This window comes from Cupressus sempervirens, chromosome 1, assembly GCF_028749045.1.
Source record: "Cupressus sempervirens isolate cs-2001-9-10 chromosome 1, ASM2874904v1, whole genome shotgun sequence".
NCBI classification, from domain to species: Eukaryota; Viridiplantae; Streptophyta; class Pinopsida; order Cupressales; family Cupressaceae; genus Cupressus; species Cupressus sempervirens.
Window position 1 is genome coordinate 294,581,132 of NC_143118.1, and position 72,089 is coordinate 294,653,220.

The window sequence follows — 72,089 nt, forward strand, 5'->3', positions numbered from 1 at the left end:
GAAGTGTGTCTGGTTAAAGGACTTCAACTCATAATTAAGCAAGTACCCTATTAAAGGATTTCAATACAACTTTCTAGGACTACTCTATTAAGAGATTTAAATGATTCACCTACTAGAATGATTCAACAATGATCATGCAGTTAGCACTTGATTGCATGATGATAGATCACCTCTAAACAGATGTATTCTTGATCCTTCTAATCAAATCTCTTGCAGCTGTATCCTTTTCCTTTCCTCTATTCTCCTTTAACTGATTCTACAATTTAGTCTCTATTCATAACTCCTTAGCCACCATGAATGCTCTATTTTTACATGAAAACTTCTCTCTTTACAACATCCACTCTCTTCTTCACATCATTGATAGTTTAGGGTTTTTCCTCCTTAAGAAGACTTTGGTGACTTAGAGTTAGGTATGAATAAATAGCTATGATTCATCCATTTTGCTACTTGAACGTTCCCTTTTTTTTTATTGGCTACATGCAATGCATTGGGATTTCAAATTAAGATTCATCCTTCTCTTCAAATATTGTAATTCAACCCTTAAGTCAACTCAAAAATGGTTTACATAGTTGTTTATGCCATTAAAAACAACTATGACAAAACTAACTTACTCAGCATCTGATGCTTGGCATATACTATTCTTTATACTTTGGCTCGACATTTATATCTCTCAACATCCACTGTCTGCTCAACACTTGAATCACTTAGCATACACTATCTACTCAACATTTGAGTGACTCGACACTCACTATGGACTCAGCATGAACTATTATATACATGTTGTGTTTGGTATGTACTACTTATTCGACATGCACTAAGTAAATGACTAAAGTGTATGGATACTCACTTGTCAAAACCAATCTAAGACCAACACAATTCCTTGTTCTTAACTAACTTCAGGTTAAAACTCCTTCGTTTATGTCTCCAATTATATCTAATAGGTTGTAATTGGTCATTATCCTCATTGGTGTTATAGGTTCTATATTTTGAGTCTTCTCTTTGGTTTTTTCTTGTTGAGGTGATTACAATATAATGTTATCAATTCCTATAATTGCTTGTTGTGCTCCTATCTTCTTAGGCTCAAAATATATCAATTCATTGTATTCCTCTAGTTTCCTTCTACTATTTTCCTCACCATGTTCAAAGAATTCATCTATCTTTACATTTTCACTCTCAATATTTGTATTTGTCTTCAAGTTTAGATACTTGTACATCTTTCTTTTGGTTGAGTATCCCAAAGATATTTCTTCTTCACTTTTGGCATCAAACTTCCCATTCCTTTCATCCTTCTTGATGTAACACTTACTTGCAAATATTCTAAAATAGCTTACATTAGTTGTTCTTTCATAGAATATTTTATATGGTGTCTTGTTTACTACTTTCTTGAGTTGAACTTGATTAAGAGTGAATTTTTTGTACTAATAGCTTCTCTCCAAAATTTGTGTGAAACATTGTTCTAACTTAGTATTATTCTTGCACATTCAATTATGGGTCTATTTCTCCTTTCTACAATACCATTTTGTTAAGGTGTTCATGGTGTTGTTAGATGTCTTTTGGTTCCATTATCTATGCAATTCTGATTGAATTCATTTGATGTGATCTAACCTCCTCTATATGATTTGAGACATGTCAAGGTTCTTCTACTTTATTTTTCCACTCTAGCCTTGTACTTTCTGAACATATCAAATGCTTCTAATTTTTCCTTCAAGAACATATTAGGTATCATCCTTGAATAATCACCAATAAATAATATAAAGAATTTATATCCATGATAGTTTTTAGGACCAAGATGACCACATAGATATCTGTGAACTAAATCCAATATGTTTAGAGTTGAAATTTTTTACTTGAAAATCTTGAACAAGTCATTTTTCAAAACTAAGACTCCTTCCATAAATTATTCTCTAGTTTGTTTTCTATCAGCATCCCCCTTACACTTTTATTTATGCTTATTTTTTCTAGATTGTAAAAGTTTACATAACACTCTCTCTTATGCTATAACCATCACTCTTCTATTTTAGCAATCAAACAATGACCTAGTAAGGTGTGTATCTTGAAAATATTGTCTTTAGTTTGTTCATTAGTAGCAAGTAATTTTCCACTCTTTGCAAATATTTTTAATTTTACATTACTTAATTCAAACTTGAAGTCATTTTTGTTGAATTGAAATACACTTAGAAGATTGTACTATGAACCATCAGCCTAGTAAACTTCATCACACACAATATCACCAATTAGATTGACTATACCTTTTCCTTTAATTATATAGGGAGATGCATTCCCAAATTTTACTGATCCTCCTTTGCATTTCTCCATGGTTGCAAATTTTTCCTTGTTTCAATTCATGTGATCAATGCAACCACTTTCAATGATCTAGTCACTTTTTTTATCCAGACACGAGATTAATGTCTTTTGTTCTCTCATGATTTCCTTGTTAGTTGTTGGTTCTTCTTTATAGCAATAAAAATTATTTCTTCATTGTCTCCATCTATATCATCTTCATTTTCTTCATCCTTGGCTATATAACATGCTTTCTTTCCCTTTTGTCCAAAGTGTTTATTCCTCTTGTATTGGTTCACCTTTTCTTTAGCTTTCACTTTCTTCATTTTGTTAGGAAATCTATTTGCAAAATGACCAATTTGTCTACAATTTCAATATGCAATAGGACTCTTTTTTTTGTATATCCTTTTCTTTTGGGAAATATTTTTGCAATTAGGGCTTCTAGCTCTTTTAATTCTTCTTATAGGCCTTCATATTCTCCATCATCATTAAATCTCCTTCTTTGATATGATTCTTCACTATGACTTGGCTAAGCTGCAATTGACTTAGCTTATACAGAAACTTGGAGAAATGAGGAAGGATAAAAATGTATTGTGTAAGTTTGGTTCTCTCATCATTTGTATATTTTTATACCTAAATATTTCCTTTCCCCATAGTTGGAGATGTTTCCTAGGATAAGTGAAGGCTTGTTACCAAGTAGATAAACAAGTTTATTGAGTAGAGAGGTGAAAATTTTGAGACCATTATGGAAGGTTATTTTGAATATATCAAGAGAAAGATGAAGAATAGGTCAAGGATACCTAAGTCGATTGTTGATCATTAATATCATCACATATATTTTCTTGTTGATATAGATTACATATATATATAGGTAGTAATACCAAGATTGGTATGGCTAAGGCCTATGCATTATGAAGTGAATGTAGATGAAGTTTCAAGTGCTATTACAACATTGTTGGCAAAATAAATTGAGAATTATAATGTTGAACCATTTGACACATATGAGACTACCAAGATAAAAAAAGATGATGTAGACTGAAGTCCCTAAGTCAGACAAAAAGAGGAAGAAAATCACTGAAGACTTGAAAGCCAAGCTTGGAGAGCCATCACTGCATATCACAGAAGGAAAAGGAGAAGATCTTAGTAGTGGAGGTGATGATGATGGAGAATATGAAAGTAAAGGAAATGAACTTCTTGTTGTTGAGCCATAGAAAACTAGATGCAAAAAGGTTGTAGTATTTGATCCTAAGGTGAAAAAGAGCTTAAAGAAAGTTGCAACCCCACCCACTTCCACACCAAGAAGAGTCACCAAAAAAGGATCTAAGGAAGCAAGCCCTACAACTGACGATCCAATGAGGAAAGGATAAGGAAAGATCACAAGGCCAGTCAAGGGAAAAATTCCAAAGAAGAGACCATCAGAGGTTGATCAAGGCCAGGAGAATAAGAAGCCTAGAAGAAAATTGATTTTCAAACTAGATGATAAAGATGATGAGGTTGAAAAAATCAAGTATGATGACTTGAGTCAGTTTCAAATGGTACCAATGAGAGCACCTCAAGACATTGACATGGTATGTGAAAATATAAGGATTTCAACTAGACTAACATTTTTTCAGCATATTAAGTATAAAATTTTAGAGAAAGTTGATAAATAAAAAGTTGAATAGGTTGTAGATACGATGGTGATATTTAAATATACACCATACAGTTAGGAAAATAATTGTTGAAAGAGTTGTACAATAAGATTGATGCAAAATAGAAATGGGCATTGACTACTAAAAAGAAAATGAGAGAGACCACATTAGCCCAAGTCATTCTAGATTTAGGAAAGCATCACATGACAATAGAATGAGAGATTGCAAAGAAATTTGTGCAAAGACAAGGGAATACAAAATTTTGAGGAATAGAATTAAGTATGTTGTACAGGAAAGAAAATTGTTTAAAAGAAAGTTTTCTTGTTGATGACTACAGTAGTAGAGGACTAAGAAAAGGAAGATGAAAGAGTTAAACTGAACAATACAAAAGATATCTACAGTGGATACCATTTAGAAAATGGTTAAAGAGAGTGTAAAGTAGGTAGAGATAGTCACCGTTGAGGATGAAACCCCTAAAAAATATATTGCCCAATGTGGCTATAGAATCTAAAATGTTACTATCTATTGACCCAAGAAAAGAGGGGAAAGCTCCTAAATCTATCAAACACACTTTGAAGGACACCAATCATGTAATTGTGAAAATAAAGGAATATCCAAAGATTTTTTATCAACAACCACCTCAATACGTAACAATGAGATTAATAGATACATCTAACATTGTTGTTGATACAAATATGCAAATGTTAGATGAGGCATAGGTTATAGTTATTGAGAAATAGAGTTAGATATCACAAGAAGAGAACAATGAGTGAGAAAGCCAGAATGCACAAGTAGATCAATCTACTATAGGTAGTGAAAGGCCAATCTTCTCAAGACCTCTAAATGAGGGAGAAAAAGAAATAGGACAAATAGGTTCCATTGGTGAACTTGTAAGAGATGAGGAACCTAAACATGCTGAGGGCACACAATATACTATTCAAAGATCGAGTATAGAGCTTCAACCCTAAAGTATGCAATTGTCATTGTCGAGCTCTAGCACTCCGAACTCTAAAGGAAAGAGGATCAAGAAGAAGAAGATTCAATCACCTCACAAGCAAGTGGCACTAGATGAAGTTATATTGTGATTCCAAAGTGGCACACTAATAACTTAAATTATGAGTAGATGATAAACTTGCAAGCTCTATTGGAAAGGAAAACTAGATAGAAAGAGATGCGAAGGGAGAAAGAATAGAGGTTATTATTGCATGAGATCAAGGATATTTTGGTAGAAGCATTTGATGTTGAAAACCTTGATGAGAAGGCTCCAATCATTTCTTGGCTAGTTCAAATTGTAGATAAAGTAAATGATACTAATGTTGATTCAAATGATAAGTTGAAGTAGTGGATAACCAGAAAGATTGAGAAGAAAGTGATAGGAAAAGTCTACACTAAAATTGCAATGAGGAAAGTACATTTATCAAATCTTGTAAATAATGTAGAGGAATTTGTCAAGAATATTTATTCTTTTTACAAAAATATTATCTGATGCTACATTGTTAACAAAATAAAATCAAGACCTCATAGATAGACAAAATGCAAACTTAAAGTCAAGAGGACATTCTTTGAACGTAGACACAAGTTCAAATTCATTTTATTCTAATAGATTAATAATTGCCCAAGCTAGCTTAGCCAGGTTTATGGCTAATGATGGAAGAATATGGGCTAAGCTCATCTCTATGCAAACAATGTTGACACCACACCTAGAGATTATGCAAAGAGAGATTACATTAGCAAAGGAGGTAGTACAAAGAGATCCAAATCTTTCTACTGTTGATAGAGATCTAGTTGCTATGATAGAAATAAAGATTCAATTTTTGGAGCTTGTAAAGATGAGTTGGGATCACCTTAGCCACAATAGTACAAATTCATAAGCCATTTTTGGAAAAGTATGGCATCACCACTAATCCACCCCAGTAACCATGAGTGACAAAACAAAGTGGGGATAGTGGTCATGATAAGATGAATAAAGGATCAGATGAAGCATGAAGAAATTTTTCCAGAGAAGAAAAATAGTTTTACAGTTTTCAAGTTCGACATTTATATAACACGTGGCAAAGTTAGTGGATACCAAGTAAGGTATGGATTATATTATAAGGGGGATTACTTTTATTTCATTTTTTTATTGAACAAATTTTGATCATGACATTATATTTTTTCCACTAATGTCAAATGGGGAGATTGTTAATCCCTAACTCATCTTGTCTATTAGTGTCAAATATACTTATTCATTCACAAGGAAGGATTATTTGGTCATCACTATGACCAAGTCATCCTATATAGGTCAAGCAAAGGAATGAAGACTTGTAAATATTATAATTCAAGTTTCGAATGATAGTTACTGCCAAGTGTGCTAATGATCATCGAGTACTACAATATATGTCGAGTCATCTAGAAGATAATTTACACTAAGCATATAGATGTCTAGTTACACAATATAAGCCAAGTAGATAAAGATTGAGTGACAACATGAACATTAGACATGACTAGGTGTTAGAATGTTCAAGTGTTGAGTAAATTAGTTTTAATAGATTTTTTTGGAATGACACAAACACTAAGGTAAATTATTATTTTTACTTAAATGTATGTTTTAATGATTGGGGAGTAAATCATGGGGGTGATTATGTGTTTGGTTAAGGATCATTAATCCTTATGCAAGGTGATTAGCTAATTAGAAAAATAGAATGACTAAGTAGAAAAAGAGATGGATCTAGATCATTGGTTTTGATTTGAAAAATTCCACAATTGATTACAACAAGAGGATCCAAACCCCAATTTCATATACATGTGAGAGAGGTTGCAAGTTTGAATGCTAGAGAAAAAGTTTGAAGGTGAATAAAATAGAGCAATCGAGCAGTACAAAGGCAATGAAGTGTAGAGAAAAGACATATCATATCAGTGAAAGGATCAAAGATTGTAAAGAGGAGATTTGTTGTCATTATTTGAAGTACAAACTAATGGATCAAGTACTAATATATTTTAGCAGGTGTAATTAGGGTAAATCTATTAATAGAGTGGTCCTAATAGACCTTTGTAAATCTCTTAACAAAGGGTTTACTTAGCTATAAGTTTAAATCATTTAATCAAGGTAGAATGTATAAGTCTTGTAATCTCTTAATAGGGTAGACCTCTCATAGAGTAGATCATTAGAAGTGATCAAAATTTGTATCCCTAATAGGCGAGCTTTATTGCTGCAATAGTGAAGATTTGTGCATGCCATCTCCACTCTAGTTTTACATTCACCTTGGAGGGTTTCTAGGTAACCAAAATCTTTGTGTTATGTGCTGATCATTTACATACATGTTTCATGGATCTGATTAGTTTTTAAATCTAATACATCATAATAATAAATTTTTATGTGATTTATGATATTGTTGAGATAAGGATTATAGGTGAAGTTATCATATTTGATTTTTTTTGAAAGGGTAAAAGTTTTATAGATCCTGATCCCCCTCCCCCCTTAGTATCTTTCCCATTATATTTTTAACAATAACACCATTTTTTTTTTAATAGAGAAACCTTGGCAAAGAGAAAACCCCGATAGGGATGGTACCCACAAAATGATCCACTGATCAAAAGTTTCTAGTTAAAAATATTTACCCTGTTGGAGTCTATTACATCTGCATAGTGTCTCAGCCCTTATTAGAGGACTTAGGCCCCATTAGAAGACCTAACCATGTTAGGAGTTGATATATACAAATTAAAAATGTATGCAAGATGAGTCCACTTACCAAATATGCAATGAACAATAAAGTTCTTAATACAAAAGATAGATACAAAAAACCTTGCACTATTGCTAATATCTTCAATAATTGATATTGTCTTTGTTGCACTTCACAAAACTTGATTAGGAATCACATTACTCTAGTCATACATCATAATTCACATCATACACAATTTCATTTTATCATAACAAATATCACGCTTAACTTTGCATTTGCAATCTTTCCTTTATACCTTGATATTTTACAAATATCTGCTATGTCGGCCTTCATACCTTTATTACACTTTATCAAAATATAAAATTAACTCTTTCCCACTTAAGGTTAACATATAAGATTTCATCCGTAATTAGTTAAGTAATTATTTTGGCCAAAAAAAAAATCCTTAACTCAAAATACTTATTTCCTTATCATGCTTTATTTTGCTCGTAATACTGCAACTAATAAAATCATTACAACTCTTTTTGTACTCATCGTACTATCCTACGAACTTGCACATGTCATCATCATAGTCTTTTTTAGCCATATCTAAGTCTGCACATGTCAATATTTTTTTCTGAACCACATTAATCAAAACTCCAACTATTTTGTCAAATAAACTGCATAACCCTTAATCAACTTTCTAAGTATATATCCCAAAACTTCATTCTTATTATCTATTGGCTTGACATGACTTATATGTTACCAAAAATGACAACCTAATGTGGACTAACCTAGCCAAATTGCCAACACACACAATATATAACATCAAACACAACCATAATACCCTTCCTTAGTTCCCATGCTATCCCCTCTAATAAGTGTAGTGCACTTAAGAGGTCACTAAATATCACGTGGTCATAATATTGATATGATGCAAAATTATTTTTAAATCCTTCAAGTCTTCAAGTAGTATCCCACTTTAGAAGGGTTCAATGATATTGACTATATAAAAATACAAGACATCCTCCTAACAAAGCTATTTAATTTCATTTATAATGAATGATCATAATTTTCAAAGATTTTATATTTAGCCAACTAAATTGAATGATCATGTATCTTTAATATCTCCCATTTTCATATACATTTAAGGTACCTATAAATGATTCCAATAGAGGATCATGCTTAATAGAAAGGAAATATTTCTAAATTTGATTCTCATTTTAAAAATCTATAATTATAAAATTTCCATCTATATTCAAAGTTTACATGGATGCTTTACCACCATCAAACATATTTACTTCAAAACATTGTTGAAGATGATCATATATACTAAGTTAATCTATATCCTATAAAGGATACACATGTACTCATCTAACATTGATACATTAATACTTAGTGTTATTAACATCATTATCACATCTAAGTTATTAATATTGTTGAGATTACTAATAATAGTGACAATATTTACCATCCACATACCGATTTCATCATCCAATCTACTATTATTAAATTTAAATAATATTTTCTTTTGTAATATCATATACCCTGCTGTCATGAATGATATTATCTAGATGCTCCAAAAATCATTTTACGATGAACATGTGGCTAAAACTCCTAATTACTCCCAAGGTTACATTATCATGAACTATTTTATTAATTTTCGCTCATTAATCTTTACAATATTTGAAAGATTAAAACTTTACAAAAATTATATAAATATTATAAGAATAAAAATTGATATCTATTTACTATATTAGAAATATGTATTACATTAATATGAATAAATCATGGGCCTTAATCCTTATTTTAATTCTAGCAACAACCAAAAGTAAAATGAACTACACTATTGAATAGCCTAACGCCATACTTTAAGGAATTATATTTGGGATTAGTTTCTTTGAATTTTTTTAATCATATCTACATTTTATTTGAGAGAGGTGCATTTTATTCTAATAATATTGTAATTACAATTGGATTTATAATCCTAACAATAAGTGAAGTATCTAGATGCTCAAAATGGAAATAATCAATTTCCTCTCATGGATAATATGACAAGTTATGCTAACCTTTATGTGTGGTCTAGTATTTTGTGTGATATTTTATGTTCAGGATTATTTTAATGGAGAAAGCTCATTCCCTCAAAATCCATTGACAGATAGAAGCTCTGTGGTACCCTGGATCTATATATTCATTGTAAATCTAGATTAAAAAATTCATTGTATATATTTATTATGGATAGGTGATTTCACCTAATCAATGGTGATTTTTTAAATAGGGGTATGCCCCTTTATTTGTATGTAATTTTTAGGACGAAAGTCCTAGGCAAGACTGGAGGTTTTCTTCCCCATTCTTTCCTACTAGTGCATGTTTGAATGGAGGACATGTAACTTATGATTATTTGTTTAATAAAATGTATACCAAGGCTTCGGCCATTTACTGATTAAAAAAAAAACAATTAAAAAAAAAACAATAAGTGAAGTGTGAACATATATTTCTATGATTGAAAAAATAAAAATTGCAAGGCTTTCTCAAATGACTTTTTTAAACAAGGGAAAATTGAAAGAGCAATCTAATAAAGATAATGTTGTCAACATTTGTGATGAAAATTCAACAACTAATGAGTGTGATATTAATATATCTTTTTGTGATAATGCAAATCTTTATTTAGTACATTGAGCCTTCATTTTTTGAAGGTTGGAGGAATAGGAGGATGAAGGATTTTAATCATCTGAAATTAGCTTCTCACTTTGAGATGATGTTTTGTGTGAGAAGCATTTTTGTTTTCTAGTTTTTTGGTTTATTCTTGTTATTGCTAATAATTGTGTGGATACATGTAGTGTGAAGTTTGATTTGTGGAGGCAAGTAAGGGATTTTGTGTACAGTTCAATATGGATGGTTTTCTAGTAGCTTGCAACGATGTACTTCAGGAATTATGGAGGGAGAACTGGGGAAATTTAGATAGGGGCTACACCTTTACACGGGATATGAGATAACTTGATGGAACTTTGCTTGATTCATCATTTTTTTCTTTAGAGAAAACTTTCACAAAGATGTGTCTACATTTTGCATTCAACAAATTTTAAAATGTAAACTTTAAAAGGGTGTTTCTCAAAAGATGAATTATGTGATATAGTTGCAACAACAATGTAATAAAGAGGGGATTGTTAGTATAATATATTACATTTTTATTAAATGTATTACATTGGTTAGATTAGATAGTTGGAAAATAGTTTGTACATAGTTAAATTATTTAACTGATTTCTATTATGTGCATAAACATTATAAAATACCTATCAAATCTAATATCTTATGATGTTGTAATTCAGTATATCCTAAATTATATGATGAAGTGTCTACAAGATCCAATAATATAAAAGAGGTGTGCTCATGGCTTTCTTCACCAAAGAAAGGCTAGAGCTAAAAAATTAGAATATTCACATTTATGTAGAATGGTAAAAGTTAAAAGGATATTCCTCATTATAGAAAAATGAATACGAATATTGCTGGATAAGTAGGAGATAATTCCCATAGCAAGTCAAATTGTGATATTGCTATTAGGATTTAATTGTGTAGCAATATCATGAGGAATATTATTTTCTAGAAAAGACAAGTAAACAAAATGTAGAATTTAAAACATAGGAAAAACAGAGCAATGCAAGAATTTTACACAAGCACAATATTTTTTATTGATCTTCCATACTAATCTATTACATATTGCAGGTTGTTGAAAATATTACATAATGTAGTCTTTTATAGAGGTTGTAGCTTCTTAAAAGTATCATTATTTATCTGTTTATATTTTATGCATTATTTAATGTGTTCAACATGCATTATTCCAACTAGTTAAGTGAGAGTTCACAATCTAATATGTGGAGATATTAACTCACACTCCATTCTCAATCTTTATTATCTTCAATTAAAATATTCAGTGCATGTAAGGATGATTGTGATGGTGATGGTGGAAAACTATGTTGGAACTGTGAATTTGAGCATGAGTCATTTCAACACTCTTCCTTAATGATGTTGAGACTCACAATATGATCTCTAGGCACTCAAAACTTAACTCATGCAACTTCTCCTCACTAGAGTATGATATACTCACATAGTACTTCTTGTAAAAGTCAACTATCTCTTTACTAATTTATCTTTTTCATGAGAGATCATGAGGCTTAGTATTCCCCTCCTTGCTCTAACATAGAGAAGACTTGTGACACTTCCATGTGCAATCAAAACAAGTAGTTGTCAATTACTTCACTCAAGCATCAAAACCTTGATTCATCACTATCACCTTTGACATTTAAACATTGAGGTTTATACAACCTTTTCAACATCTTTATCATTTTCTACCAACATGATCCATGGATCAATCCATAATCAACTTGCTTACAACTTTTTGTAGATTGTCCACCGCAGTCTCTATTCCAACATGTCTTTTCACTATGACTCTTCAAAACACAAATTCAAATAGAGTGAAGATCCAACACTTATCCTCGGACTATCCTTCCCAGTGAAAATAAGAACAATGCCCTCTTTCAATTGATTTTTGAACTTTTCATACATGCAACATTGGATCTATTTCTTTTACCGAATCTAAGGCCTTCAAACTTTGGCCTCCAAATGAGCTAGGTGGGTTCCTTCATGTCTTGTCCATGCTTTCCTAATTCCACTTCCTTTGAATCCCATTTTTCTACATAATCTTTAGACCAATAATTTTTAAAATATCCATTGTTATCATCATAACGATTTTCATCTATTCCTAGGAGAACAAACCAAATAACTTTTACTCATAACAATTTTCCACAAGTAACATTAGAAACTGATGCCTATGAATTCAAGATTTCAATTTCTTTTTGCACAACTTTTACCTTCTCTTCTAAATCTCCATTAATCTTCTTAGCATTCTCCAATTTCTTCTTGACTTTATCAAACAATTTAAATTGTCCTTTGACTCAATATTTTCATTTTTAACCATTTCCAATTCCTTTTGAAGATTCTCAATTTCACATAAATATTCATATCTCTCCTTTCCAAACTTTGTAAAATTATCTAACAATTCTTAATTACATTTCTCTAGTTGTCTCAATTCATCTTTTAAGTTATTATTTTGCTTCTTTACTCTTTTTCCAGCTTTTCCTATTTGAGCAAAAAAATTGTGAGACGGATAAATTACCTAAACTATGGCTCAATCTCCTTTGGATTCAGGGAAAGCTTCATCTAACAATTAGTCTTCTTTAACAATTTATCCTCTAATCACAATAGCCCTCTTGAAACATGCAATACAAATACCTATTTTTTAATCCTGCTTGAATTTCTCACCATGATCTTTCTCTTACAACCCATGCTTACCTTATGTAGTAGCAACCACTTGAACTGCAATCTTTTATACCCACCTTTGACATCTGCAACCTTTTATGTATCCATCTTATTATGACAATTTTCCAAGACATGTCATCATTAAACACTATAAAGATTGCCCCTACAAAACCAATGTCACATCAACACTCTCCATAAAATACAAAAATTTCAACAAGAGTCAAGGTCCTTTGAATATTGACCAGTCAACATTAATTCTCAATTATCATTAAATTTGAAAGAAATACATTTAGAAGATACCAAATACCATATACCAGGTATGAGATACCAGAATACTGAGATGGTTTAGATATGATGACCAAGCTGAAATAAGCTCAATAAGGGTGAGACTATTGTAGGAGTGCTTTACCACCCTACCACGAAGTTGTTAAGCTTCCTCAAAATCTTTCCTAACATGAAATATACCCAACCTAACATTGAGAAAGTCTAAGAAGTTAAAACCAAAAGTGGTAATGGAATCATGTGTATAATGATTAAATATCTCAACTTTCCAACTCATGCTTAATTTGAGAAGCATTCCAAAATGTTCATCACATCCAAAACTTATTTCATAAGACATAGTTAAAGTATAGGAAATTTATGGAAATAAAGTATCAATATTTCCCATTTGGTGCCACATATTTCAATGAGTTTCTACTCTCAAACATGTGAGTTAATTACAACTTTAGAGTCCCCTTTCTAAAAATCAAGGATTTTATAACTATCTATGAATGCCAATCATGATAGACACAAACAAATATTCCTTTAATTATGAACACCATTCATGATAGATACAATCAAATGTTCTTTTAATGAATTCAATACATAAGATTTCAGTTGTATAACATGTAACATCCATTCACATTCTATTGTGAGTCCATCTCTATAAAAATTCACTCAGGATACCCTACATTTTGTACATGTAAGGCATGGATTAAACATATTTTCCATTATGGAATTTCATTGTAAAAATAAACAAAATTAGATTTCCTATCCATACTAAAACTCATACACTATACAACAAATGATATGCCTCCCCAAAACAAAACCCATTCCATGATGTCATTATAACTAGAGTTTAGAGAGTTTCAAAAATTTAATAGCATAGATGATTTCATGGTGCCTAACCTCGATCAATGAAAGTAAACTATTTCAAGAAGGCGCAATATATATGTTTGATAAGGTCTATTATTCTATATTTATATAAATATCATTGCAAGGTAAACAAATAAATTGAGATAGTTGTCAGTAGAGACTCTCTACAAGCATTCTTTCATGTCTTTTTGAACTTGACAAGGGATATTTCTAAAACTCACTATTAGTAATCTAATTTTCAAATGTCCATTTCCTAATAATGAGTGTGTTCCATGCATTGTAGAATTATCTCACATAAATAGTTTTGACCAATTGTGAAGTGTCTCATTCAAAACATTGAGTGCAAAATCATTCAATCATTATATCTTTGTTAATCAATGAATGTTTCTTCTGAAATAGATTCGCAGTCATTTCTACTCCCAGGGTTATGAAATGTATGTTGAAGGGAGTATATTTAATGTTCCATTCAAGACACACTATGCAATCTTTCTCTTCCCTACAATAAATTAAATATTAACACTTAAGTTTCTCAACACAACCTATTTTTTTAGTGTGTAACATTTCCAAAGGAACTATAAACATCACAAGCTATTCATTTGGTTACAAATTTGACTTAAAAATTTCAAGGTAAAAATCTCCATATGCCATCAGGTTTTTTTGCCCCTTGTTTTTTTTTAGATTATTGTCATCATTTTATGTGAGATGGCTTCCAGTAGGCAAAAATGGCAAGGGACAAAGAACATAACCACCAATTCCACACCTCCATTGATGAGTATCAGTTATGAAAGTAATTAGTTGAGAGTTTTTGGATACAAGTCATAAACAGTTATATCCAAACCATCCCATCTTATTACAATGGACTATGTTGGCTACTTCAGCTATTTGAAAGAGAAGTAAATAAAAATGGTTTTTGAATCTCTCTTGATTAATATTAACCAAGGGTAATGGACGATATTTTAATAAATAAGTTGTAATGTATTCCATATAAATATTAACTATTTTTAATCATTCAAGAATAGAAGCTATAAGATGATGGAATACATACCTATCCATACTCTTCATGTCAAGCAGTCTATTGAATCCTTGAGAAAAGTTGCAGAGGGTTTGCAATGAGAGGTGGGTTCTTGCCTATAGGAGAAAGAGGAAAATTCTTTCAGATAGCTAGTTTCTCATCTGCCTTATTAAATTTGATTTTTTCTTCTCTCAGAGCCCACTTTCTTGTCTGCCCTTCCAAACACCAAATAAACCTCGCTAGATAAGACAACCCTCACCATCATGCTTTCTCATTCTAATGGCAGTTAGCGCTAGTAGCCGTTGGAGAGACAAGGAGGGGAAATTCTCAAAACTCTGAAGAGGGGCTCTCTAATGTTGAGTAAACCATAAACAAGAAGGCCTTGATAGTTATGATCACGGTTGAAACAATCCCACATAATAATGCTTTCCAAAGGTAAGGTTCAAATGATAGGCTGGATGCATCAAACATAGTAAAAACACACAAAATGAACATGGATCGAAGCAGCAAAATGAATAGTATATCAATGATAGAAACCCAAAACTGTATGTAATCCAGTCCACCTTGAAACCAGAGGAACAAAATCTGAAGCTTGATAGAAGAGCATATGGCAACACAATTTCCAAAATGCACTTAACAACAGGAGCAAAGTAGAATATGAGAGAACCCACCATGACAAAACATTATATATACTGTCAGAGCAGTTCTTTCCATCTTGTGTAAGAAACTTGAAGCCATTACCCATACTACCTAATTATGGATGCATTATTACCCCTTCTAATGACTTGTGTTTCTCCGTTAAAAGTGTAACAAACCCCCTAATCTTTGTATTCCCCCCACTCTCTTTTACAATTGTCATACATTATTTTATTGCAATTTAATTAGGTTTAAAATAATTTAAAATTGTGTGGCATAAAACTACCCCTTCTATTTGGAGGTGGGTAAAATTGGTTGTGACATCCTCTCCCTCTTAGATAATGCATCGTCTTGATGCAAAATGTTAAAACTTACAATTATATCCTTAACATTCAAGAGAATTATTTAACGTGATCAAGTCTAACTTCTATTCCCACAATAATGCATACAATCACATTCAATTCTATCAAATGTTGACTTTCATCAACTCTTATAAAGTCAACTTTTCATTCCATTATTGAAACTTACCTTTCATTTTAATGTATTCTAATAAATTCTACACATAGTCTCTGAGAAAGTAATATTTTCAAGACAATATCAACACATATTTAAAGTAAACAAATTTGGAGAAAAATAACACATATTTCATATAAGAACACATATAAGTTATCATATTAGGAACATCTAAGTGTGTGAATTCCATTACCATTATATAGTTTTACAAGGTTAGAATTACCTCTCTCTGACAATATTCCCTCTTTCTTATGATGTGTCATTCCCTCTGTTGCATTATAGGAACAACACCAAATGTCAATCTATCATATATCATAATCAAATAAAATGCTCTCTTATCTATATAATTCTCAAAATTAAGTAACATGTTACCTTAACATCACATGATATCACACACATACATGTGCTTACTTATCATACCTTGGCATCCCTAGGATTTGACCATGCTAATATGTACTTCATGTCCACATCCTACCATACTTATACATGTACACTAACAATACCTTTAACTCATTTCAATGTCAGTAGCTCAAGAAGAGAAATATTCAATTAGAACATCAAGATTCAATATGAGTTCCCTTAACTCATCTTTAATCGCACCTTGATCAAGAGTAACAAAAATAATTAACCATATGTATCATACATACCACCTAACATGTGGTGCTCGCTAAGTGAGTAAGTGTCCACGTCAATAGGTCAGTGTGCATGAAATATGATCAATCATATTATATCAAGTGATCATCATATGATTCACCATGAAATATAATAACATGCACATATGACATCATCAATGTAATCACTAACATTTAATCATCATTATGCATCTAAATGCTTGCAAAACTTGGCATCCAAATGTATTTACATCATATAATGTATCATTTAGCTCAAAATCAACAACATATATCCAACCAATATGTTAAGTAAATGAATGTTATAAAGGCCACATAGTCAAATGTATCAAGCAATTTTGACCCTAGGTTCTACATCAATAGATAATAAAACGAAATACCAACCCAACATATCGACCAAAGGTCTATGTTGAATACATAATGACCAAGACTATGTTGAACAGCATATCGACTAAGAGTCCAAAACTCAATACAACCAAATCATTGATCATTGTTTATCAACCAAGGTGACCAAATAAAATGAGTCAGCAACTTCCGATAAAGTAAAAGGTACATACATAGTGGATCATCACATATTCATAACTCCAACACCATATATTTACAAAAATAAGTAAAAAAAGGATCTATACATACCCTTTTGCATTCTCATAAGAACATCACATTTCCATACACTTGCCACATGTCAAAAAGGTAGGTATAATAATAATTACATCTCATAAGCCAACTATCAACCAAATTATCGAACACAACATATCATCACATGAATATGCCATAGATGAATATACTTAAGAAGTTGACTAGCATGTCAAACTTTATTGCATCGTATGTAAGAACCATGTCCTACTAAGCAATTTCCACGTCATCAATTGCAAGAAACATAAAATAATCAAGTAAGCACTAGTTTAAATAGTCAACAACTATTTCATTCGTCATGTTCAAAGGTTAGCAAATGATTATCCATTTAATAAGGTAACACATGAAATTATCCAGGGATCTTGACCTAGGCGTCATTCATCCATCAAAATAAAAAAAATTAAAATTTACATGAAGTATAATTTAAAGCATCATACCTCAATGGGCATCATAGAAAATGTCGACTTACATGTCGGACATGGAACAATAAGCACACCATACAAGTGCAATACCATCTACCATATGATCTACACCATTACGTAAATCATCTATGTATGCTCACTGATCACTTGCAAGAATTAGTAAATCCATTTTTTTGAATTCAGTGACCTTAGGCCCTAAAGCCCATCTCATCACCATTGTGTGCTTAACCAAAACATAAGCACAAGTTGTGATGTATGGCCTTCATGCCATTAGATCATCACATAAAATATGGTTTGAGGTGCTTTCCTACCCAACCATGAAGCCTTACACTTCCATGGGATTCTACCTAACATGAAATGCCCAACCCTACAATGCCCAAATAATACAAAATGCACTTCCTTGGGATCCTACCTAACATGTCGAATTCCCAATCTAGTAATGCCCTCACAATACCATAGGTACTTTCTGTGGGATGCTACCTAATATGTAGAATTCCCAACCTGGCAATGCCCAACAGTACAAAAAGTAGGAGGTATTTGGTGCAACTATGAAGCATACTACTTCCCACATATGTCCAAGTAACCATAATCATGGATGTGGGAGGGAGATGAAATAAGGGCAACATAGCTTTGGCCAAAGTATTTTGTAGTACCATTATTACACTAGTAGGTAGAGTGGAAAATGAAAGCATCACTTCTACCCCTCCCTATTTGTCCACATTCGGTACCCGAACCGAAAGGTAAGCTTTCCAAAATAAAACAAAAATAAAATAAAATAAATGCAAAAGGAAGAATGGCATGTTCTTCACAATCTACTCATTTCAACATCCTATCAATGTTTCACACTTAACATGATAGATGACATCGCTTTCAAATCATGGGACTAGCTTCATCAAAAATACACACACACCCTAGCCACCTCAAGATCAAAGAAGTCTTGAAAATAAGATTCATAATTCTGAAGTCAAAGTCCAAAAGGGAGGTGCAAAACTAAAAATAAAAGTGAACAAAAGTCACAGTAAATAGGGCACAAATTGGTGGCTCAATGGTCACAAAGAACATAAAATCTCAAGCTAGTCCTTCATCACATCCAAGTTCATGAAACAGAACATAATAAAATGAAAACTCAATTCACTTAAGCACAATGACTCTCACTAGTCACCAAGAGGGAGTAGATGTTTAAGGACACCTTGCGTCCAAGGGTTATTAAGAACATAACCAAACTTCACATGCATCACATGCAATTTATCTTGATAATCACACATTTCTAAATGCATAATGGAACATGCAATACTTTTGCAAATGAAATCCATCTTCTTCCTACTTATCATATTAGGTTACTCAATGAGTCTCATGAATCTGGCATAAAATGAAAATAAATTATTGCACTGCATGTGCATCAGATGTCATTTACACAATAAAAAGACATTTTCATTGCTATCACAAGCTAAATATTGAATTCATAAGCACTCATAACCTAGTGCAAAAGTCAACCATCATTTGACTATCTCAATAGTTATTAGAAATTGACAACTTTCTTGCATCATACATGCAAATAAATAAAAACTTCAAGTATAATACAACAATATGCATATTATATCATCACATTATTTAAATTTAAATATAGTTATAACCATATGAGATACACAAATTACCAAATCATTCCATAATCTTTCCATTTTGACTATCTTTAAAGAAAGCAATTGTCAACCCAAAATATTGACATGCATAATAAGCATCTTATTCTTCTATGTTAGAGTAATCATAACTAGAAGACACACCATGCAACCCATGTCATCAACCCATATAGCAGAATTTAAGCTAGTTGACTTATAGTTGTTTGCCTAACATAGTGAACTCAAGGCCCAAGTGTGGAACCAAGAGCTCTGATACCATATGTAAAGACTGGCCCCACAAAACCAATGCCACATCACCACTCTCCATAAAATACAAAAATTTCAATGAGAGTCAAGGTCCTTTGAATATTGACCAATCAACATTAATTCTCAATTATCATGAATTTAAAAGAAATACATTTAAAAGATACTAGATACCATATACGAGGTACGAGATACCAAAATATCGAGATGTAGATATGATGACCAAACTGAAATAAGCTCTAGAACCTGCTTAAGAAAACATAAGGGCAAGAATATTGTAGGAGTGCTTTACCACCCTACCATGAAGCTATTAAGCTTCCCTAGAATCTTTCCTAACATGAAAGATACCCAACCCGGCATCGAGAAAGTCTAAGAAGGTAAACCCAAGAGTAGTAATGGAACCATGTGTACAATGATTAAATATCTCGACTTTTCAACTCATGCTTAATTTGAGAAGCATTCCAAAACATCCATCACATCCAAAACTTATTTCATAAGACAGTTAAGGAAATTTATAGAAATAAAGTATCATTATTTCCCATTTGGTGCCACATCTTTCAATGAGTATCTATTCTCAAACATGTGAATTAATTATAGCTTTAGAGTCCCCTTTCTAAAAATCAAGGATTTTATAACTATCTATGAATGTCAATCATGATAGATACAAACAAATATTCCTTTAATTATGAACACCATTCATGATAGATACAATCAAATGTTCCTTTAATGAATTCAACACATAAGATTTTAGTTGTATAACATGTAACATCCATTCACATTCTATTGTGAGTCCATCTTTGTAAAATTTCACTCAAGGATACCCTACATTTTGTACATGTAAGACATGGATTAAACATATTTTTCATTATGGAATTTCATTGTAAAAGTAAACAAAATTAGATTTCCTGTCCATATTAAAACTCATACACTTATTTCATATTAATTTGAGAAGCATTCCAAAACATCCATCACATCCAAAACTTATTTCATAAGACAGTTAAGGAAATTTATAGAAATAAAGTATCATTATTTCCCATTTGGTGCCACATCTTTCAATGAGTATCTATTCTCAAACATGTGAATTAATTATAGCTTTAGAGTCCCCTTTCTAAAAATCAAGGATTTTATAACTATCTATGAATGTCAATCATGATAGATACAAACAAATATTCCTTTAATTATGAACACCATTCATGATAGATACAATCAAATGTTCCTTTAATGAATTCAACACATAAGATTTTAGTTGTATAACATGTAACATCCATTCACATTCTATTGTGAGTCCATCTTTGTAAAATTTCACTCAAGGATACCCTACATTTTGTACATGTAAGACATGGATTAAACATATTTTTCATTATGGAATTTCATTGTAAAAGTAAACAAAATTAGATTTCCTGTCCATATTAAAACTCATACACTATACAGCAAATTTCATGCCTCCCCAAAACAAAACCCATTCCATGATGTGGTTATAACTAGAGTTTGGAGAGTTTCGAAAATTTAATAGCATAGACGGTTTCATAGTGCCTAACCTTGATCAATGAAAGTAAATTGTTTCAAGAAGGCACAATATTTATGTTTGATAAGATTTGTTATTCTGTATTTATATAAATATCATTGCAAGGTAAACAAATCTTATTTGAACTTGACAAGAGATATTTCCAAAACTCACTATTAGCAAACTAATTTCAAATGTCCATTTCCTAATAATGAGTATGTTCCATGCATTGTAGAATTATCTTAGCTAAATAGTTTTGACCAATTGTGAGGTGTTCCATTCAAAACATTGAGTGCAAAATCATTCAATCAGTATATCTTTGTTAATCAATGAATGTTTCTTATGAAACTGATTCACAGTCATTTCTACTCCTAGGGTTATGAAATGTATGTTAAAGGGAGAATATTTAATGTTCCATTGAAGACACAATATGCTATCTTTCTCTTCCCTACGACCAATTCAATAAATATTAACACTTCAGTTTCTCAACACAACTTATATTTTTAGTGTGCAACATTTCCAAAGGAACAAGCAGCATCACAAGCTATTCATTTGGTTACAAATCAGACTTAAATTTCAAGGTAAAAATCTCCATATGCCATCAGGTTTTTCCGCCCCTTGTTTTTTTTTTTAGATTATTGTCATCATTTTATGTGAGATGGCTTCCAGTAGGCAAAAATGGCAAGGGACAAAGAACATAACCACCCATTCCACACCTCCATTGATGAGTATCAGTTATGAAAGTAATCAGTTGAGAGCTTTTGGATATAAGTCATATACAGTTATATCCAAACCATCCCAACTTATTACAATGGACTATGTTGGCTACTTCAGCTATTTGAAAGAGAAGCAAATAAAAATGGTTTTCGAATCTCTCTTGATTAATATTAACCAAGGGTAAAATGGACAACGTTTTAATAAATAAGCTGTAACGTATTCCATATAAATATTAACCATTTTTAATCATTCAAGAATAGAAGCTATAAGACAGATGGAATGCATACAGGTGGTCATACTCTTCATGCCAAGCAGTCTATTGAATCCTCGAGAAAAGTTGTAGAGGATTTGCAATGAGAGGGCAATTGTCCCCTACTTAAACATCACACACTAAGACTTGATATGAGAGCAGAGCAGTCCAAAATGCACACAACAACGGGAGCAGAGCAGAATATGAGAGAACCCACCATGACACAACATTATATGCACGGTCAAAGCAGCTCTTTTCATCTTTCCTTACAACTCTGATGGAAATTGTAGAATTTAAAATACAGGAAAAACAGAGCACAATATTTTTTTGTTGATCTTTCATACTGATCTATTACATATTGCAGGCTGATAAAAAACATTAGCTAATGCAATCTTTTATATATATCATTATTTTCCAGTTTATATTTTATGCATTATTTAATGCATTCAACATTCACTATTCTAACTAGTTAACTGAGAGTTCACAATTTCGAGATATTATTGCATATAAGAACAACCAAGGCTTAATTCTTAGACTAAAAGTGTTAAATAGTCAAATTTAACTTATTCCCCAAGCTTAATTTCCTCTCGTGTGTTGATGTTTAAGAATGGCCAATGATAACAGTGAAAAACTATACTAAAATGTGAGTTCAAACATCAGTTATTTCAACATAAAATGCATTGCTATCCAGAGTGGGCGGTTTGTGATCGAAGATTTCTCATTGGCTGGATGAAGCAACCGTTACCATTGCACCAAACATAACAACATACATACTCGGCATCATAAACACAAGTAAACAAAATGCATGGAGACTAAGATTAAAATAAAATAATAGTCCAAACTCATTTTGAGAGATCCTCAACCCCTGTATAGCTGCTGATAGATAGTCGAATAAAGCAATGGGAAAAGCATGAATACTTCTCAATAATCCGAGAGCGAATAAAGCAATGGGAAAAGCATGAATACTTCTCAATAATCCGAGAGCAATGGAAATCATGGTTTGGTCCCGGCGGGGCTCGAACCCGCGACCTTCGGCTACCTCAATTGCAAGTACTCATAAGACCAACGCTCTAACCAACTGAGCTACGGGACCACTTTGAAATTGAAAGCATGATTTTTTTTCACTTTTCGTAGAAACTGTAATCAGTCATCTGACAAATTCAAAAACGTTGTAAAAACATACGTTCCTGAACTGACTTTTTAAAAAAAAAAAAATTAGTTTATCAAGGAAATCAGATATTTTCATCAAACTATTGTTTATAGATCTTTAAAATAATCGTATTCTGGGCACCAAAAATTGAGCTTCAAAATAAGCTTGTGAGAAACCTCCAGGGCACCAAATTTTAGTGTGTTATGGAGACTCAAATGCTCAAAGAAGCACCTCTAGTTTTAGGGATTATTCTATGTTTTTTGTGAGAAGGACTTAATTGTGCTAGAACATTATGTTCATATTTTATTCTTTGTAGAATTTTGAACTTGTAACTTCTCTTTCGAAAATTAGTTTAAAGATTATTCTATGTTCTTTGTGACATTTCTTAGAAAAAGGCTAGGGAAAATCTTGAAATGAAAGGCAGGGCATAGCAAAGGCCAGGCCATGGAAGCTTGAAGCTTGACAACATTTCTTCTAAATGAGTTAATTGCAAATTAGATATGGCAAATATGTTACTTACATAAATGTAAAATCATTTGATTTTTTCTAGATTGTTCAACATCAAGTAAGTGACAAAACATGCCTTTGTTATTTTTATGAACTTTGAGGACATTTGAGAAAAAGACTGTAAAACAAATGCAAACAAATCTGACTAAAGATAGCCAATGAATTAACAAGTTTTGATAATGTAGTGCGATGAATTAATAATGTAGTGCAGACAGAAAATCTCAACCTGTTTGTTTAGGCCAAGTAAAATTATTGAAATGCTGATGCACTCATTTAGACTCTAATTCTGCAAAATATATAGCAATGTGAAGATGCCTAATCAGAAAATCTATTTTTATATTTGAAGAAGAACTAGGGTAACTTGTTTCAACAGTTTGCATTACAGGAGAGGGAGACTGGCTGTAAGTTGTTCCTCTAGATACGTTCTTTTTAGTTGTAACAGAAGGAAAATCCGCTTTTCAAATTAAGCAGATGTTAAACAAAATATGTTAAATAAGTCCTTTCAACATAATCCAATACTAATTAAATGTGTGACATGGAATTAATGAGAAAAGGTATGGGAAGCTTACCTTATGATACTGTTTAGCTTGTTTACCTCTGAAATTGGCCCTCTCCAAGGCCCAAAAAAAATGAATAATCTTGGGCTATAGGCCAATATATGCTTTCATTGAGAGGCTGATGTTCCAAAGAAGAGAACCCTGGTAGATTTTTAAGCCAACAAAAATTGGGAACTGGAAGAGTGCCCTCGTCTAGGATACTAAAATGGGTGCCTTAGTGCTCAAATTAAATGCTAATGTCGTTCCTTCTTCTCTCCACAGTACTCCCTCCTCTTGCCACATCTCATTGGATCTAGATGATGCACACATAGGTGAAGCATCGGGACTTTTCAGGAGGTCAGTTATCCCTGTTCTATTCCCGCTTGAGCACGGTTAACTACGGAGTTTCCTCCATGGTTAAACCCACTCTGCTTGCAACCTCATTTGTTGTGCCTTATCAACCATTTATTAGAAAGCCCCTTAAGCTCATCAATTGATAAGTAGGAGATAATTTCTACAGCAACTGAAATTGTGATACTGAAATTGTGATATTGCTATGCGGATTTAACTCTGTAATTTTTGTTTCAAACTCTGACCCATATTTCATAAGTAGTGATTCAACACAAAGATTTCAGCCTGTCACGACCTGCCAAGACTATTTGTATTTTTCATAATTGTATGAGCCTGAAAAAGAAAAGACAGGCCAGAAAAATGCTGTTAACCAATGAGAAGGCAGCAAATTGAAGATGGAAGTGACCGTCGAATTCCAGGCCTGTTGGACTAGTAATACATAATGTGTGAAGATGTGATAAAGGTAATATTTTTGACAAGGTTAATATGGGTCTCTGTTATGGACAGACAAAACAGTCCAAATTGTGTGAAATGTACAACATTAGTGACTATCCAGTTTATTGACTCTAGTACCTGCCAAAAGAAATATGACCATGTCTGACAGTTATATACATAATTATGGTCCCGGCGGGGCTCGAACCCGCGACCTTCGGCTGCCTCAATATCAGATAACCGCAAGACCAACGAGGGTAAAGGGGCTTGATCCTGCCACCCTGGACTACCTCAAATTCAGGGATTCATAAGACCAACGCTCTAACCAACTGAGCTACGGGACCGTCTTGAAACTCAATTAATATTTCACTTTGGGTACCTCGAATTTTAAGCAATCGTCCGACAAATTCAAAAGCGGTTGTTTTTTCTTTTTAAATACGTTTCTGAATTGATTTTTAAAAAAATTACTTACCGAAGAATCAGATGTGTTCATCAGAATTAACCCCTTTTATAGATCTTTAAAATGATCATACTGTGGATGTTCGGGCTTTCTGGGGATATGCTAGTATCATAGTTTTGAAGTATAAAATATTATTGATTTTGGCATAGAAAGGACACAGCTCAAACACAAAAACATTCGCATTCAAGTAGAATATTAAAAACTCAAAGGATATTCTTCATTATAATGATGGTCCAAACTCATTTTGAAAAATCGTTAATCTCTGTACAGCAGCAGATAGAGTCTCGGAGACATGCAATGGAAAAAGCTTTGCTTAATTAATCAGTAAAACATGTAATAATTGAATTCATGTTTTATAGTCCCGGCGGGGCTCGAACCCGCGACCTTCGGCTACCTCAATTACGGGTATATTCATAAGACCAACGCTCTAACCAACTGAGCTACGGGACTATGATTAAAAAATTTAATTAGTCGTCCCATAGATTGAAAAACGTTTTAAGAAAAAATTATGTTAGCAAAGGGATCACATGTCTTCATCAGAATCAACTACTTTTATGGATCTTTAAAATAATAATATTCTGAGCATTTTGGTTTATGCATGTGTGTCTACACTATGTTCATTCTTCGTCTTGTTATCTAATCATAAGGGTCTTATGTTTACAATTTATGACGTCTTATTAAAATATCAAAAATATTGAATGAATGAAATAATGACGTCCACGAGATCATAAGTCTAAGGGACCCACGTAAAACTCCTAATCGGTCTGATGTGATTTCTCGAGACTGTCCCTTTTGTTGTAATGCTTTCTCTTAGTTAATTGACTAGTTGTGAGACATTCCTCCTTTGTAGTTTCCTAGATCATGCATTTGAGTTAGGAGTGTTGTAAAATGAATCAGTACACCAATCTGTTAAGCTACTTATAAAAGAAATCATTTGTAAATAATGTTGGTGACTACACCCACAGCTATAGTTTTTTCTCTCAACATGCAATGCCACTCTTCCTAAGGCCTTACAATTGGACTACTCCTCAATACAGATCCCCTCTCTTGGAGAAATATGACAAAACCAAATATAAACAATGATCACAGAAATCAATTGAACAATTTTTTATTCATATCCATATCTACCTGTAACAAAGCTCTTTGGTTGGCCGATAATAGTCATGGTGCCCTTTTAAGAACTATGCCAGTCTTTGGATTCAATACTCCCAAAATGTGTGCTACTCTTGCAGACTCCTTTGCATGGTGTGCATGTGATTCCACCTGCTATGCTTCCCCACAGAAATTAGAAACATATAAAAATAGCAATCATGGAAATTGGTTATGATTTCCTTTGTAAATTAGATCAGAAAATGGAATGTACACAACCTTAGCTCCAAAAAGTATAAGTTTTCTGATGTCCAAAACAGCAACCTTCAGATTTAATTGCTCCAAATAATTTGATATGGGTAATGTTGGAATTAGCCATAGAGTATGTGATGTGTGATGGTGTGATCTAGGACACTATTTGGTAGTTTGCACAACTTTAATCCTTTCGTTGGGTCTCTGTTAATAAAGAATGCATGAAACAAGACAAATGGTCCAAATTGTGTGCATATATTGCAATATTGAATGACCATTGACAATCACGTTTTACTTGCTTCCGATTTGTCAACTCTAGTACCTGCCGTGCAGAATCATTGTAAGCATATGAAGGCATGTTGGAACTTGGTACCAGGCATGCGCACATCAACAATGAAATGTCTTGGTTGCATGAGGAGAAATCAAATTATGAGAAAGTAAACCCACTTACAACTAATATCATTAGGTATTTCCTATTGTACTGTAACATTATGTGGCAAATGCAAATGTCTTTTTGTTGGCGCAACAATTATATCATTGAGGGGATCCCTCTTTACTATTGGTACATGTTTTTGGTGTGATGGCAAAATCTATATGGTATCAGAGTGCAGGTCCCTTAGTCTACATAGGTTTGGATTATCAACATGGTATGTAGTGGGTACAAATTCACATAATATGTGGTTGTATCCACTCTCGTGTGGAAGGTGTTGGCATAGCGACTATATCATCGATGAAATCCCTCTCCACCACCAATATGTATTTTTGATGTGATGGCAAAATCTACATGATATTAGAGCGCGCATCATTGGTTTGAGTCTCTCAAGCCCTTTCACCCTACACTGCTCCCACATGATATGTGGTTGTATTTGGTACCATCATGTGAGGGGTGTTGACTTAGTGACTGTACTTTTGGTATGATGGCCAAAGCTACATCTTACCAAGACTTCAATTGCTCATGAGTTTGGGCAACTCACTAAGTTCTGATTTTCCATGTATCTGGCTCCATCATGTGAGGGGTGTTGGCATAGTAACTATATAGTAATATATCGATGTGCTTTTGGTATGATAGCAAAATCTAGTACATCTTACCAAGACTTCAAATGCTCATCAGTTGGGCGACTCTCTAAGTTTTGATTTTTCATGTATTCCGCTCCATTGTGTGGGAGGTGTTGAAGTAATGACTATATCACCGATGTGCTTTGATATAATGACAAAATCTACACCTTACCAAGAATTCAAAAAATTGAGATTTCGTGGAATTTAAAAAATCAAGATTTCTAGAAACCTTGGTTTAGCCAAATCAAGGTTTTGCAAATCTTCATTCTAATTTTTGGGATTTAACTTGAGTTGTTTGTTTCACTTGGAAGATGCATGTGAAGCCACATTTTTATGCGTAAGTTTGGAGTTGAAGGCAAATTTCAAAAAGTAGTCCAATCTATTGTTCTTACACTCTTTAAAAAACATAACTAGGTTTTGATTTTCAATTCCTACTTGCTAGTAGGAAGTTGGAAAACCTAGTTTTGAGGCAAAATTGGAAGTCCGGTATGCTATTTCCATTTTGCCAATTTTGAAACAAACGCAAAAATTTTCAAATCCAGATTTTGAAAAAGCCAATTCTTGTCATCTTTGGACCCTTAAATTCATGTTAAAGCCAAAGAAATGTCCCAAGATATGATTTTGTGGTTCATGTTTATATTACTCTTCTAACAGTGTTCTAAACATAATATCCGTAAGAGTGCACACTGTAGAAGGATGTCAACAAGCCACATTAATCATGTTTTATCATTTAAATGTAAAAAACCCCATCAAAATGTCCTAGCGTTGTCTATCACTGAAATAGGAATAGGGGAATAGGAATAGCTATTCTAGAATATGTATTCTAGAATAGAAAATTTGGCTACCTGTTCTCTATTTGGTTTAGCCAATATTTGATGGAGAATTCACAAAACCCCAAAATTTATGTTTTCTAAAATAAAGAAAAGTGGAATAGGAATACGTATTCCGATAACACCTGTTTGGGTGGAATTGCAAAACCTCATTTTTGGGCCAAAATTGGAATACTTATTCCTATTTTACTTTGTATTCCAATTCCGATTTAGTGCATCCAAATGAAGAATTCAAAATTTTAAGAATTTACATATGCCTATTCTGCTTGTATTCCCATTGCCAAACGGACCGTTATCTATCAACATGTAAGAGTGAGAAATAAAGCTATAATTTAGAACATCTTGTGTGAGATGATCACCATATTTACTTAAGTTTTCCAATATCTGGGTATCTCCACCTTAATTAAGTTTTTAAAAATAAAATTCGACCATCGTATATGGTCCTGGCGGGGTTCGAACCCGCGACCTTCGGCTGCCTCAATTTCATCAAAACCAACAGCACTCCCGACCTTTATAAACCACCTCAAACTTAGGTATTCACAAGACCAACGCTCTAACCAACTGAGCTACGGGACCATTTCAAAATTGTTTGATGATTTCACTTTAGCTTCACTTAGAAATTTTAATCATCCATGAAAAAAAAAAAAATTCCTCAAATGATATATTTTTTAAATTACTAACCAAAGAGTCATTCATCACAATCAACCAATTTTCTAGATCATTTTCATGATATTCTGAAGGATATGCCATTGTCATATTAAGGATAAAACAAATTTTTCAATTGTATATTATTGGTTACATATACTATATTTTATCATTATTTTCATAAATAAATTAAAAACTTGACTACTTCATTATTTTCATTGAATTAAAAAAATATATATATTAAAATTTGTATTTCTTAAATTTCATAATCTTAAAAAATTAATTATTAAAAAATATTTATATTTAAAAAATAATCATCATTAAAAGATTCAATTTTAATTAAATAAATTAAAATTTTAAGTATTTTTTTAGATGGTTTTTTTTTTTACAAAATTGTTTCATTATCTTATATCAAATTCAAATGATTTTATATATTATATAATCATATTTTTTATTTTTTTATTTCTTATAGTTTAAAAAAGATATTTAAGCTAAGAGGCTTTCTACAGTGATATCATTATTCATTGTTGGATTTTTTTTAAATTAAAGCTTCTTTTAAATAAACAAGAAAATGTTTTTTACTTAGACGATCTTTAAATAGATGTCAACATAAGTTGTCAGCACAAATCAAAATGATGCGATCGCAAGTCCCATAATGACATGTTATTGGTATTTCATTTAGTTGAGTGTTTCAAAATGTATTTGAACTTTGTATTTTGAGTGTCTGGATTTGTTTATAGGTGTTGCGTTATTTGAAATGGCTTGGTATCAGAGGCATTATTTAAGACTTTGGTTCGGTTATGTGGCAAAGGTAAGAAGAATTTAAGAATTTCTTTATTTGCATGTTATTGGTTTAGGAAGCCTTTCATGGTCTCTAGTTTTGGTATTTTCCTATCACAATCATAAGTAAATCGATGTTATCAGTTTTGGTCTTAGGAATTTGTTACCAATTTTTAGTATTAAAAATTTTATGGTGTTTCAAGTGTTGGACTTATTACATTAATTAGGTTAGTTTCTAATAAGGGGGGATGTTAGATTTGTTGGATTAATGTAATAAGTGGGGAATGTTAGATTTATTACATTAATTAAATTAGTTTCTAAGTTTAGTTTAAATAAATAAATTAGTTAAATATATAGTTGCTAGAAAGTTATTCCTGTAAGTAGTTTTTGTAAGAGAAAATAAGGCTATATAAAGATGCTAAGACATCAATATATATAACATTAAGTATCAATTTTGTATGTATCTGAATGTATTCAGAAAATATGAATCAATAAAATTAGCATTTTATATTTTAGCTCTTTCATTTGATATCAAAGCCTAGTACACGGACAATGGAGAGTTAATTGTGAGATGAAAAAATGTGTTGTGCCCAACAATGACGACAATGTTTGTATGCAATAGTGAAGTTTTCAAGCAGTACTTACAAGCATTGCATTCATTATAGACGCAAGAGGAATGATTCTGGTTGGTAGAAAGAATGTTTTTCTAACAATCTAAGGAGTCAAAGAAGACAAATTGCCTATTAGCGCATTCAAGAAAATGCATTGAGGAATCATTGCCAAAGAACTCTATCTATTAACATCAGATTACTATGGGAAAGTGAAGGGAGAAGCATCATTAACTTTATTTATTTTTCTCTTTCACAATAAGATCACGAGCAATGTTACCATGTGTCTATCTGGTATTCTGTGAGATCATCAATTTGGAGACTATGCGATGTTTCTATAATAGAGATTTTGCTTGGCCTTTCATAATTTGCAAATTGCTTTGGTTCATATGCTAGTCAACTTGGAGAACCATTTCTTGCAGCATTGGATGCATTTTCATTTGAAAATTTGTAAAGAGTGTTTGCTTTCTATTGTACATTTTTAAAGTTGCTTGATTTTCTTTTCAAAAAATCAAGAAGAAAATGGATAAAATGACTACTATTGCAAAGTTTGAAGGTATTGAATTCTACACATGGAAAATTAAGATACAATTGCTTTTGATTGAAAAAGATCTATGGGATATTGTATGTGAGTCGGTGAAAAAGCTACAAGATTTTTTCTATAAAGAATAGAAGTAAATAGGGGGCTGGAGGCAATGGAGGTTGGAGGATTTTTATCATCTCGAGCTAGCTTCTCGCTCAGAGATGATTACTACATGAGAAACACCTATTTGTGTCCCTATAAAGTCATGACTTGGCAAACTCATCCCTAAAGATAAGAGGGGACCTGATAGATTTGTGTCCCTGAAGAAAAGAGGGGGCTTGACTGTGTGATTGTCCTTCTATGGAGTGAGGTGGGGTAGGATTTGAAGAATGGCATTAGAGACACTTGGAGGAGATGTTGACTTTCGGAGAAAAGACATCAATGACATATTAGAGGTGATTGTTTCTACAGCACTTGAGGAGGCGTTAGACACACTCAGAAGAGATGTGGACTTTCAGAGGAAAGGCATCTCATGTGCAACACTAAAGGAGGCATCAGGCACACTCCATGGAGATGTGAAATTGTGGAGGAACTATGTCTCGTTGTGTAAGGGAGGTGGAAACAATGTTATTATGAGGACAACTTCAAGATTTGTAGTTTGAAGTTGGGATATGAGAGAAACTTCAGGATTAGGATTTGCAATTTGAAGTTGTAGAGAGAAAATCTACTTTCAAAGATTGGTAAAGGAACTTCATCAAAGTTTACAGAGGAATAATATTGGTGAAGGCTTTCACTTTTACTGGATTAATGTATAAGTAGGACATGATTTCCACAGCTAGTCAAATTGTGATGTGAATATCAGGATTTAACTGTGTGATTTTGAGTCAAACTCGTTGACCCATGTTTCATGAGTAGTGATTCAACATGAATCCATCTCTCATGAGAATAAATGGAACACTTAGCACTCATTGGATCTAGGTGATGCTCACAGAGGTGAAGCACCGGGACTTCCCGGGAGGTCACCCATCCCAGTACTACTCCAGCCTGAGCGCGCTTAACTACGGAGTTTCCTCCACAGTTAAACCCAAAGCTTGCAACCCCATTTGCAAGCTTATTAAGGGGGGAAATGTTGGACTTATTATATTAATTAGGTTAGTTTCTAATAAGGGGGAATGTTAGATCTGTTGGATTAATGTAATAAGGGGGGAATGTTAGATTTATTTCATTAATTAGGTCAGTTTCTAAGTTTAGTTTAAATAAATAAATTAGTTAAATATATAGTTGCTGAGAAGTTATTCCTTTAAGTAGTTTTTGTAAGAGAAAATAAGGCTATATAAAGATGCTCAGGCATCAATGTATATAACATTAAGTATCAATTCTGTATGTATCTGTATGTATCCAAAAAACCTGAATCAATAAAATCAGCATTTTATATTTTAGCTCTTTCATCAAGAATCTATTTTTATGATTCAAATTACATAGGCTATTGGTTCATGCATACTCATTTGTTTTGTGTATTGATTGTAGAGACACCAGCCTCTAGATTCAAGATGGTCCCAATTTCTTTATTACTCTTTCTTCAGAATGATCCAAGAATTGATATTTCTTGAATTCGGAATTTTCTTTAGTTAAATGTTTCAAATTGGAGGCCCTTATTATCACTTGTAATAGACTGTCAGCAAGAACTGGTTACAAAGTACAAGCCTTAATTATTAATTATTTAACGTTGCTTACATGGCATATTAGTAGAAACCATGATATCATATGGAGATTGGTCAAAATTTATATGGTATTTATCTTTTTTTGAATTCAAAAGATTTATGTTATGAATTGAGGAGAGCACTAACTATTTTATGATTCTACTTAATTGACTTGTGTATGGTGGAAGATAATTGATTCATAAATGGAATGTGCTTGGTATGAATAATGTAGTTTTGATTGAGTTTTGCTATAGGGAATAATAGTGGAATATGGATTTCATTTTGTCAATGTTAACTTCAAATATGCAGATTTAGAAAGCTTTTGATGCTTTGCATCACTATAGCAATTATGTCTAAGATCAAGATGCGAAGAAAACTGGTTTAAGATAAATCAGATGATTCAGTCTCTGCATTACATCTTCTAATAAATAAATATTGTCTTTCCTCTTTAGTAGCCATGAATAATAACAAACATATAATATTCAAAATTTATTTTAGATTTTGAAGCAAATTTTATCATAATATTTAATTAAAAAAACTGTATAGTGTATTTATTACTCAAAACTTATTAAAAATTATAAAAATAAAATTGATTTTATTTATCATAAAAAGATAAGTAATTTTTATTAGATGTTAGCATTTATATAAATAATAATAAGAGAATGACAAAATAGATTTGGAGTACAAAAATAAAGTAAATAAGTTTATATTTCAGTAAATATTAAAATAATATCAGCTTATAATATATAAATATTGAAGAATACTAAATTACATTTTGATAGGTAAATATATGAATTTTTTTTCATTCAAAAAAAGAAGAAGATAATAATGAGTTTAATATGTTTAGGCTAAAATAATTAAGTCGAGAGGCTTTCTATTGACAGTCATACATCATGCATATTAAAATGGTAGATAAATCATAATAATAACAATGATTCGATGTAATTAATTTTGCTTTTAGTATAAAATTATGTTTTTAACTTATAGAATGAATATCTTTGATTGATAAACTAGCCAAATTGATTTAAATTTTGGGTAAATAGTAAATTTTGAAATCTAATAGATATAATAGTATTTTTTTAAAAAAATTGATGGAGGGTTCAAACCTACGAGGTAGCCCAATGAGGCACGAGGCCTATGAGCTACCAACTAGTGAAGGCCACCACTTGAAGATTTAGGAACCCAATTCAGGCCCATGCCTAAAACCTCTTCGGCTTAGAGCCAAGGACTGAGGGGCATCCACGCCATCAAAATCACCCGGGGCACAATCCCGACCTCATCCCTTATGGTGTCGGAGCCTTGCACTCGGCAAGACTTGATCCCTAGTGGCTCTTTGTGAGCCATTCATCTTCACTAGAAGACCAAGGGCCCATTGAACCAAATTATTAAAATCTTATCCATCAATTTTGATTATTTTTTCTTTTATTTATTTTTTATTTCTATCTATTTGTTATGATTATTTCTATTATATATATTATTTAAAATAAAATAAATTATATAATATTTCTATGATGGACTATTTATATTTCTAAACTTTAGATATTTTAAATTAGATATCTAGGCTTAATTTAGCAAAAACATTTAATTAAAATTTTAGATATGCTAGTTATTTGTATGACAAAACATATTTGATAATAAAAAATAAAATATGTTATTCTAAGATAAAGTAAATAGTTTATAAAAAAAAAAAAATTGAATAAAGTAAATACATGGTTATAATTAGTAATAATTAAATACTTTATAATTTGAAAACATATAATTTATAATTATTAATTACTATTATAATTTAGTTTTTTTGTCCTAGCCAATATTAGGTACTATTATAATTTAGTTTTTTTTCCTAGCCAATCATAAATATGTTATGTTTACAATATGATGCCATTTTCCAAAAATAACAAAAACTTTGTAATGCTTTCTCTTGGTTACCTGCCTAATTGTAAGACACCCTCCTTTATTGTTTCTTGAGTCTCATAAAATGAATTAGTACACCAATGTGCTAAGCTACTTATAATGGTTTTTATTGTGAATTTATAATGGAATTCATTGTAATTAATGTTGGTGGCTACTCACTGAGATAGTTTTTCCATCAGCATGTAATGTCACTCTTCCTAGGGCCTTACAATTGGACTACTCATCAATACAGATTCCCCCTCTTGGAAAAATCTGCCAAAACTAAAATTAAACACTTGATCACAAAAACTGAGATCATGGGTCATCAAGAAAATTCATTGCCTTCAGTGGAAAGATATCTTTTTAGAATTTATAATACTGATTGGTCTCAAATGATTAACATAGTATTGTGGGATTACCATATGTTTGTTTGGAGGAGATGTTTAATTGTCATATCTATCAATATGATTTTGAATTTGGCACATCTCTTTGAAAATCAAGTTCTTCATCACTAGCCCAATTCAGATTAGATATCTAATAAAAGACCTTTTCATTTGAATGCACTTAGATTCCAACCAAACCAAAATGGCGAAGCCTGAATTTAATCATTATTTGTTCCATCTCCCACTTGCAGTCAAGTGTTCTTAATTTGTCGATCCTATTCAAGATGAATTCTAGCTTTCGAGACAGAATGATAAGACATTTCAGTTCGGACGGGGAATTAAGCTTGAAAAAAATTAAGTCAACTTTGATGATTTAGCACTTTAGTCTAGGAACTAAGTCTTAGCGTGTGATGTTTAAGCTGCCCACACTCGAACATCACACACTAAGACCTGATTCTTAGATTAGAAGTGTTAAATAGTCAAAGTATACATCTTTTTCTAAACTTAATTTTTCCATTAATATATGATATTTAAGAATGACCATTTACAATGAATTAACTATAAAGATGCTACTAACACAGATTAGAATATGATAACAAATCAACATGTAATATCTAAGACTTTAACCCAAATTTAATTCTTCCAAATTATATGAGATGGTGAATGTTGGACTAGCCATAAAATGTGTGATGTGTTTTGATGTGATCTAGGGCAATATTTCTGACAAGGTAGTGTGCACAACTTTAATCTTTTCTCTGGGTCTCTCTCTTAATAAAGAATGCATGAACAGACAAAATAGGAGGGCATGCAATGGAAAAGTTGAATAATCAACTATTCAAGTAAACAACTGGTACTAAATGTTATGGTCCCGGCGGGGCTCGAACCCGCGACCTTCGGCTACCTCAGATCTAGGCATTCATAAGACCAACGCTCTAACCAACTGAGCTACGGGACCATTTTAAAATTCAACGCTATAAATTATTAATCTTATTCTACGGTCTCAGAAAATAAAATAAAATAAAAAACAGTTAAAAAACATATGGTCTTGAATTGATATTTTACGGAATTACCTTAGCAATGGGATCAGATTTGTTCATCGTAATCAACTACTGTTTAGATCTTAAAAAATAATCATATTCGGGCATTTTGCTTTTGTAATTTATTTTTCGCCTTCATGCTAGGAAGATGATTTACATTTGCCGTGGCAATCCGAATGTTCACTTTGTATTTTTATATGACTGAGGTTGCATTTCAATCCCTATCAGTACATCACTCTTTTCCTTTCATTATCTTGAAATCATAAGATCAACTCCCATGGGCACAAATTTTTAATAGAATGTTGCATATTATAGCCTCATGATGTCTCTTCGTGTGTTGATTTGAAAAAAGTCAACTTTGACTATTTAACACTTTTGGTCTAAGAATTAAGCTTAGTGTGTGATGTTTAAGCCGTTCCGATTTGAGGTGGTGGCATTGTTCTTTAGGGGCAACCATTTTTTGTTACTTATACGAGGAGGCTATACTTTGGACTCTCTTGGACACCCTTTTTTTTACCACTTTGGGGGTGCATTTAAGAGTTCTTATTCGAAATTATGCTCAATTTTTTATCTTCATCCCTAGTTACTCACTAATCACAACTTAAATAAAAAAGGGACAATCATTTCAACGTATATTTTTACTTTTAGGTGGAAACTATTTTGTAGTTTTATACAAATAGTCATAGATGATATTGTCATGGATAACAATTTTATAGATTTTTTAAGGGCGCATCAAGATCATAAATTTAAGTTTCTATAGAATCATCATTTTTTGTTGTTTTCTATTGTCACATTACAAATATTAATTACTATATGTGTCTATATAGTCTCAAAATGGAAGCAACCATAATTTAAACTCTCTTAGCACCCGTCCCATAGCGATCTCTTGGACAATGGATGGACCAATGCTCAATGCACTATTTCTCTTATCTCTCTTTTCTTTTCTCAATTCTATGTGCACCTCTTCTGTCTCAATTCAATTGGCCCAGGGGAACTATGATTCTGCACCACCACCCGACCCCTACTATTCTATGGCAATAGTTGAGTGGGAGTTCTAGGTTGGTTCAGTCTGTAGTATCAATGCCGTTCAATGCCAACCATCAGTCTGTCGTAGGGGCTCGCACCCTGCATGCATAAAGGGCCTTCTAGGCCCATTTTCAAGCCCTTGTGAACAAGGGTGACCTATTCTAGAACAGGTTGACCTCGTGTCAACCTCTTTCCCCCATGGATTTGGGAGCATGAGGCTCGAAGTGCCTAAGGGTTTCCAATCATTTAATTTTGATTCTCTGTTAGCTTGTATTATTTAAAAATAGTGTAAAAGAAGGCTTGGGATCTTCATTTTTACACCTTACATACATGGGATCTAGACATCATCAAGCTAACCACGTGCAAGCTCAAGATATTCATTCATTCAAGCAATAAAGTTCTCATCAAGCATTCAAGGATCCTTTGTTAGCATTTTCTCTTCAAGATCTACCATTTTTTTGGCCATCAAGGGAAGAGATCTACATTAAGACATTCATTATCTTCTACATTGATGCACATTTACATCCATGGTTCTATGATGTGGTTTTGGTAGATCCATTGCAATTGTGAAGATATCCTACATCCTACATAGAGAATTCAACATCTACAACATACAATGAAAAATCCTTATTGACAAGGATTTTTTACAATTAAGGTGAATTCCAAGTTTTATCTTGTTTCCTTTACATACATTTATATTTCAATCCAAGATTGATTCCTCAATCTAGGACTTGACCAAGGGAAGCCCTCATCCACCCAAAAACCAAAATTCAAATTTATAAATTTACTGGGCCCATGAATAGGTTAGAAAATTTATGATTGCAAATCTGAAAATAACTTCCTGAAAGCTCTCAAAAAAACTAGGTTGACCTAGTTACAAAATCCTAGGAACACAGTTACTTCGTAGAATGACATCTAGACATTTTTCTTCCAGGTCGATATGTTCCCTAAGCCTCAACAAGAAAAATAGTTTCTAGTTTTTTTTGGGGTTTTCAATTTTATTAAGGTATTTGCTAATAGAATCTTGGAATTGGGCCTAGATCCATAGTTTTTTGAGCAAAAAAGTACTTTCCTCTATATATTTCAAGGTAGGTCCCTTATTATTCACATCAATTCTCAATTTTAACATAATTGCATATCTTAATTGGGTTGATTACATTCATTTAGCATTTAAATCTACATTGTGTATCTTACTTAATCAATTACTTCAGTTTTGCATTTAAATTTACACATATCACACATGCGACAAAAAGCTTTTCCTTGCATTGCATTCCTTTTCACAATTCAAATTCAGTATTGGAATCCCTTCCTATATTTGTGTTTTTCTAATCTAATTCAAATTCAAAATAGATTGTACTTGGAAACTCTTCTTATCCCTACACACATATTGAATGGTTTTGCTTGAAATGTGAGAGTCTAGGACATATTTTACCCTCTTCCATTTTGCACCAAAACATATTGGTGAACCTGACTTGTGACCCTTTCTTTTTGGAGTTAGATTATTTATTTTCATTTGGTGTTTACCTTCTTTTGGAGAGCCTAACACATCTACCCCTCTTATTGATTGTGGAGTTAGATTTAGCTATAATTTGTGTGTGGTTAGATCTCTCTTTCATATTTTGTGTTGATAGATCTTTTTATGCTCTTTCTTTCTTTGAAAAAGGATGTCAAAAAAAATCAAAAGAGACTAAGATTGATACAACAAGTAGTACAGTCCATGATGAATCATCGAAAGCAACAAAATCCTTTTGTGAAAAAATTACAAACACATTGGGATAAAGTGTCACTCCATTGTATTTCATGATCTTGCACATCTTTTATTTTTATTGTACTCACACTACACTATAAAGTGCCTTGGGTGGTTTCATGTTGGCCATATTCACCATCATCCTTTCTCAAGTGAGTTTCCTTCCATGATGAAAGCCTCATGATGTGTTGATGACATGTGCAATTATAGGTGTTTATACTTCCTTTGAAATCTTGATGTTACTAGTTCTTCTTTCTGTAGGAGATATTGCATTCAATTTTAGTGTTCATGTCTTACCTCTTAGTATTATAGGGTGTTATGTTAGTTTGATGGAGTGAGCTATGTATTCAACATTTGATGCTATGAAATAGGTTATTTTAGTGGTTAGCTACTTATGCATTTTGGTGAGATGGATCATTTAACTATATAGACACTCTCCCATTCCTACTTTCGAAGGCCACAGAGGGCATGAAGATATCTATGTGAGCAATGTTTCTGGATTAGATTGTGGAAACGATACGTTGATGACACTAATGTTTGTTGGCCACATGGGCTTGAGAACCTTGAACTATTTCACTCTCACATCAACAGTTTGGTCACCAACATTTCCTTCACCAAAGAGCTCGAGTCAGACTATCAGTTGCCTTTCCTAGATGTCCTTCTTATCTGAAAGGCTGATGGGTCATTCGGTCGCAAGGTTCACCGTAAGACCACCCACACTGACTTGTACTTGCACGCATCCTCCCACCATCACCCCAGCCAAAAGGTTGGCATCCTTAAGACCCTCGCCCTTAGAGCTTTCAGAATCTATGATGACGATAACTTGCATGAAGAGCTCACTCATCTTCATCATGTATTCATGTTAAATGGATATTCTCACAAGCAAATCTCTTAGGCTATCAACCGAGCCAAGTCCTTCTTTCCTTCTAGGTGTACCCTCAGTCCTCCACCCAACCCACCTCCCCGGTTTGCCACCCTTCCTTTTGTCAATGGCATCTCTCAGAAGTTGGCCAAGATCTTATCTAAAAAGGGTCTTCATACTGCTTTCAAACCCCTTTCGTAGCTGCGTCATCAAGTTCCTCCCCTTAAGGACACCAAAGACTCTTTCCTCGACTTGGGAGTCTACAAGATTGAGTGCTCTTGTGGGGCTCCTTACATAGGGGAAACAGGCCGTTCTTTTCGTACCAAAATTCGTGAGCATGGTGCAGATATCAGACATGACAGAGCCCATAAATCTGCCCTTGCTGAGCATTCCTCGGCCACCAAACATCACATTTGTCTGGAGACCGCCAAAATTCTTTCCAAGGAGGATAACTTCTTCAAAAGAAAACTTAAGGAAGCTATTGAAATTAACTATCATCCCATCAACCTCAATCGAGATGATGGATGGTCCATTAGCTTGTCTTGGCAACCTCTTCTGGGCTCACTTAATACTCAACATCACCCTTGATGCTTCTCGAGCTTTCCTGCCCCCCCTGGTGTGTCCCCGAGTCTTCCCTTGTCACTCCCCCGTTTTGGCCTGTTCGATTTTTGGGGGAGCGCCCCCCCCCCCCCCCTTCATCTTTAGTCTCTTGGCCCCACCTTTTGGTCTCTGAGCTCCTCCCTCCTCATGTTCTCTGTGTTCTTTTTTCAAGTTGTTTCTTGTTGTCTCTCCTCTCTTTTTTCGTTTCTTCTTAGCCCTCTGTGTCGCTCTAACCCTCGAGCTCTTTCCTGCGCCGTTGGTTTCAGCCTTGGGTCTTCCATCTTGATTTCTTGTTTTTTATTTTTATTATTATCCTCATTTATTTATTTATGATTTGTTTTTAATCTCTTTGTGCTTGTATTCTTTAATCATGGTTGGTTCTAGTTTTGTGTCTTTTTCGCATTTATGGCATATTTACGCATTTTCTTATAGTAGCGTTTATAGTTTTTAGGTTCGATCTATTTATTTAGGGCTTTTTGCTCCTGAGCTTAATTTTTTTATTTATTTTGTTTTTAGCTTCTTTGTTTTGGTATTAGGGTCCTTTCTATTGTTTCTCTTCTTGTTTTTTCTCTTGGGGTCATTTTTTTGGCTTGTTCGATTTTATTTCTATATAGTTGTATATAAGTTCTTAATATTTGCACATGCTTATATTTATTTATTTTTTGTTCATTTATATATATATTTATATATATATATATATATATGTAAGGGATTGGGTCTATTTTATTATTATTATTATTATTTTAAAAAAATTTAATTTTTTAATTCTTAATTTTTGTATTTTTAACCTCTTATAGTTATTTATTTATTTTCATAATTGTGTGCTTCCTCCTTTTTCACACTGATCCTTAATTATTTATTTATTTATTTATTTATTTTTTAATACATAAAATAAAATTCCTTTACATATATATATATATATAATTATGTATACGCATAGATTTATTTATAATTGTATATATATATATATATATATACATATACATATGTAAGTATGTACAAATATATATATGTATATGTATATATATATATATATATATATATATATATTTGTATATATATATATATATTATTTATTTATTTTCATAATTGTGTGCTCCTTCCTTTTTCACACTGATCCTTAATTTTTTATTTATCTATTTATTTATTTATTTATTTTTTAATTATTTTTAAAAAATAAAATAAAATTTCTTTACATATATATATAGTTATGTATACGCATAGATTTATTTTAATTGTATATATATATATATATATATATATATATATATATATATATATATATATATTTGTACATACTTACACACACACACACACACACACATATATATACATTTGTACATAAATTTATTCATGTAGTTATAAACGTGTATATATCTATATATATTAGTGCATTGGTTTAGTTATTTATATGCATGTATATACATATACTCGGTTATTTAGTCATATTTATATATTTTTTTATTTTTTGGTGTGTTCTATCTTTTTCTAGTTAATCTTTTTTATTTTTTAATAATTCTTCGCATTCTCCAGTGTCCATTTGAACCTTTTCTACTTAATTTTGTGGGTTTTGCACCTTCCATTTTCTCATTGGTTATTCTGTACCTGTTCTCTTTGTGGTTGTGTCTTTATTTTTGGTCTTCTTGGTTTTTGTGCCCCTCCCTCCCTCTCCTTTTAGGACTGCTTGTGGTTTCCTGGTCTGCACATTTCATATTCTGATGCTCTCTCATCTTGATGATGGATCATGTAGTATGATCCGAAACGTTGATGCTAAAAAAACTCGCACAATCTAATCCAAAAACATTGCTCACATACTAATGGATTGTGGAAATCTGATTATGTTAAATGAAGATATCTTCCATCTTTGATTGATCATCTCTTCAAACTATTATCTCTACCTAGTCATGTTCTATACCATGGAGGTTCTTCGAATCAACAGTTTGATAGTTTTTGTAGTTTCATGGGTGAATGAACCAAGTCGTGGTGCCAAAAAGATGACACACAACTCAAATTTTTAAAATTTCAAAAAGCATGCACATGCTTGGGCTTGGGTTCCACAAGCCTAATCCAAGTGCATGCATGCTTTTAAAACCTAAAACTTTTTATATATGGGCTACAAACCCATAACCCATTCTATTTGATCTTATTTCTTCTTGTTGCTACCTTCTTTCCCCTCAACAATGCACATACAATTTGTAGAAGTTGAAGAATTTGCTCACTCTGCTCCTCAAAATGCCTCCTCATTATCAGAGACCAAGATCAGGATCATGTAGTATGTTTTCTACTATTATTTTTACATTAATTTATATGTTTTTGCATTGTTGTATATTTTTTAAGTTTTGCTTCAAATTTATTTAAAATGCAATTGGTTTCTTATCAAGAAATGTGAATAATCAACCACCACATCCCTAGCTTGATCAACAAAATCAAAATGAACACCCTCCACAAGATCAAAATCAAAATCCTCCACAAGTTCAAAATCAACTTCCACAACCTCCACTGATTCAAAGACCTCCTCCTGGCACTCAAGACAATATAATGAATGAAATAGAAAGAGGAAAAATGAATTAGAAGAAATCATTGGTAGGTTGAAAGCTTGCGGGAATACTAATCCTATGAGAGCACAATTGCCATCCTCTCTTGAGTCTATTATGAGCCATATAGCTTTTGTTAGTGGTCAGTTGGATATTTGGTGTGTTAAGAGAGAAGAAAAAGAAGATATTATGCAAACAAATTATCCTATAAAGATGTAAGAAAAAAAGAAATAGAAAAAGGTAGCATATGTGCATTGTTTAAAAAACTTGAAGAACAAGACATTGTTAAACATACAACTAAAAGGTTCATCATCCATTGGTGCATACATGATGATATTAGAAATAACTTTTGGGATAGATGGTGGATGGTCTTTGATACCTCTCTCTATAATAATTATTAAGTTCTAATGTATTTCTTAAAGAAATTGTATCGTGAATTTGTCCTTGGGGAGATCCCTAATTATTTTGATATGTTAGATTCTCAAGGTAGAGGTGGGGGGTCATCATTTGAGAGGTCGCGGGCATGTCGTGACCCTAATGCAAATAGGGTGCCTGTTGTCAAGCCATAAGGTAAGCATGTGATTATCTCTTAAGTTGTGAAGAAACATGTAGAGACTAGTACTATAGGGACTATCAATGCTTTAACATAGACCCTCATTCATTTTTCCAGTCCATTAGTTGAGGAGCCTTCTTTGTATCATGGTCACATGTGCATTTCATGTGGATCCTTATGCACATTTGATAGTCATGTTGGCACTAATACATTTGGCATCAATTTGCGATGGCTAGGTGTCGCAATTACGACCGCAATGTGTCGCCACTGCAACAGTAATAGACATCATTATTATTTAGTTGCAAATTACAACGTCTATCCTATGCCATCACAATTACGACGCCTATCCATCGCTATGCAAACACTTTATTGTAACAGGAACCCCGTTGCAATGCTTGTGCTGGACATCACAATTGCGACGTCCGCCACAAACATTGCAACGAGGTCGTGGTGGTGACAATGCCAGCTGTCGTCGCCATGCTTGTTGTAGACATCGTGTTGAGATAATGGGTGTTGCACACATTGCATAATATTGTTATTTTATTATTTTATTTTATTATGTAATGTTGTACCTAGATGGACCTGCAACATGTAAAGATTCCCATGGAATATTCTTGATGAGTTGTATTGTAACATTGTGAAAATATTTCATGTAATTATTTAATATTGGGAAAAAGAATTAAATGCTCAATATTAAATGTGGGGTCAGTGGGTTAGGTAGCACATGGTTTTAGCACATGGTTTATGTAATACCACTTAGTGGTTTTTGTGGGACTTACTACTATATAAGCAGCCACAAGGGTAGTTGTTGTAGACAAGAGAGAGAGAGAGTGACAAGGAGAAGACAAAAGGCAAGAGTCGAGCGGGACAAGGCTTGACAGGTTAGCTAAGGGAGCATTTGTGAAGGTTGAAAGCATGGCATGGGATGTGTGGATTCATGCTTGTTCACATAGTTTGCTCGGTTGTGGCTATGGCCATGAAGGCTTTCATGGTTGTATGGAAATGGTATTTTTTCTGAATAATACATGGTGATGGATGCTTTTGGAGGCTGGGTTTTTCCCTCAATGAGGGTTTCCCAGGGTATATCTTGTGTCACAATTTTGTGGGTATGTTGTCTATTCTCTTGCATGTGGATTTTAATTCCGTGTTTATTTTAGATTTATTATGGGTTATGTGGAAACGGTTATTTTTTTTTATTGCCAAGTTTCCTTACAAGTGGTATCAGAGCTATGGTTTTATTATTGTAACCCTAGATTGAATCCATGGGAATGCATGAGAGGATAAAAGAAAAGAGCAAGATATATGAATGATTTATTGCAGATCTGAGGGTTTTGGATTTGCTGTTATGATGGGATGTTAAAATATTTGGGCATGTGAAATTGTTGGACAAAAGAGTTTTTCGGATGTTTCATTTAAATGAGGGTTTTGGGGGGTAGCATGCAGAAATGACCTCCTGGGTAAAAATAGACCTCACCATTGGATCCGGGTCGACATTTTCATAAATTTTGATATACAATATGCCCTAGTTTGGCCATGTTCAAAGGAAATGAAAGATTTTTTTGGTTTCAGCCCATGATGGCCGTCAAATTTAATCCCGTCAAAATTTTCGTCACTGAAAAAATAAAAAATGAAAAATCGTACTGAAAATGGTAAAAAGACTGTCTTAGTAAAATGGCCATAACTTTCTCTCAGAATATCGGATTTCAGAGTTCTTATAGGCGTTGGAAAGCTAATTCAGAGCACTACAACATGGTGTAGGTTTGGTTCTATGATTTTGAAATTTTGTCAGGTTTTAAGAGCTCTAAAGTCAGATGTTATTTATTTTGAGCACAAATTGGGGCATAACTTGGGTATACGGAGTCAGATTTTGGACTTCGAGTAGTCAACGGAAAGCTCTTGGAGAGCTCTACACATTGGTTCAGATTTGGTGTAGGTTTGGCATGATTTATTTGTTGATATATTTATCTAAACAGTTTATAAGTATATTTTGACTATGGTAACATTGTGAGTTTATGGCATTGGAGATTTAAGATTTGATGTCATTGTATACTCAGTTCATATTTCAGATTGGTCTTATGATGATATAGTTATCAGTGTTTGGTTTGGATATGCATGATGACTTGTTGGGTCTACAAGTTGTGCAGTGTTGTAAGCGGTCTATACTTACAGGTTGCATTTATGGCTTGGTTATGGGTTGTCTTTGCCCATTGATCTTTCATTATTGATGCATATTCAGATTGGTGGCTTGGATTTGGGTTGTCTATGCCCTAAGTCACATGATTTACTATTTTCTTCATGTAGAAGGGATGAGACATTGTTACCAGGTACAGTCATGGTGAAAGATTGTGGTCGACTATTTTATGCTGACAGGTTGGACACTTTGAGAGCCAGATGCTCGGTTCATGGATGTGATCATGGTGTCATGGATTTTGGCATGACATGATTAGTTATACAAGTACATCCTTAATGTTTATTAGCTTGGATTTTTTGATTTGGTTATGGTGGTATATCTTCTTGGTTGAGGATCATGGTTATTTGGTTTCTTTTGAGGAGCTCATGATGTGCACTTTTGAGTTCTTTGATGGTTTGATGCCTTGGTTGATTCTCATGGTTAGAGGATGGATTTTTTCATCATTATGTCATGGATAGCTTGGATATACGGTTTAGTGGGAGCTTGTGACAGTGATGGGGTGACAGTGCAGGATTAGTTCCTGGTTTGGTTTATATCTTCTTGGTTTGGAGAGGATGGATTTTATGATGCCATAGGTGACTTGGTACCACAGTTGAGTGGGAGTTGTTGGCATTGATATATTTATTGAGTGTTTGCAGATGTTGGAGGTTTGTCTTAGATCCTGTTGCTGTAGAAGCGTCTTTGACATTTGCATGGTGCACTTGTTATCTTCATGGTGTTTGAAGATGGTTAGATCTTGAGGACTCATGGAGTTCTTGGTTATCTTCATGGTGTATGGAGATGGTTCTTCCTGGTATGTGGAGATTTTTTTCTTCATGGTGTGTGGAGATGGTTGCATCTTGAGGACTCACAGGGTTCTTGGCAAAGGTGTGGTTTATGCTTTTATTTGGCATGTTATCCTCGGTGTGAGGATGGTTTCATTATTATGTCATGGTATACTCTTGATACGCGTTTAGAGTTGTGACATGTTATGGTGTGTTCATATGGAGCATGTTATCTCTTTAGTTGAGATGGTAAGATCATGTTGTCATGTTTATGTTCCTGAGGCCATGGTTAGAACTTTGACATTGATCTTGGTTTAGTTTCTTGGTATTGAGTACACTGATCATAAGTTGGATACTTCATGATATTGCTATGTTGCATTTGGATTTGGCATGGATTGATTGGTTACAGGTGCTCATGGATACTTAGAGACGGTGGTGACGCTGATTTCTCTTAGATTAGAGAAGTATTTGTTGGGACGGTTGATGGTTTTAGCAGGAAGTCCAAGGGGCAGTCACCTGATATGGACTTGAGAGGAGATTGTTCTTAGATGAGTCTTGGTTGGAGACTTGGGTATCTTGATGAGCATTCTCATTCCCCACTCTTGGTCTAGTCGACGGTTTGCTACTTGAGAGGTATAGCCCATTGTTTCTCTCAGTTGCATTATATTTATGCTTGTCTTTCATGGATATGGATCTTGAGCTATGGTACATGAGTTAGTTCTGGAGGGTTCATTTGAGAGATGGTTTAGCATTGGTTATCTCCATGTGCATATGTTGTTATGCTGGTTGAGTTTGGGAGATGGTTTTATATTGGGCATATTCCTTGGTTTAGGAATGGTTTATTGAGTTTGATCTTCTTGTGAGAGGCTTACATCCATGATTAGTTATATGGTATGGTTTGGGTGTTGTTGAGGCTTCTTGTTGGGGTTTTATGGAGGAGATCATACTTGCACAGTTTACATCTAGAGGTGTGTGTAGAAGGACATGATACAGGTTATGATTTGCATGGTTTCTCTAGTCTTGGTTATCTTCTTGGATGTTCAGTTTTGACTACATTGGATTTGAGATTGGTTGGAGATTGTGATCACTAGTTTGTGCTCATGTATGTCATGTGAGAGATGACATGGTTATTTCTTTCTCTTTCCTTTGTTGGTTGTGGTGAACTTGGGAGAGCATTGGAGACTTGTTATGAGAGTTATTCTTGCAGGATATTGGATTATGTATTATGGATGTCCTTGATACTACATGGATTTACTTCTTTGAGATGTGTTGAGTGGATTGGTTATAGATTTGACATTATCTTTTGCAGTGGGAGCTTCTTGGTATATATGTGGCAGGTATTGCTCTTGAGGCTTGTGATTGCAGGTTGTAGATTGGATATGTCAGTGATATGAGATTCACTTGTTATACCTTTGAGGTATGGATAGTTGGATGGGTTTCGCACTTGCTGTGGGTGCTATTTCAGCTATGGATATTTTTGACAACTATAGATACATGTGATTACCTTTGGATTAGGTTTTTGTGCTTGGAATTTCAGTTGGTACAGGATTTTATGATCTTCTAATGCAACAGGTTGGGTGGTTTTCTCTTTGGATGGCTTCTATGTATGTCCAGTGGGAGTGGCATAATAGGAGGTGAGATCATTCATGTTTGAGATACTGGATACTTTGATTTTGTTGCGGGTACTAGGATGAAGCACTTGGTGTATTTTGATCCATGATGGTGGATGTGCTAAGAGGGATTGTTCCCTTGTTCATTTATGTGGCTACGGATTGACCCTATGCAATGTATACAACAAGTGGGAGATTGTTGAGATAATGGGTGTTGCACACATTGCATAATATTGTTATTTTATTATTTTATTTTATTATGTAATGTTGTACCTAGATGGACGTGCAACATGTAAAGATTCCCATGGAATATTCTTGATGAGTTGTATTCTAACATTGTGAAAATATTTCATGTAATTATTTAATATTGGGGAAAAGAATTAAATGCTCAATATTAAATGTGGGGTCAGTGGGTTAGGTAGCACATGGTTTATGTAATACCACTTAGTGGTTTTTGTGGGACTTGCTACTATATAAGCAGCCACAAGGGTAGTTGTTGTAGACAAGAGAGAGAGAGTGACAAGAAGAAGACAAAAGGCAAGAGTCGAGCGGGACAAGGCTTGACAAGTTAGCCAAGGGAGCATTTGTGAAGGTTGAAAGCATGGCATGGGATGTGTGGATTTATGCTTGTTCACATAGTTTTCTCGGTTGTGGCTATGGCCATGAAGGCTTCCATGGTTGTATGGCAATGGTATTTTTGCTGAATAATACATGGTGATGGATGCTTTTGGAGGCTGGGTTTTTCCCTCAATGAGGGTTTCCCAGGGTATATCTTGTGTCACAATTTTTTGGATATGTTGTCTATTTTCTTGCATGTGGATTTTAATTCCGTGTTTATTTTAGATTTATTATGGGTTATGTGGAAACGGGTATTTTTTTTTATTGCCAAGTTTCCTTACACATCGCAATTGCGATGTACCCCACAAGCAGTGCGATGGGGTCCCTATGGAGGTGACGCCAACTGTCATCACCATTCTTGTTGCGGATGTCACAATTGTGACGTCCCCCATAAGTAGTGCAATAGGGTCATTGTGGTGGCGATGCCAACGGTCGTCACAATGGTTGTGGCAGACATCGCAATTGGGACATCCCCCACAAGCAGTGCAACAGGGTCACTGTGGCAGCAACGCCAACTATCTTCATCGCCATAGAAACCTCGCCGCAAGCATTGTGATGGGGTCGCTGTGGCAGGGATGCCAACTGTCGTTGCCACCAAAACGACCCCGTCGCAATGCCCGTTCATCGTGAAAACTAGGTACATAGCCTAATGTTTTAGACGATGATTTTAACCTCAAGAATTTAGTAAGATTTGAACGAAATCAAAGTGCAAGTACGTAAATAAAAAGTAATGCAATGTTTTTGATTAAGGTAAAATGTGATTTAAGAAGGCTCAGACCCTTATACAAAAAGAAAGATGAACCAATAAAGCTCATCAAAACAAAAAAGCACAACTTGAAAAATTGGTAGCATAACAGCTACACCACAACAAAATCAGAGCAACAAGATAATACCTGATAGATGACCAGCCCAAAGTCAAGATTATTTGAAACCAAATTGTTTCATCATTAATGAATTATTAAATCTCAATCATCTTATTCTTAAGATAAAGAAACAAAAGGGAGGAATGACTAACAAAAGCAATGTAATGTAATATCCACCTTAAGGTAGATAAACTGAAGGGGAATGTGTGGCTGTGCAACATGTATTCATGTTTACATGTCCTTGAAAACATCTTGGATTGACCATGGTGTTGGACCCCTGCTTGTGCCTCCTCATTTACTTGGACAAATATTCAGCTGGATCAAGAAATAGAGTAGGATACTCTATGAATTTACAACCCTTATAGTGTCTCCTCATTTCCTCAAACAAATACTCACGTGGACTAAGAAATAGAATAGGATATTTCATCATGAATCTACAACCTAATTATAGACAAATAGAGACCAATGGACCTATGTTTTTGTATTGATGTGGTTGATATGAAGGTTAGATCTGCATCCTCTCTAGACCTCTACGATCATCACTCAAGTCTAATGTTTGTCATATTCTTGTTAATTCTTATCAATCAGTTAATGAGTATGAAACAGTTAACAGCTTGAGTTATGGTTAGATGTACATGTCTATATGGTCCAACTGGTAATAGATTCGGCAAGCTTGGGTCGCTATACATATATGAAGTGTTATACATGCCACAATTACTATCTATTTGTTCATATAATTTTCTTCGATCTTTCAAATGAAAATAAGCACTAAAATACAATACACATTGCAGTTAGCATTTTGATTGACAACCAAAATCAATTAAATTAAAATAAGCAACTTCACCAATGAATTAACTAAATATGTATCTTCCAGCATATATGAGTTTAAAACATTTACACTTCCAATATCCATTCAAATTGAAACAATAAATATATGGTTTGCAGATACTCAAAATGTTACCAAAGTTACAGTTATCAGAAACCATATAGCTTTTCTTTCCATATATAAGGAGTCAGGACCATGTACATGTAATTTTTCTTTTCATATATAGGTACACCAACTCAAAACATAGCCACCCATGCAACCTCATCAATAAATTGGATTGATGTAAATTCTTTGTTAATCTTGATCAAACATATAAATGAATAATAAGTTGTGTATGCTAATAGGCAAGTGTCTCTTAATAGGTAGTCCACTCAATCATCTGGGGGAATTATGGTTTATATGAAGTTAACTTGAAAATAATACATTACATAATATTGAAAGATGTGTAGGATATTTTAAGCCCACTTTTCTTATAATGTTGTAAGCAATATAAAATAGTTATATACCTTGCCCACTAGAGCAAGTACATTTTACCATGGACCATCCACCAAAGAGCACACAGCTAGCAAACACCTGGTAAACATTTTAGTTCCAGAGAAAAATATTGTTTTACCTCACTAAATTTCTACCAACCTACATTCATATTCATAAGTGCAAGCATAAAATCCTATTTATTGTGTTTTGTCCCATTAACTTATATAAGCCTTACATTTCTATTCATAAGTGCAAATAAATTCTCAACTACTCAAAGTTTTAAAAGCAATGGGAAGGGAACAAGGTCTCGAATATTATTTATTAGTTTTCTATCACTCTTGCACATTTGAGATTTTGACAAAGTTTAATTTCTATTCAATACATAAGATATGCTGCTATTATATCGAGGCAACATCCTTTATTTGATGTTCCAACTCTAACAACGAGTTTAAAGGAAATATCCATTATTACTTCATTAATAACCACTCAGATTACGTATAGCTAAATGAAAAAATCTGAAATTCAAACTTGGAACAGTTAGCTAAACAAATTGAACCAACAAAACTCCATGTAATATGTAACCTGTGGACCACATTTTGTTGTTTGACAGTTCTGCATTTAGCCTGCTACTTCAACCACAAACATATTTGCAAGTTTGACAAGTAGAAATATATCTCCATTTCTCACATTTATTTGATGAATTTCGAAAGTATAAGGAAATATTCGCTGCAGAGATCTAACTCTGAATCATTGAAAAATGAAGTAATGCATCTTTTCATGATATTTTGACTTCATTATCAACTTTTTGCAGTGTTTTCCATGCTTTCTGAATGGTTGCCAGCAATGTGATTTTCCCTCTATTTTATAGGTTTTTCCCCAACATTGGTTTGGCATTGAGCTTGACAAAAAACTCTATCTTGCATTGTGCTATAGTTTCTCTTGATTTGTTCTCATGAATGAATTCCCTTTACTAGCAATCTTGGCTTTTCTCTTTGAAAGTGATTGAAAAGAATTGCTCTGTCAATTGGAATATTTTTCATAAGAGTCATCTATGCCATCTTCATCCTGTACTTGTTTAACCTTTTTCCTTTTGCCATGGTCATATTCTTCATCCTTGCATAAACCACACAAGTTTATGGAAACACAACAACATAGACATAGATAATTGATTATTTTCCATAGAAACACTTTATGCATGAATAAACTGCTATGCCAAGTCCCATGATGCAATTGTATTTGTACAAAGATAACCTACCATTCATCTAAGACATAACCAACATGGTTTGCATGTTTGTCTGTAGTTCTGCTACTTTTTACCAAGACATCATCAATACTATCCCAACATGGAATTGCACAATAGCCATAGTAAACCATCGTCAACAAAGATTAAATACCCAACACATAAATAGAGGATGAATATTGAGCTTAATTGAGCTACATTGCATAGAATAAAATAAAATTATGACTATACCTATTGGCCCATGTAATCTAGCATTTAGAAAAGATGGTTCAAAATCTTTTGTAGATAGAGCCCCATCTTGTTGGCATGTTTCTCCTCTATCTGTAAATCTATTATTTGACTGACGGGGAGCAGACAAGTTTTTCTCTGTGCTAATTTTAGAGTCTTGCTCAACATCAGAATATTGTCTAGCTTTACTTAAACCAAGTCTGCCAGGAACTTCTCTTTGTTTCTTTAGCTTAGTATCATTTCCACTAGAAAGCTGCCTATTTACAAGGGGCATCAGAGTATCACAAAATTTAGCAATGTTACACCCATTTTGAACCACACTAGCTATAATTTCTGATGTCTCAGTTTGCTGCACAGAAACACAGAGAGCAGACAAGTTTTTCTCTATGCTAATGTTAGAGTCTTGCTCAACATTAGAATATTGTCTAGCTTTACTTAAACCAAGTCTGCCAAGAAATTCTCTTTGTTTATTTAGCTTAGTACCATTTCCACTATAAAGCTTCCTATTTACAAGAGGCATCGGAGTATCACAAAATTTAGCAATGTTACACCCATTTTGAACCACACCAGCTGTAATTTTAGATGTCTTGGTTTGCTGCACAGAAACACAACCATTTATTTTGTTTGACAGACCCTTTCCATGGGATTGTTGTGGATACTTAGAAGCGACTAAACATGTAAAACTTTTCGCAGCTGGATACTCTTTTCCAGAAGGCATTTTTGCAGAGCGTTTCTGCTTAAGAAAAATGTCAGCCTTCTTAAGCTATAAATTCATGCGTTTCTTCCTTTCATTGGATCGTTTCTTCCTCAAAATATGCATTGCTCTTAGAAGAAAATTCCTCCTGAAAGACAATGCTTGTAAAAACTGAGGACATGGAAGATGCTTCATAAGCTTCAATCTATTTCTATTAACGAAGTAGTGGTTGTCCTCATGGTGTTTTTGGTACTTTTGGCTAGAAATACATTTAGTTTCTTGACTATATTTCTGCAACCTATGTGGATGCATAGCTTTTACACATGACCCATTCATTTCCCTTCCCTTACAGAGAAAAGTACCATTTTTGCCTCCCTACCAAAAGGAACATATAAAGATTCATTAGAACTAAAAGCAATTTTCTCAAAAACAAACATATACACTGCGACATTAATACAAAAAACAAGCACCTGAAATAAGGAACCATCTTCCAGGGATAGGAGCTTAGCAGCCTCACTCTCATTATCTATAGAATTGTGGACCACACTACCATTCTCTAGATGCTCACCAGTTACAAGTTTACCATTTGAATCATTTTTTGGAAGTTTAGTAGCATGATGTCGAGTAATAATACCTGTCAAACCATTTGTAGAATGTTTGACATTCTCATGATTTGTTGCCATTAATTTTTGAATAAGCTTCAAAATTTCTACCAATATAGTTCTCATTATCATTGCTCACATCATAGTTCCAAGAATGTCTAACAACCATATCACTAAAATTACCCACAGAATCAGTTCCCTTTATTTCAGATTCTTGCTTCTTAAGATTATTACTAGACCCATTCGATGTGCATCCATTACTTATGGTATGACTTGAGAAGACATTATTTGTTTGTATACCATTGGTTCTTGGAGGCACCATCTGTAATGTAGCATCATGATTTGCTGATGATCTAGATTTACTGCATGACTGGCTAGAACTTGTGTTCTTTTCTAGACTTTCTAAAATGAAATTGACATTTGACAAATTTTCTACCTATTTGGGTATCTTGTTTACACCTGCAACACTAAAAGAGATTGTTGTCGTTTGGAAAGAATGCATGTTTTCTGTCACTTGGGGGGCATATGAATCTTGTAAGTGGTTTTCCTTTGGATTTCCAATGTTCAATGACACCCTCTTCTTTAGTTTAGAGCCATTATACTGAGATTCAGACCCACCTGCTGTTTGAATGCTAGTTTGTTTATCTCGTATATAGAATAGCATGTAAGCTTTCTGGGAAAGCACACTTTTCTCACTGACTGAATAGACCTAGAGTACAAAATGTCATAAGAATAACTTCAATCAGCCTAAGAAACTTTAGTATAATTAGTGTTACTATATAAAGAAAAGGTTCTACATAAAATTGTAGTTCTTTTGTGTATTCTATTATACACAAATTATAATGAGCTTGCTCCACAAAATTAAACATGTCTTCACAACTATAGCAAATGTATACCCGATTATCATCTAAAGCATGCCAGATGCCTGTGGATGAATGAATAAAGTAGAAATAATGACCAGAATGTGTGCTCCAGCCATCATGAACAAGAACACCATAAAGAGTGTACTTAAAATTTCCCTCCTATGATTGATCAATAGACAGAGAAACTAAAATATCATTAAAATGTGCAAAATTTATTAAAAAACTAGTAGATATTACAAAACTATATTATTAGATTCCACTGAAAATGTGATCCACTAGCAAATAATATTGTAAGGGCTACTTACATGTGAACTGCTAACAAATGGTTTGAGATCCAACATACAACCAAAGTCTACTTTTTTGTCAATTTTTCTTCTAGATCCAACTACAATGAAGTGCTTGAGATGAATTGCAAGAACATGTGGTGCTTTATCAATTTTGAGTTGTTTTAGAGCCTTCACTTTTACTTTGCATCGTTCACATTGATATCTTTTCACACCCCCATCTAACTACTCCACTGCTGTGTAAAGGGATAATGCTTTCAACAAGGAATCTGCTCGAATGATCTCTAGGCTCAAATCTAAGAAAGGATCAAATTTATTTGAGCAATAAGAACATTGTGTGCACTTCACCTACAAGCTAGGTTGAAGCAATTGTTAATGAATAAAATACTTTTCTAAGACTATAACCTAGAGTTCCCAGCATAAAAATAATTTTGAAAGGTTTAAGTGACTCAAAAAATCCCATTTATGAAATGAACAATAAATCTTGAAGGTGTCTATAAGCCCCTCTCTATTCCCTCACTAATATTAAAAAAGATGATGTTTGGATATGAATAACTTCTTCTGATATCTTCTTACATTCACTCATCCTTGTTAACAAATTACGGAAAATTTTGAAAATATAAACAACTAAAAATCACAACCTAACTTATGAGTCAGCCACCAAATATTTTATGTACTAGACTCTTCTCATAAGAAATAGGTGATTCAATTAAACAATATAGATAAATATACTCATATTGGTGAAAGAAAGTTTTATGTTTTTTCTGTGTTTTTTTGAATATATGATTTTTTCCTTTGTTCAAAATATGAAATATATATCGATGCATGGGAGTTGAAAGTGCAGATCCTTCCTTCTATATTTTATTGTGCAAATTAAGACAACAATGACAATTGTATACAATGCAGTATGCACACACTTAAATTTCAAATTGCAAAAACCTAGTAATGCTGGCATGCAACATTGGGGTCCAATAACGAAAAAATTCTCATAATAAATCTGCCCAGCAATGATAAGAACCCTTGAGCAGCTGAAATGCAGGTCTGAAATTGAGATTCCTGACCTTCTTTGCACCCATGATTACCTCTATAAAAAGTGTTAAATAATCAAAAATGACTTATTATGTAATGCTTGCAACAAAATGTTCCATTTCCTCTTTAAAAAAAATTGAATAAAGCATGTAGAGTATAAAATTTTCATGGAAGAAAGAGCCCACCAAAAATTCAAGAAAGCTCAGCCAAACACCAAGGAGAATTTGCATAACCTTTGGAGAATATGGCAATTTGAACTGAAGCAGAGCTAATAGCGTTCCGATTAAAACAAAAATTATGTTAAAACACCATACAATTAGAAGTTACAGACTGCACAACATTTTTGTAGTAATAGAATCTCGACAAAAATGTAAACCATATCTAATACAATGCAATTACATACCTGGGTCTTCCCAGACAACTAAGTGGTTGGTCATGACTAAAAATTTGAAGTACAGGATCAAAAATTGTTGGATAGAAAGGCTTCCCAGTTTCAAGCCATCCAATCTCATGTTCATTTTTTTCCAGGACTGAATCCCCAGGTTTCTCCTCTTGAAACTCGTCCAAGAATTGAAAAAAAGCCTCAAGTGTCAAATAGACAACCTATTAGGGGAAACTAAATCTTTTAGGGTGAAACCAATCATGTTTGTTGAAAAACATTTTAGCACTTCACAAATAGTAAGGACACAATTTCTACTCAATATAAATATCATAGAAAATACTATCATATGCTTACTAGGTTTTATGAGCAATAGAAAATCCTCATTTCTACTAAGCATGCCTGAGTGACAAACCTGTATTAGACCAGTAATGATCTCTAGGATATCAATAGATCACTACAAATTACTCACCTGAAGGTAGATGCTTGTCTCAAATTGGCTCTTTAGAGCATATTCATTAAAAATTGAAGCCAAGGAAGCGATTGTTACCTACAATGTTTCCACATAGATAAGGATGGTATCGTAAGAAATTAAAGTTACGATAAAATAATAATCTTGCAGTTGTTTATGCAAGCTGAAAGACAGTTAGATAAAATAATTAGTTGTCTTAGAAAATCCTGGAGTGAAAACAAATAACTATATTATTTTGGATTTATTTAAATTGGAATCCTAACGATATTTTAATCATACTTAGAAAGGGAAATTAAACTATAAAAATTGTAAAATTCTATAGCTTCTATATACAATTGGTATGAAAAGCTTACTCTATGGCTATGTTGTTTTCATGTAGTGCATCTAACAAGTCTCTAGAGCATTTACAAGTTTTGAAGTAATAAAATGCATTAACCTGCTTTAAATAATTGTATCTTACTATAAGCAACTTTTGTTGGTTGGTTGGTTCAAGAAGGAAATTAAAATCCCCCAGCAACCACCCCATATTACACGTTGTTTTACTTTTTATTACTATGGTCAAGAACAAAGGAGACTGTAATGTCTTCTATAATCATAATTCATATGGTTAAAAGACTCATATTTGTCTTCCCTCCACTCTTCCTCCCACATATCATTTATTCAATACAATAGAAGTATTTTAAACAATACAAAAGACTAACACATAGTAACCTACTCTAAACAATTATTTCATACTAATTTAACATTTTATACACCTTAGAAGTTTGGAAATATTTATATTATCTGTTATTACTTATTGAGATGTTATAATCGATTTATATATAGAATAAATGTTTAGGCTATGTCAAAACCTTCAAGCAATGGATAAGCAAGACAACACATACTTCATCATGCCCCCAGATACAGTGCCTCTCACATGATCTTTCTATCTCTTGAGTTAATTCTTTCTGATGTGCTTGAGCATACATAGAAAAAACCTGCATCCTTTATAAGTTTAGGCCAATCTTGTGAAGAAACAACCTGAAAGTTCAAGAATCACGAGAAAAATTAAACATGGAAAAAAATCCAATACTATCATCATTATAATCTACTAGAAATAGAAAATTGTTCATGTCCAAATCTATCAATAAATGCCTAAATGCAACACCTTTTCCTATAGAATAATTCATCTACTCTAATTTTAAAAACTTATAGAAATTATATTTCAGAAGTTTGTTAGGAAAAACATGTAGATAGATATGACATTATTCTCATGCTCAAATTACAGACCCAGTGATAGCATAACATATATTAATTCAATGAAACTAATTTTAAGAAGGGTTCAGTAATCTAGATGCCTATTTCACATGTGAGCAGTGGTACTCTGCAACAATCATGAGATAATGTAGTTCAGATTTTGGTGAGAATGTTGAAATGTGATAAATAAACTTAAAGTTTCATCTAGAGTTACTTGTTAGTGAATGTACATGTAAGTTCATAAGGATCATTGTGATGAAACTAAGTTACAATCATGATTCTGGGAACAACGTGTCAAATAATAAACAAGTCAGAATATGAATTTTATTAAATTTTAAAAGTTTAGAGATTAGAGATTGGATCTATGAAATTTAGTTTTACATGTTTAAGGATTAGATCTATGACTAGAGATGTCACTTTTATGCACCCACAAACTGAGGCAAATAATGGACATACGAGTTATGAATCCAAACAAATATTGGTGTGGGACATAGAATGTCATGAACTGATTTGTGTCATATTTAAACTAATTATTCATTTGTAGTAATTCAATACTAATATGTTGAAGTTCAACAGTTTAAGCTTCTCTACTAATTTTTTTTTTAAAAGAAGGTTTCTGAATCTCATGAACCCCTTTTTTAGCTATCATTGAACAAGTTTTGTAATCAGTGTACCTTAAAAAAAGAGTTCCTAATCTTACACAAAAGAATAACAATAAATAGCTTTTTTTCAATTTGGTTAGTTAGTGAAATGGTAGACGAGAAGCTTGTATGTCCAAATTGATTTTGATTTTATGAAAGTTAGGTTGAACTAAATTCAAGGGAATGTCTATTTAAAAGCTGCTTTCAGAAAATAGTAACCATAGGCTCTACCTATCATTTGACAAATTTTTTATTTAAGCGTTGTCAATATTAAATTTTAATGGAGCCAGGAATTAGTTTGAGAAAGATTGAAACAACGAAAAATCAGTATCACACACACTTATGTGCCAAGCTATTGTACCTCATTTGACATGAGTATTCCTCCTCTAGGTAAAACTAACTACAAAATCCAATGTTATGGCTATCTTAAGTTTCTAAAAGAAAACAAGTGAATTGCACACTAATGGAGGAGACACTTATATATTGAAGAATCCAACAATCCATCATTCCTTAACCATTCCTCTATCGTGATAATTTGTCTTTGTTTCCCACTGTCTATTAAACTGGCCTTTCATAGCTTCTATGTCCTATGAAAAAAGTATTCAGTTCTACACCAAACTTATTTTCAAAGCAGCTTTCACAAAATTATAACTATTCTAGCCAACATTTGACACATTATGAATTCAACATTTCTTAATATTACTCAACAATTAGAACCGTATCGTAATAGCCTCAAGAAGAAATATTTAATAAAAATGAAAGAGAAATAACCCTAGACATAGTTGCAAAAATCTGAAATCAACAAAGCATCAGTTATAGAAACTGAGACAACCAAAGTCATTTTGTTAGAATTGAGCACTAATGAAGAGGGGGATTTACTTACTTGAAGTAAAACATAAAAAATAATCACCATTACCTTTAAGATTAAAACTGGCTCATTGCCGAAGATATAGCAAATGTAATATAGGGCACAGATTTTTAAGAAACCCTTCAAACACAAAAGTGTTCTTTGGGAGATGTATTAGATTAGATTGCATCAGACTACACTATCTTGCTACCACTTGTGAAGGAAAGTTAGAGGTAGGTATGAAACAGATTGAGTCGATCTATTAAGCTAGACATAAGCCATTGTGTAGACTCTAAACTATCACATCGACTTAATTGATGCTCGATCAACAAGTTGAGGGAGGAAACCCTAAAATCTTTGCCACACGGAAGCAGAGCTAAGGGGTTGGTTGTGCAAGTCAATCTTAGGAGATCCATTATTTTCTTCTAAAGTGAAGCTCTTGCCAGAAAATAGGGTTACAAGCATAGTAGCCTATTTGAATGTATTATATTTGACATGTGCAGGTTTTAATTTGGTGCTCCTGGTTACATTCTCCACTGTAAAAGATGCTCGTGTCCTTCCACTTGAAAGGGGCCTTAGCAAGACATAGTGTTATAGGTCTAAACATAGGACAAAATAGAAAAATATTTATTATCTTATTGAGCTTCACTTTGTTTCAAGAATAGTTTAATATTCTCTACTAAACAGGGCCAACCACGTGAAGGTGGAAGCTCATTTGGCCCCACTCCCCTTCCCCTAACATCACTCTACATTCCTCGTTAACATCTAACATTCATTCATTCTTTCAACCATTAATAAAATGTAACATTCAATCAATATCACATGACAACATTCATTAACACATTAGATTCGTTAACATGCAACATTCATCAATATTCTGCATTAACACATAATTCATGAACATTCATTAGCACACAATTAAATTTATTGAGACATAAAATTCAATCATTATCAATTAAGGTATGTAGATGACAATCATTTCTTTTTTTTCTTTCTATTTCTTTTTTCTATGTAATCTCTAGGAGGAGCATCAGTGTCATCATCAATTCCCCCCTCATCAGTTGTTCTGTTCTCTTTTCTTGATGATCTCAAATTCCTATGCTGTTGCAAAGGGGGTCCTCTGCAATAACAAATAAAAGAGTTAAATTAAAAATAATTTATTATAATTGTTACAAGTATTTAATTATTTTAAATATCATAACTATGGTGCTCTTTACCTGATCTGACCACATCATTTTGTCTAGACTCAACGTCAACACACTTATGAACATCGACCCCTCGATCCTCTACAGCTACTATACAAAATGTTATGTTAATCCAAACACCAATTGCAATTACATATAAAAAATTTAATAGAAAATTTATACCTCCACCATTGGGATGCACATCATGCGAACCTTCAGCATCCACAGATTGTGTAGAAGGATTGTCAGGCTGCATTCCAACATCCTACGCATTGTTATCATTGCTTGCTTAAAATAGATAGGCTCACTTTATATTGGAACTTAACATCAAATAGACTAATTGGTAAAGTATTCAATTTGAAATAAATTTCATTTAGCTTATTTACCTGTGGCTTAGATGCATCATTATTAGAACCTTCCACACTGATTTCAGCTTGTAGCCATTCAGCCACGGCTCTATAGCCTTGTTGGAAGCCAATTCTCTTATCCTCTTCTGTGAGGTATCTCTTGAACTCTAAGCCCTCCATTTTTGCATGGTATGGTGAATTTTACTTGCATTGTTTCATCAACCAATGGAGGGTAGTTAAAATATCAAAAGGAAATGGAAAATAGTTAGCAGGGTTTCCAACCCTTGTTACACCTTATTTTGGTCATGTTGGAGTTGTTCTAAACTATCTTTGGTGTTTGGGAGTCCTAGAGGATCCAATTGCACTCTTGGTTGGGTGTGTAGAATAAAGGTCAAGTGCTACAATTTGCCTTGTGACTGGTAACAACAAGTTTGCCTTAAACATGATTTGTTTTGGGTTGTGTTGATGTTTGTTTTGGTTTCCATTTATGTTAGAGGGTTGGCGTTATCCAAAACACTTGGTGTCAAGGTTGGGTGTATGAGGCCTTGAATGGTACAAGGGAGAAGTAACTAGTATGCAACCTTATGTGATGAGTTGGGTCCATGAATTAAAGGAGCAGTTGTAATAGCAAATTAGTTCCTTGTTTGAAGGTGAATCAAACCTTGAATGTTCTTGTGGAGAACAGAGGATTGGGGTGATAACTTGAATTTCTTAGTTGTTCCAAGGTGCTAGAAGTTTGTTGGTTCTTCCAAAGCATGTTACTCTGCATCATATATTGGTGTGGAGGAACATAGAGATCCAAGTTAAGGATCAGGAGCATAGATAAGCTAGTCTATCCTAGCATTTCCCATCACATTATATAAAAAATTTGATACAATTTTTCATTTACTAATACTTACAACTCTTGCTTGAAGTTTTAAAAAACCACCAGAGTCGAGCTTGTGTGTCCCATGCTTTTCTAGTCTTGCCTTTGTTGCCTTTGATGTGTCAGGCAATCTATGAAGTTTGAAATATGTTAGATAGTATAAATATAGAGGTTAATTAGTACATAATTAGATTCTCAACAATATCACATACCTTGTTGTACTCTCCACTAGTGTAATATTATTTTTCTTGTCAGCTTTATACTTTCCATCCAAAATTAGAGCCTGCCACTCAGCCTTAGGAACATAGGGTGGATGCTCGTACCTGGGGTTATCCTATAAATTTTTTCTGTACTGGTCCCTAATATACTTCAAACATAAACTAGCTTTTTCAAGGAGCTTGTTTCTCTTGAATGCATGAGGTCCAAAGGGTTGGTTCATGCTCTCTATAAGATCATCCTTCAACTGTTTGTCTTGGTTATTCCACCTTTTAAGTAAAAAAAATATTTTAGACTCATAAATGAAGTGAAGCTACCTTTAATATAGTTCAAGAAATGGATGAAAAAGAAAACTATTCTAGCAATGATATGAAATCAAAATAGTGGCTTGGGGTTTTAGTTAGGATATGATGTTCCACCAGGTACACAAGGTGGGCCCGAATATTCGCAAACACTCATCACCAAGTTTTCTCCAAAAAACATCATTCCCTACAAAACAATCATGGGATCATTAGTCGATGAAGAGTGATCAAAAACTAAATTACTATTATATCACTATAGAATAATAATAACTTTAAATTACCTAGAACTTTGGCTACTTTTAATGGAATGCCTTCATCATCACTGACGATCAATATGGCATCCTTCACTGTTCCCATACTAGGAACATAGGAACATCCAGGAAATGATGTTGTAGCTGCTATTGAAAAAAGTTTCATAAGTTTCATAAGTCTTTGTCACGAAGTATAAAAGAACAAATGATAATTGATGTTAAAAAGTTGTAAAAAAAAAATTGTCTGTTGCTATCATAAGAGAGAAAAAGAGGGATTTTTATACCAGTAGATGGTGCAATAGTCGATGCCTGTAAGCTATGTGTTTTCAACTCAGCAGTCAAAAAGAGATTTATGGTTGTCTTGGATGGAGGCGGCATTGTCAAAGGATTTAATTGATTTGAAGCTGAACAATAAAATTGTTAGAGCATGCATAAATATAGAACGTGTGGACTAGCATGGACAAGATTGTTAGAGCATTAAAAAAAAGGATTGTTCGAGCATGTATTGTCAATGATTATGATCATTCCTATATATATTCAGTGGAAAACACAAGTGGGGAATGAAACATGCGATCTACCTGAACCACCTACAGCACCCTCGTCATGGGAACGAGGCTCGAAATCATTCAAAAAACTCTGTAAAGAAAATGCATCCATATTTTAATTAATGCCATAAAAGATCATAATATAAAAACCATTATTGAACTCTTGTTATAATTAAAAATTTCATTAATATTTACTTTTAAGGTTTCAGAGGTGTGCAACAATTCAGATCCCCTATCTTTTATTTCCTGAGTAGTAAGCTTTATGGTTGCCAAACGTATAATTTCTCTGCCAATTTTCTTTAGCAACTTTTTAATCGAACCGATCAGGTCATCGGTCTCTACTAAATCAATATAAAATGGTCCTCCTCAGGGGGAGCTGCTAATCAAGGACTGCAGGTTCCTTTCCCTCCCTCTAACCACTAGCCCTCTGAGACAACTATAGTATTAGTATTATCAAAATTACTCCAAAATAATGAAGAAAACAACATTAAAAAAAAAAAAAAATCTTCTATCTAGTTTACACAATTACAATGATTTTTACTTGCTTATGTGTAGATGAACTGGGAACATCGCCAGCATCCCCTCCAGGCAGTTGCTCCATATTGTGCCCCTATGTCAAAGATCAAGTATAAAAATGTTAGCCAAAAATTTATTGACTAAATGGTATGTTGGAGTCATTGATTAGAAGTTGGTTTAATAGTATGTACCACCCCCATGATAGTAGCCTCATTTGTATCTATACGGTTCAAATTGTAATCAATAAGAAGCTCTTCCCCTGCATGTATTGATTTTATTGCACAGATGAATACACAATTTCCCTCGCGTGCCTCAAATATCCAATTGGGTTGCTTTATAGTTGACCCAGGTCATGTACTATTTATAAAACCTGCAATATTCCCTATTGCTTTTATCCTTCCATCAATGTATATAGCCACACTTTTACTTTGATTATTGTCTTGTTGTTGTATATAATTTTCCAAGAGGGCATACCTACGCATACTTTTTTTTATATTGAACAATATGCATCCAACTTTTGTAATCATAACATGGTCCAACATACTCCATCAATTCAGAAACTTTGTTGTAAGACACCTTTATGCCATCCATAGAAAATAGGCCCAAACCATGTAATGATGATGGTGTTATGCGATATATCCTCTCGTTAACACAAAAACCAGTGTTTATTGGAGGAAGTTCCTTGGGTACCCAAAGTTTTTGTAGATGTTGGTACCTCAAGGGAACCTCAATGTCGCCTTCTGTCTCATCATCATAAGAACATGACCCCCCTTGAGCAAGGAAAAATTGCATGCATTTATTGAATTTCCTTCTAGTCCTTTGACCTCTAGTTAATCTCCCTGTTCTAGATAAACTGCATGTCTCACTTTCCTCTTCTATTCCTATATTTCCCTCAATCGAGGAAGACACTTCTGAAAAGTACCTATTCGTTGGTACCTACAAATGGGAGAGATCTTAGAAGAAATCATTCTTACTATTGATAAGTGTATTAAATAGACTCTCTATAAGGAGTATTGACTTATACCTGTCGATCCATGAGACTGTGCGGGATGCTCCTTAAAGGGGTTCAATTTCTTGCAAATGTAATTCAATTATCGTGAGCATAATCACATCATAATCATAATCACATCCATCATAAGCATCACACAAAAATTAAAAACATTAAAAGGTACACAATATAACACTTAAATCAGGCTCACATTATAAGCCCACTAGGGAAGTAGGCTTAGCGAAGGGCTAAAACTGGGTTTCTGTATCAGTAGATGAGTTGAGGGCTTAGTCACCTTGGGGACATGCTATTTGAAGTTGTTTGATGTGTGTGGAGGTGGAAGAAACACCTAGTTAAGGTGAAATCAAGTTTGGTGCCTATTGAGGCATTGTGAGCATTTGATAGTTTGTTGATTAGATTGCTTGGATGAATCCATTGGATGGATTGAGGGACATTCATGGTATTATTCCAAAGATATAGAATCTAAGGTGGCATAAGGATTTGGTGTGCACTCTGATAGGTTATGGAGTTGGCTTGGATCAAGGAGAGGGATCTTATGAAGATGCTTGGTTGGTGTTGTGAGAACACTATGGAAGTCCCTCTTGTTATGAATGATTGCAAGTCCACCTAGGGTCTCTGCATCACCTATAGAGGCAGAATTATTAACCAACAAATTGGGTAAGCACTTATATTATTTTTTCCCTAAGAATTTTATTCTAGGTACAACTCCCTTTTATAGATATTTAATGAATTCCTTTTTCTAAACTAAACACTTACAAATGCTTTTGACTTGAAAGAAAATAAGGCTTAATACATTCACACATCAATGTGTGTTTTAAATAGTTTTATTTAATTAATTTAGATTAATAGTTAATTTAGATTACCAGTATTCTATTTGTAGTTAAAACTTGTAGGTTTTAAATAGATAATGAATAAACTATGTAACCATATATATAAGACAAATATATTTCTATCAAGAAATGAATATTAAATATATTAAAGATTGATGGCATACCTCTAAATTTCATCATCATCATCCTTGTCATCATCATCATCATCATCATCATCTTCCTTGTCATCATCATTATCATCATCATCATCATCATCATCCTCGCCATCGTCTTCGTCATCATCGTTGCTGTCTTCGTCGTTATTAACATCATCATCATCAACATCAACATCAACATCATCTTCATCATCATCATCAATAGCATCATCATCATCATCATCTTCTTCTTCTTCTTCATGAAAATTTGTGTCAGGAACATCATCCAATAACTGTCGATCGTGATCACCATCTACAACATCTTCTACTTCTTTAGTATCTTCTTTTTCCATTGCATTATACTTTATTGGTATTCCTCTCGGTTCATGTCTAACAACAAATGACCAACCTGATTTATGTGGAACCTCTGAGTAAAATACCTGCTCATCCCCAACTGGCTCAAATGACCTTGTATTAACCATTGTAAATCCATTATCATGTTCAATAATAGTTCTATCAGGATCATTTGGATTAAGTCGTAGCCTGTACCATTTGACAATGAAGAGTACTAATTTGAAGGAACTAAAGTCACACTCAAGTATATCATCCAAAATGCCATATTATTGATTTTCAAACTCTCGAGGATGTAAGCCATTTCTAGATGAAATATTAGTTACTTGAAAGACTACATTTATTCCTGAATCACAAGTTTTCTTTGTGTCATCCAACACTTTGACGTGAATTTTTTGACCATTACAAAACATAGCCTTGTGGTGTTTAACCTACAATAATATGTGAAACATGCCAAAATTATTTTATCATGAGTTGATAAACATACGGGTGATTAATACATTTGTACATACCTGAAAATCTCTTAAACCACGTGCTAAATCTATTTCCCTTTGTGTAACATTGGAATCTCCATTATGATGAGATTCTTTAACCAATGAAGATACACCTTCCCATGTTAATATCCAACCAGAATGTTGACATTGTTCAATCCATACCGTTATCCAATCAAGATTGTTTGCAATATACAAATGTAGTGCATCCCATTCTCGAGCACCTGTACAAAAAAAATAAGACAACTTACAACCGATTTACTTTGAAGATTAAGAAATGATTTATTACAATAACATCTTATAATTTATTACCTCTCACTTTCTTCAATGTACCTTTCCCCATCAAGTACTCCCCTTCTAATTTTTTAAAAGGCTCGAGATCCCAAATGCAATCTACATGGATATTTGATGCAAACTTAGGAAGATATTCAGTAATGTACACCATAGTCTGGTATACCATATATCCCTCTACCATATAACTCTTAGGATGTGCTCTTTGTCGAACCAAAGCCTTCAAAGATTTCAAGTGCCTCTCAACCATCCACATTGACCTAGTGTATACAGGTCCATACAATTCAATCTCCTCAACTAGGTGTATGAGTTAGTGTTCCTGTGCATTGAAAAAAGTTGGAGGTAGACACTTTTGCATTTGACACAGTAAATGAGGAATTCTTCTCTTCCAATAGTTTATATCTTCTTTATCGATTTCTTTAGATGACAACCACCTACATTAAGAGATTCAAGTCACAAAAAATATATAGATACGAGACTTTACAAAATAATATACAATAGATTACATAGCAAAAAAAAAATCATGAATATAATAAATATATACAACAAATTGAATAGATATTACTACTTACCTCATGTATTTTCCAAGATCGTATATCACTTGTTTGATGTTATTTTTGAAGGGCTCTGGGAGAGATAGAGGAAGCATGTACTGCACTAATTATAAACCAATCATTTCATTATTTTCTAACATAACATAACAAATAGTACACATAGTTTATGAATATATTGTAAATACAAAAGAACATAACTTACCTTGATGAAAGTATGCCAATCATGCATTTTGAGCCCTGGCCCTAATTCACTTTTTTTTGATATGAGATTGTTTATGTTCGCAAGAAATCTTGTGGGAAATCAAATTTTTCGTATGACTTCTTTTATGGCATCACTTTGCTGCTCCATTAATAACCAAGGAAGGGCACTTATATTAATTTGATCTCTATTGCTATTTGAGTGAATGAAATTCTTCATTGTATGATTGGATTCATGAATGTCATTACAAATTTTGACAATTTTTTCTTTGTCACACCTTCCATCCAATATTTTCCACAATGTCTTTGTTATATTCTTTCCAATATGCATAGTATCAAACAAATGCACAATTTGTAAGTGCTCGTAGTAGGGAAACTTACTAAATTTTTTGGGATAGCTTTTTAGTCCCTTTGGAAGGTTGTCAGTACTGCCTTGATGACCTTCACGATCATCAATCACACAATTAGTAAACAAAAATCACAATAGAAATATATAAATTACAAACATAAACCATTAGGTGGAATGACATTACCTCGATGATTAATTCTATTATATTCCAACTTCCATAGGCGAGGTGTCATTCTTCGTGGCTTTGATGTAGTCTCTTCTTTCCCATTGAAAAGATGTTTTTTCGTACTTCGATACTTATGATTCATGTGGAGGAAGTGTCTACACTCATCAAACACCTACTTTCCTAAACTTTTTGAATGATGATATTTCATCTTTGGACCACAAACTGGACATGCAAATTTTCCCTTTGTTTGAAGACCTACAAGATAATGATATAATTGGATTATTAAATATGTTGATTTTTATAATTAGAATTATCATGCACAAATTGAATTCACTATAACATACCACAAAAATGTGTTAGCCCTAGGGCATCATGTATTTTCCATGCAAGTATTGCATGGAATTGAAATTGTCTTTGTCCTATTGGTCTAGACACGTCATACATAGTGACATTGTTCCATAACTCCACCAACTCATCGATAAGAGGCTCAATATATACATTCATATCTTTAACTTGATATTTACCTACTTGAATGAACAGTAACATTACATAATTATTGTGACCATTTTACTACAAGATTTGTAAGTACATGTAAATTAATAACTATCAAATGATAAGATACCTAGAACAATCATTGCCAACATAATGTGCTCCCTCTTTATTGACATCCATGAAGCAATGTTATTGTTGATAACAAAAAGAGGCCACACTGAGTAAATAGATCTCATCTCTCTAAATGGATTGACACTGTCCACTACCAATGAAAGCTTGAGATTACGAGGTTCTTCTTTGAAGTGTTGCCACTTTTCCTCTATGTGCATAAATGCTGAACCATCTACAGGGATTCAAATAATGTCATCTCGACTTCTATTGCGTGCGTGATAATCCATAAATTGAGCCAAGCTACTGCACCTGAATAATTGTCACATCCATGGAATAATGAGGATGTAACAAAGAACCTTTTGAGGCACCTTTTTTGTTAGTCGATCTATTTGATATCTACTCATATGACATTTAGGGCATTGTGTTGCAAATTCATGTTCTTTATAATATATAATATGATCATTGGGACAAGCATGTATTGCTTCATACTCCATTCCAATATCTTTCATAACAGTAGATAATTCTTGATATGAGCGAGGTAGAATATTTGATGGTGGTAACAGAAACTCACTTATCAATCTATAGCAAAAAATATAAGTTGTTAATATAAACAATATTAGTGGTACATTATTCACCCTTTGTTAACTATAAAGACATATATGACATACCTTAACATACGTGACATTGTTATGTTGGATAAACCATTCATAACCTTCAAGTTCAACAACAATAATATCTCAGAGAGAAGAGTTGTTTGGGAGTCTTTGTATAGGGGCTCGTATGCCTTCTCAAGTAGAGGTATATCAAGGCTATCATCATCATCATGATCAGATACGCTTGGACTAAATGTGTCATGGATCAATGTATTTATACCATCATCTTCAATTGTTCTTTCTGGCACATGATCATCATCTTCCATGGGATCATTATCTTCACCTTGGATATTTGCACCTCCATGTTCCTCCACTTCAAAAACCATATTCTTCGGATTGTTGTGGTTCATATCATGTACTTCCCTGGGGAGATCAACCTATATAAAATTGATTAACATAAATAAACCATGATCATCAACTAATCATCAAGTGATTTCATATGTATATAAATTGTTAAAATGATATAATGAACAACTTACCAATGGATGATAGTCATGCCCCCCTTCAATGTGACCATTCTCCCTACAATGTCTCTTAACTATTTTGATTACCAATTTTCTACGGTTTAAGCCCTTACAAATTTTGCAAAGACAATAACATTTTCCATCACCTTTTCTTTTTAAGTTAGACCACAATCTATCGATTGTCTCCCTATTTTTTTCTTCACTTATATTATCTAACATGATCGTTCTTTGCAGGAAGCAAAAATTGGGCTATGAAAACTTCGGTCTACAACTTTCAAAAAAACTAAGCAAAACTGTCAAATGTACACAAATCTTCTTAGACCTAGCTAAATACTTTAATATTTTAAAAATACTTTCTTTGACTAGTTAAAATATACATTAGATTAAAAAATATACAATTTTCATACCCAAGCATGCAGCTATAACTCGTGCAACAACCTTCTTGCGTAGCTGTAGAAGCTCTCCAGTAATCAAATTATACAAGCTACAAGGCCTAATAGAAATTTCAAAACATATAAGCTACAAGGCAAGACATATTACATGACATGGCAAAAGGAACAAAATTTACAAGCTTTAGCAAGACATATTAAATGACATCATAGTGCTAGAGAGATCACAATTATATGAGTCAAACATAGTCATGAAAAAGCACATAAATTATCTGGTTATTGATTTGTTGACATATTGTTGTTGATAATGCTTTGTTATTATCTAGTTCAGAGATTTGATATATACTCATTGTTGCTGTTTAAATGTTATTTAAATGCATATATTTAATTACATTATTATTATGATGGTTTAAATGGTGATCAGATATGAAAGGGTCAATGTCCTAACATTTGAATATATAAGAATGATTACGCCATCCAAATGCCCCTTTATTGGTTTCAATTTTTGGATTATTTGCACAGGCACTTTGGCTATTTTATATGTATTTATTATTTAATGTCCACTTCTAAGTGATCTTTAGCAAAGAAGAAATATCTAGCCTTTTCCATTCCCTAAGGCTAGAAAAGTGATTAAATAGTAAGGGAATAAGTGAATAATAAAATATTAGCCCAAAAAGCTAAAGTCTATTTGCAATATATTTAATTTAGCCAATAGGCTATTTGTGAAAGATTTCCTCCCAAAATTTAAATAGTTGACGGAAAAGTTGTCAGTATGCCAAAAATTTCTCAATTTTTAAATTTTTTGGTTGCTAAATCGATTAAATTTAATGCATGGTTAAACTTGAGTAAGTCTTTTGTCTACTACAAGCAGTATTAATATTATAATTAATATTATATTTTTTCTCTATGTAGACAAGAGTCCACCATAAGATGACCAAAGTTCTCCTATCGGCGAACTCATTACATGCACAAAAGCATGCAACTGCTAGTTATTCATTATGTCTAATAATGAGGCCACAATAATTAATAAATATGTAATTGAACCTTGGTAATTATGCCTAGTTGCCATTCTGAATAATCTAGAAGAATTTAAACTTTTTGGAAGGGATGGGGTTATTATAAGAAATGTTGATGCCTTAAAAGACTTATTCATTGATCATTAATGTTATTTTCTCTTCACCAATAATTGAGTTCTCTGTGATTTTCAGTCTGTCACATAGAGAAACCCGTGTGAGCTACCTGGATGTAGCCCGAGTAGCCATAAAATTTAAAGGGTAGTGAATTATGCTAGGAGAAACCTAGACAGCCTTCCCAAGGTGAAAGTCTAAATTTTATAGAAGGGTTTAAGGCTATCTACTAATTGGTGGAGTCTTCCCAAAGGAAAGTGTTGCACCCTTAATCTGCCATATTGTTCACAATGCAGCTCAAAATTAGTCTGTTTTCTAATAGCAATGATTCACAACACCATCAACCCTTAACAACAATTTCCTTCATCAGGGTGTGCTGATATAAATAGAGCTTTTATGAACTAAGAATTTAATTGTTACTAGATGCCTATTTTTATTAGTGCTTAAGGAAGAAGTTGGATTTGATCAGCATTTATATTGAAACAAAATCTTCATTATCTATGATAAGAAATTAATTTCTAGTTGCCTATAGCTAAATCATTGGTTAAAAATTGTTTAATTGGTGAGCAACTACACTTAATGTGTGTTGTAGTGATGGTAGGTACCTGACATCAACTCCAACTAGCTTCACAAGTCTACCTATGTCT

The 72,089-nt window shown here is 33.2% G+C and overlaps 5 non-coding genes across 5 annotated transcripts; all 5 read right to left on the reverse strand.

The window, feature by feature from the left end:
• Window positions 1–23,196: 23,196 nt before the first annotated feature.
• Window positions 23,197–23,288, reverse strand: TRNAI-UAU (transfer RNA isoleucine (anticodon UAU)). The gene is given in 2 exon segments: window positions 23,197–23,232; window positions 23,251–23,288. It is a non-coding gene; the product is annotated as a tRNA-Ile (tRNA).
• Window positions 23,289–25,358: 2,070 nt separating this feature from the next.
• Window positions 25,359–25,515, reverse strand: TRNAI-UAU (transfer RNA isoleucine (anticodon UAU)). The gene is made up of 2 exons: window positions 25,478–25,515; window positions 25,359–25,394 (listed from the first exon to the last, which is right to left on the reverse strand). It is a non-coding gene; the product is annotated as a tRNA-Ile (tRNA).
• Window positions 25,516–25,987: 472 nt separating this feature from the next.
• TRNAI-UAU (transfer RNA isoleucine (anticodon UAU)) lies at window positions 25,988–26,081 on the reverse strand. Its single transcript has 2 exons — window positions 26,044–26,081; window positions 25,988–26,023 (listed from the first exon to the last, which is right to left on the reverse strand). It is a non-coding gene; the product is annotated as a tRNA-Ile (tRNA).
• Window positions 26,082–29,296: 3,215 nt separating this feature from the next.
• TRNAT-UGU (transfer RNA threonine (anticodon UGU)) lies at window positions 29,297–29,434 on the reverse strand. The gene is made up of 2 exons: window positions 29,397–29,434; window positions 29,297–29,332 (listed from the first exon to the last, which is right to left on the reverse strand). It is a non-coding gene; the product is annotated as a tRNA-Thr (tRNA).
• A 6,816-nt stretch (window positions 29,435–36,250) lies between these two features.
• TRNAI-UAU (transfer RNA isoleucine (anticodon UAU)) lies at window positions 36,251–36,342 on the reverse strand. Its single transcript is given in 2 exon segments — window positions 36,251–36,286; window positions 36,305–36,342. It is a non-coding gene; the product is annotated as a tRNA-Ile (tRNA).
• Window positions 36,343–72,089: the final 35,747 nt, after the last annotated feature.